This window comes from Varanus komodoensis, unplaced genomic scaffold, assembly GCF_004798865.1.
Source record: "Varanus komodoensis strain SLA01 unplaced genomic scaffold, ASM479886v1 scaffold32, whole genome shotgun sequence".
NCBI classification, from domain to species: domain Eukaryota; kingdom Metazoa; phylum Chordata; class Lepidosauria; order Squamata; family Varanidae; genus Varanus; species Varanus komodoensis.
The window spans coordinates 18,469,436-18,541,524 of NW_025335798.1; the positions used below are offsets into that span (position 1 = coordinate 18,469,436).

The 72,089-nt window shown below is 42.4% G+C and overlaps 1 protein-coding gene across 1 annotated transcript; it reads right to left on the reverse strand.

Moving 5' to 3' along the window:
* Positions 1-1,087: 1,087 nt before the first annotated feature.
* On the reverse strand, positions 1,088-31,176 carry NXPH2 (neurexophilin 2). The gene is made up of 2 exons (XM_044438488.1): positions 30,826-31,176; positions 1,088-1,831 (listed from the first exon to the last, which is right to left on the reverse strand). The coding sequence occupies exons 1-2, from the start codon at positions 31,174-31,176 to the stop codon at positions 1,088-1,090; spliced, it is 1,095 nt and encodes a 364-aa protein (XP_044294423.1).
* Between the last annotated feature and the right edge of the window lie 40,913 nt (positions 31,177-72,089).

The window sequence follows — 72,089 nt, forward strand, 5'->3', positions numbered from 1 at the left end:
ACATGTTTCACTATTTGAAATAGGCGTGGCTTCAGAGGTGTCCACCATACTTGCATTCACTGGCCTCACTTACTAAATAAATTGTCATTTAGAATCCAGTATAAGTAAATGATGGCTCTTGTGAATTATTCATTTATGAACAGATTATGTAAATCCAATTGATTTTTTAAAAAATTAGTTCCTACAGAACTTTCCCGACCTTTGAGCAATTCTTTTTGCAATTGCAATGATGCTTGAGCCTCCTTCACAAAATCTTTGGATGCAGCCCAATATTGCATGAGCAGAATTCTGCTCGCATGAGTAAGCTTGCTCTTTCCCCTTGAAGTCCCTCCAGCAGATTTGAAAGATTTGCAGGTAATCTCAAGAAAGAAAGGGATCCTCTTTCCATACTGCGCTCACAGAAGCCGTTCCATCAGGAATGTGGCTTTATTGGAGGTCACCCCTTTTTACTTCATCTCATACTACAACTGCCCATTTTTAGTGTCATCTCAACATTGGTGGGTAATACAGTTGTAACTTTCCTTGAATGCCAGTGAATGTTTCTTCCTACACTTAAGCACTTTGGCTGTTGCAACAAGTCTTACAAAAGAGTGAACGGTGACTGTTGCTTGCATCAGCTTTCTCATTTTCTTCTTGTCCACATACTGTTAGCATCTGATATTCCCCCTACAACTGATGGGAACAGGCACAAATAGAAATTATATATATGAATGTGATATTTTGGTATCTGAATGCACAGGGCTGGTTCACACATGCAGATTACTCACCACACTGAACCAGAGTTGAATGGCTGAACTTACTCCACTGAAAGATGTGTATCTGAAGTGCTACAGAGTTCTATCTATGGTGTTCAATCTGTGATGATTCACTGCCACATGCAAATTGCTACCTGATGTTGTAGTCATCAACTGAGAACATGCATAGGTGAACCAGCCTATAGACATATTATTATTTTCCTTTGGAGGGAAGAAATGTATTTGTTCAACCTGATTAGGAAGCACTGTCCTTACTAAGGAGTTTAAAGCAGAAATTTAGACAGATCATCAACATTCTAATTTAACAGTCACTGAAAAGAGGATGGAGTATCTCATCCAGAGGATAAATATGGCGTCTCGCTGTGATAGTTGTAATCAGGGCAAACCTTTTGCACCAGTTTGTAATCAACACTGTAAAAAGCAATGTAAATACAGATTACTTTAAATGGTTTAGAACACAACCAGGATACATGGCTTTGTGTCTGCTCTTGGTAGCAGATCTTTGAAGGGTCAAAGTTACACAGTGCAGTTTTCTTAGCCCTGTCTGTTTTCTCATATTCAATTCGGCAGTTGAAAGACTTGGACTCCTTGGTCTCTAGGGTTGATTGCGGTGAAGATTCAAACTCCACCACCTTGGATGGTGGCACCAGGCTCACAGAAACATTTCCAAGGCCTGTTGAATTGTGCCTGAAATAAACACTAAAGGTTCCATTGCCATGATCAACGATTTTCCCTGTTATGAGAAGATTCAGCTTCACAGTTTTGATGTTAGAATGGAAGTCACCCCACCCAAACATTTTCTTGAATTTTCCAGTTTTTACAATCGGCCTGCGTTTAGTTCGTGCAAGAGATTCCTGAACCTCAGTGATGTTGGATAACCAATCCCAAAAGCTGTCCATGCTGTCTGAATATGACATCTGCCCATGTTTCAGTGCTGGAGATGGCTTGACAAAGAGTCGTAAAGGGTTGATGATCTTTGAATGGACGACATTGTCAACCAGTGCGTCTGTAGCATCTTTGTCCTCCCAGTCCATTAAATCTGTGGCACGAATGCTTTGTTTAGCATCACAACATATCTGTTTCAAAAGAGAAAAAAACAAAAATAAATAAATACTGAGATCTAAAACCTTTGATATATAATGGCATTTATTTATACATGTATTGATTAGGCCTATAATTGCCGAGGCATTCCTAGACAGCTTTGGGCAAAATATATTTACCTCTGTTTTATAGTAAACATGCTCAGGACTTACAACAATGTTGTGACATTCTGTTGGGTTGTAGCTAGAAGTTTTCCCAACTCAGAACCAGTGAAATGGGATTAAAATGGTTCTGGGGTTTTTTTTTCTTCCAGTGCCCTATTTTTCCCACAGACAATTTCACATTTCACAAATCCATTATTAACAATGAATGAATGCCAATTGCAGATATAATATTATGCCAGTCTGAGAGTTTCCAGTTTTTAATTAATGTTTTTCCAGTGATTATCCTTAGCAAGTATGTGAGATATATTGAAAAACAAGCATTTTTCAATGTGAAATTGCACTAACAGGTAATAACCGCAAAACTGAAGGTGCACCAACATCATCACATATATTTCCAGTCAAATACTTGATCAGTTGAGATAAAATATGGAGTTCTTTACTAAATTCAAGTAAAATAAATATTCTAAATGAGGTCACTTTCTGACCAAAATACTTCTGATGCAAAGGGCCCTATGCAAATTGCTCAGAACTGCCTCCACCAGTGGCCACTCCACCTGAGTGCATTTTAAGCCGAGATTACATGGTGAAGTCAATGCTGTTCACATGGCTGGCACCAACCATCCTACCTACTCATTAGGAGCTTTTCTATACTGGGCTGTTTCTCCAAGCTCCACAAAGAGAGCTTTTAATATCTTGCTTTTCCACTGCATATCTTCCGTGTGGAGTTATGCTACAGTAGAGCAACACAAGAACAGGAAAGAAAAGGCATTTTCTTTCGCATTCATATATAATGCTGCATTTTTCCTACTCTTTCCTCAAGAAGAGTTTATTATTTACCCTCGAGCAATGCAGTGCCATCTAGTCTGCTTGGCATTTGCTTCCCAAGGGCTTAGGCTCAGTGCCCCTTTCTAGCCCTGCTCCCCAAGAATCTGAACAATGTAGCTCAGGCCTTCTACTACTGAGCCATAGCCCTTACCCATGTTATCAGTCCAAGGCACACTTCTTTTTAAACCAAAATGTTTCTATCCCTCCTCTAAAGTATTTGAATTTAGGGTCCCCCAATGAATTCAGCTGGATATTAATTCAGGACAGAGAATCAAAAGGCTTTTCTACACAGCAGCTGATTAATTCATAGAATTGAATGCCCCACAGCATGGCATTGGCTTAGACAGCTTTATGGGAATTTGAAAAATTCATGGAGGAACAGAGGTCTGTCAGTGGTTATTTAGCCAAAGCTACATGGAATGTCCAAACTCAGAGGCAGTCTAGCCCTGAATGTGCTGGGGAATAAAGTTGAACGGGAAAGAGCTACTGTTCACCTCACACCCTGCTTATGGCCTTCCTGGCTACACATGGCTGGCCACTGTGGGAAGAAGAATGTTGGCCAGTGGCCCCACAGTTGTGTGGACGGATGCCCAGTCAGAAAATGGCTGCCGTCAGCAGGATCATCTGACAGAAGGCATGTTGGTGAGGCTTACAGACAAGTAATTCACCCAAGAACTTCAATATGAAAAGTGATAAGGTCAGACTACCATAACACAAAATGATGCGCTTGAGCCCAAGGTTTTCTGTTGCCAACCGATCACCCATTTCACAAGCCAATTCATTTCTCCCCGGGCAACCTCAAAAATTATCCCCTCCAAATAATAACAGTAAGATCACCCCAAATCATGTTCAAAAACCTCACATTCCATAATTGCAAATACACACCCAAGGAACCACACAACCAACTGCTAACTTGCTTGGTTAAAACCACACGTTACAGATTGCATGTAACTCGTATAAAACAAACAAACAAAAATAGAACCTTGAATGGAAAAATAAGTTGGCAGAACATGCAGTGATGACAAAATTAACTAATTATGTAAATAGAAGACTGGCTGAAGAATTTAATGACAAATGGAAATTCTATTATACTCAATACAATTAATGGGATGTAAAAGGGAGCTCTTTAAAAAGTTGTTGAGGATTTATAATTGATTTAAAGCAACTGGAAAGCCCTTAGGACATCAGACCTCACTTTGGTGTATTTGGTGACTGAGTACTGTATGGTTAAACAGTGCACATATAAAAGCAGTGAATATCCAACTTAACCACACTATGAGATTAGTATCAGGAACCATTAAATCGACACCTTCCAAAGGGCTACCAGTATTATCTAACACACCACCCCCACATCTTAGAAGACAATTAATTGTAACAAGGGAGTGGCAGAAATGTGAGGCAAACTGATTATTACTTATACACAAGGACTGCTGCAATTAAATATACAGACTTGGATCTCAGAGTCGCCGTGGAAACTTGGACAACAACTAGTTAGAGAACGCTTTGACACTGAGATAGCATGGTGTCAGGAGTGGGCAATTTCAAATCCAGATCAGTTTAATTTAGTGATGGATCCAGCACAATGCCCTAATGGCTTTGATCTCCCAAGGAAAAACTGGTCAGAACTTAGCTGGATTCAGATCAAACATGGCAGATGCCAATAACTGGAAACAAAAATGGGGGGTGGTTGATAAGTCTAGTTGTGACTGCAGGAGTGTCCCACAAACTCTACATCACATCATGATATAGAGCCCCTTAGAAGGTTTCATGGAACCCTGCAAGAGTTCTGTCACCTCGAGGGTACTGCTCTCCAATGGTTAAATGATCTAGATATCTGGCCATAGGTTTAGCCACTCTAGTAATTGCTCGTAAATAATCTAATTTTATCTGCAATCTTACCCATTGTTCATATTGTGTGCATTTTAAGTTCATTATTGTCTTGCTGTTATGAATGTAACACACATTATATATTGGTGTGTGAATTTTTATGCAGTAATGACGTATTCCACTGTGCCATACGAAATAAATAAGTGACTGGAAAATTCCTGGGATATAGGATAATAATTCCTTTTTTTCTGAGCTTCCATAGAGTGATGAATGACAGAAAGATGGATACTTTCAGTCTCTTTGAAGTTTGTGGGCTTGATTGTATTGGTTGCACTTGCTCAAAATCCTTTGGCAACTTTATTCTATTTTACTTTATTTTACTTTTATATACGTAAAGTTTTCTTCTTTCTGTATTCCGTTTATGTTAAGAAAATAATAAAAATTAATAAAAACTAGAACCTCCAGTAGCATTTTCACTCACCTATGGTTTGCCAAGTCAATGGAGGCTAACAATTCCTAAAAATAAAGCAGAATACACTGCCCTTCATTTTACTGTGACCCAGAAAGAATCTAACTTAATTAATTTGTAATTAAAACAAATCAGAGGCAATTGCGTAGCACAGACCATTAAGGCAGGCATAACCAGGCTGTGCAAACAAATGTGCCTTCTGTCACTCCATGCCCCACATGAAACCAAAGTGATAACAAGGGAGTCAAAACACAAAAATTGCGCACCAAGTTTTGCTTCCCCGTTTCCTGCAAGAAGGACTGTATAATTCACCAGGCTCAGCAACTTAGCAAATCATATAAGCCACTCTCACAACAAAATTCACTGAAGACTCTTTCTTTCGTTGAGTAGAAACGTAATTGGCTGAGTTACACAATACCAATATTTCATCACTGTGCAATTATTCAAAGAAACTACTTCATTTGCAAGGAAAACCCTTTCCCAGCATCAAACACATTAACCAGTTCACCATCTATGTATGTTGGACTACACATTGCTATACAATACAAAATAATTTAAATGCTGCAACAAACAGAATGCAAGATGGTGGGCACAGAGAGACTGCTCTTATCTTCCCTAAAATCCAGTGATTCCTCTACCCTTATCAAATGCCAGCTTTTTTATGCCTCATACAGTATATCAGCTCTGTTGTTTATACACATGAGTGTGATAGAAGTTCACGTTAAGAATTTTCAGCATCTCTTACTTAAGCCTGGCTGGAATAATCACATCTCACAATACTGTCAATTACACATAACCCTCTGCCCCAGTGGCAACCACCTCATCCCATCATATAGCACCATAATCTATTGCAGCTTTTTAGTAAGAAAATTAGAACAGATTCTAATAATCCAGCATAACAAGGAGAGCTCCAGTGTGATGATTAATTAAATGTATTTTCCCTAAAGGCGAAGGGTACAATAGATTTACAGGAGCAGATGTGATTGCCATAGGGAATGTTGCAAGTTTGAGAATTAAGTAACATCTCCCTTGATCTGCACTGTAGATTCAGCACCACCCCTTGATATTTTCCAGAACTAAGATGTGCAGCACTGCATTATGGGATGCTTGTATTTCCAGTGCAACAACCAGATGGGTTGGGGGAGATTCAAATGGCACATAGCTTGCTTATATTTTTTAAAGCAAGGGAAATGTGTGCAAGACTCAGATTTCTACTCTGCAATTTTCATAGATTATTATAAAATATATGAAAAGAACAACTGGCAAAACGAGGCCCAAATTTTGTGAAAATCTGAAATTAATTGCCAGAAAATTCAAGGTGGTCAAGGTAGTCTTTTGCACATGCAGTGAGAGGAGAATGCTTCTCCTATTATTATTCATTTCTACATCTTCTGCAGAAGCTCAATGAGCAGTACACAGTAATTAATAAGCTCAAGTACAATAATAAAAGCCAATGGCAATTAAAATACAAATACAGTATAAAATTCCAATGTACACGATTTATTTATCACATTGCATTTATTACATTACATTACATTTATAGCTCTCCTTTTTTCCTCTAGTGAGGAACCCAAGGAGGCTTATAAAGTCATCCTCCCTCCATCTGATCCTCTCAACAGCAAGCCTGTGAGGTGGGCTAAGCTGAGAGCGAGTGACTGCCCACAGTCTCCAGGTGAGCTTCGTGACTGATGGATCCCCTGCAACTGAGCAATATTCACCAAGCAAAACCGTCTGGAGCTGGCCATTCCAGGAGCAGAACCAATGCAGTCACCCCATGGTGGTGGGATTGAAAGTCGCCTCGTGTTTCGTTAAAAGGACTGCAACTTTCTAATAGGACATCACACAAGGCAACCAAAGCTGTTTCCATGCCCAAACTTGGGCCAAATCCCAACAGGAATGGATCCTCATAATCACTCTCATCCATGAATTTCTGGATCTGCACTGACCTCCTCAAGCACCTCGCCCAGGAAGGGAACATTTTCCAGTGGCCTAAGGTCTTAGGCATTTTTGGGTCCATGGAGGGCATCTTCAGGAGTGGTCGCACTGCTCTCTTTCACCATTGTGGCCCAGCTCGCTGTTCCTTTCCTACTGGTTATATAAACTAGAAAGGGAAAGGAGCTAGCATGGAGGTGGTTGAACAAACACCCTCAAGCTGTACCAACTGAAACTCATCCAATGAAAGTGTACCAAGCTGTGCTCTGTGTATTTCACCTGACTCAGCTGATACAACACTGCAGGGTAAGTCTGGGCAGATGCAAGAGATGTTGTCCTGGAAACACATAGGGATTATGTTACAGTAGGCCTATTATGTCACTAGGGCTAACATACAGTAGGTGCCAGTGGATCCTAAAAAACTCTGCTGGGTGGCACATGGAAGACTGAATGAGGTGCTGTTTCGTTGCACTGCACAATTGTTGACATTCTTCAAAATCAAGAACCTGCAGGACCTCAGCATCACTTCTGAGACCACCTCCATCGAACAGGGCATCTGTTGAGTAGTGTGGCAGGCATTACATCAACAGACAAAAGAGATCCTGTGGAGCTAGATCAAATCGTTACAGACTAGAACAACCCTCACTCCCCGGCCCTGACATCTACCCTGATGATGAAACAAGTACCCCAGTGGGCAAACCTGGGAAAGCCACTCCAGTCTTAGTAACACATGTCAAATTGCCTGCTTCATTCACTATGAGATTATGAATTGGTGGGGGTCTTGGTTTGTACCAATATGGCATTTAGAAACAGCACCCCGAGATCCAAGGGCAGGCTGAAAGGGCACCTGCCACACCTGGAGGTGCAATGAGGAGCAGAACACAGCACAGTCATGAACCGTTTGGGCCATTTCCCCCTCACCTGGCTAGCCATCCTTCCTTTGCTATTTCTCCCTCTACCTATCACTGCATTGATATGGTTCGCCCAAGTTTACCCTACATGGCCTGCGTCCTCCTTTTCAGGCACACATTCAGTCTCCGTGATGGGAACAAATTCTCCACCAAGGGTCTACATTCAAAGTCCTGCACAGCTGAGGAGGAAAGCTGCACGATATCCACAGGACTTGGTCTACGGCTCACACAGCAAAGTCATCCTCCAGCAATATGGAAGTTGGTACACCTTCAGGAAGTGGGGTGGAAACAAACTCAGAGCTGGTCCCCCAAAGATTCCACTTTGCTTAAGGTCTCAGCTACAGCTTAAATGTCACAACATTTAACAAAAAGGCCAACAACAATCCATTCTAATAGTTTTAGAGTTTAGTATTTATATATTAGCAATATGAATATATCATATGTCACCAAGAATTGCGTTATTGTTGCTGATTGAAAATCAAGATATAGATGAAGTTAATTGATTCTAAACTTGATAATGGAAGCCATGTTAGTAATGGTTAAATATTGGAAACAGAATTGGGTTATACAAAGGAATGACTGGTATAATGAAATATGGAATATGGTTGTTAGTGATAAATTGACAACAGAAATAAAAATTAAAAAAGGGATAATAAAATGATGTTAGCTGCCCCAAGGCTTCGGCGAATGGGGCGGCATAAAAATGTTTTAATAAATAAATAAATAAATAAATAAATAAATAAATAAATAAATAAAACTAAATAAATATAATGAAATATGGGAAGATTTTGTAAAAGCAGTACTGATGGAAGGGAAAGGCTGTAAGCCTAATCAAGAATATATGAATTTTTGCAGGGGATATGGGTATAATTAAAGTACATACTGTTAATTGTTACAATGTATGAAGTGAAATGGAGGGATCAACTGTTCTCCTGGGGAGCGGGTACATGGTGTTTATTGTTAATTTTAGTTACCAGTTGGGTTTTAGATGCTAACATTATTGATATATTTTGAAGAATATGGATTGTATTTCAATTGTATGTATTTATGTTCTGTTTTAAAAAATAAAAAGGTAAAATATGAATATATCATTTTTCATTCAAAAATCCGGAAGAAGTTTACAAAAGTATAAAAACAAACAAAGAAACAAGGGACAGGTACATGGACACAGCAATACTATGAGGGTGGCATAAAAGCGCCTTGCAGCTGGAGGAAACAGATACATTGTCAACAAGCACCTAAAGCACGCCAGCACTGAGGCCTGACGAGGGGGAGTTATTCCACAGGGTGGGTGGCACTGCAGGCAAGGCCCATTTCCACATCATTGCCAAAGGGAAATCTAATAATGCCAGTTCTGTACATCTACTTGGTAGCAGACTAGCAGCCAGTGTCATTCCTTGCACTACGAATGCAGCAAGGCACCCCAGTCAATAAGCTTGCTGCTGCACTGTGCGTTAGCTGTTGCTTCTAAACCAGCTTAAGGGCAGCCCACACAGAGCACGCTCCATACCTAAGGTTGCCAGTGTGTAGGTCACAGTGTCTGAGGCAGCCCTGTGTAGGAATGGCTGCAGCTGGTGCAGTTGGCACCTCTAGCCATAAGGTTACCTGGGCATCCAAAGACTGTGATGGACCCAGGAGCACCTATCAAACTGTGAACCTATTTCTTCAAAGACAGTACAACCCCCTCCAGAACTAGTAATTCCTCTAATTCCTGGACTTGGGACTCACTCATGCACAAGCCTTCTTCTTACTGGGATTCAGCTTCAGCTTAAAGGCCTTCAGCGAGTTCATTACTGTGCTTAAGATCCGATTTATGTAGCGAATGCCTTCTCCTGATTTAAGCACTTTCCAAATAGTTTAGATTTTTCAAATATCAGTTACATACCTATCCTCTGGGTCAGAACGACAGTTTCAACAAAGATGCCATTTTTACAGAAAACCTTTTGTATTGAGTAAGGAATCAAATTTTACAAACACTTGTGGCCAGAATATGTAGCTTCGGTCTCTGGAATTTGCAAATTCTCTTTTCTTCCCAGCAATTGGTAAAGCACCTTTAGTTATTACAGTTTTACTGCCCTAATGAAAAGTGGCCAGAAATCCCTTGTTCAATAGCTTATATAATTGGATTGCTTTAACAATTCTGTTCTGTCTCCAGTAGTTAACTAAAATGACAAGCTGCTTCAGCAGCAAAAACAAAAACAACCCCTCTCATGATCGAATCTTGCAGCCCATTAAATTTTCTCCTTGTAAATGAATCTGATAAAAAACTACCCTCCCTGTAGAGTTCGGGCACACCAACATCTCTGCTGACAAAACTGAAAGCAAATCTTGCTGCACAAAACAGTCTATCAATGATTAGTGTAAGACTTCCCCCAAAGCCATATCTCTTCTGAATCTTTAGGGAATTGTCAGAGCAGCATAATAGGAAAATGACAGAAAGTGGATGAGAAATGACAGGAGTGAACTATATATCAGTATACTAATTGTAGATATTAATATTTTCTGATGTAATATATCATTTTCTGAAAAGCTGGTTGTACCGATAAATACTAATAGACACTCAAAACTGAACTTGAAGAAGGAAGATGGTTACTAACTTTGCTCAGTGTGCTGAAACAGGTATTGTTTTGCTTTTTGTTTGTTAACTTTTAACAAAATGCTATTCAACACATGCCAAACTGACAGGAAAAAACACAGTAATATGAATGAAGAGAGCAAAAGAACATTTTTAGGTCGATGAATGTATAATATACCTTCCCTGTTTTTCCCTTGCTAGTAATTTGGGAACAATTTCTGTAAGGAAAGCAAAAAATGTGTAGATGGCACTTAAGAAAACCATATTGCAGCAGAAACATTTTTATACATTAATCTTATGCATGCTAATCAGGGAGTAATCCCCAGTGAACTCAGAAGGCTTACTTTTGAATAGGATAGCATGAATCATAGGATAGCATGATTACTGACATATAAATAAATCCTTTGAGATAAATAGTCTGAAAGTCACACTAAGCACATGTGGCTGGTCCAACCTATGCTTCAAATATTTAAAACCAATGTGAAGTAGGAAACATGATTCAGTGGGTACACCCACCATTTTGTCCACAGGCCATCTGATGTTCCTACATTTGGGATTATAATGGAACACTGCTTATAGCATGGGTATGCAATCTTACACTCTCCAGATTTGGTTGTCTATAATTGTTATTAACCCCAAGCAATTAGCCAATGGTCAGGGATTCTGATAGTTGCCATCTAAAACATCTGGAGGACACCAGGTTGCCCATTCTGGCCTGCCTCAGGCCTAGGCCCAATATAGCCGAGCAGATCAAGGACACCCAATTTGAAATATTTGCGTCTACATTCGGAGTGAAAGAGCATGTGAATCAGCCTTGGCTAAACACATTTTGGAGAACATTTTCAATTTATCATTTACATACTTGCTCCCCAAGTAGCATCAATGATTCTCATTTTCCCTCAAAATAACAGTCCATGTGCAGATGCTCCAACACCTCCCTGGACAGCACCCAAATGAGTTTGTGTTGGTTGCTGACTGAAACTAGCACACTTAGCACTCATTTCCAAGCAGCACCTGCTGACCACCCGCCTGCTGAACTCTATCGTTTAATGGTTCTCCCCTTCTGTGTACTTCTTCACTGCCTGGGAGATTTCATTTTACCTTTGCTAAAATCAGTTCATTAAAATAGTAATTTCAAATTGTAATTATCTGTTGGTTAGCTCTGCTGGTTGAACAAGCTGTAGTGCTGATAGCTTTGTAACTGCAGAAAACTTCACAGATGTTCTGGTCCCCAGGAGCCTCTGCTGTGCTTAGAGACAGTTTTCAAAGAAATTTAGGAAATGTGCTTTAAGAGTAATGCTTTTTCCCTAAGTGACTATAGTAGGAAGAATCGTGGGTGCGAAGGGACACGAGCTAAAGCCAATATGGTCTCAACAAACTGAGCTCTAATGGGAATGCCACCTGTCTTTCTTTTAAGCACAGCCAACCTTTAAATTCAAAATTGCTCTTAATCAAAGAAAAGTATATTAATAGCTATCTACTTAAAACACTGAGCTGTTCATAAAGCTTGATCATCTTGTTTAACAGCACCTACCAGTAATGGTCAAGTAAGAATGGTGGGAAGTTAAATATCATTATTATTATACAGCATTTATACCCACCCATCTTCCTTTTGCAAGGAACCCAAGGGGGATTACAAGGTCTCCAATTTATCCTTCCGACAGCAACTCTGTGGGGTAGGTTAGGTTGAGAGGCAGTGACTACCCCAAGGTCACCCAGTGGGGTTCATGGCCAAGTGGGGCCTAGAGAACCCAGATCTCCTGAGACCCAGTATAGCACACTTAGCCACTACTCTACAATGGATCTCGTACCTTGGTCTCCCTGGTAATGTGTTACACGCGAAAGCAAAACTGGAAATTTCAAATAGCATGCAGGCATGCATGCAACCAGCACTCGCCAGCTCCATCTGTCTTTGGGAATGCAAGTCTTCAATTAGGAAAAAATGGAAATTGACTGTAGGAAATGGGAGAACACCTCAGGTCCACATTCCAAAAAATACTGGGGGTCCCATATGGCCAGCTTCAGCTTCCTGGATGACCTCACTCCTTTCCCCCTGGAAATTGGATGGCTTCCTTGTTACAGGTTTTCCTCCTTTTAAAAAGTTTCCATGCCTCTCCTAATACAGTTACTGGTAGTGGCTGATTCAAGCTAAATATGCTGGCATTTCCATTATTTTGTCTCCACCCCTTCTGCCTTCCGCCCTGCCCACCACTGGAAAGAGCCTTTAAGAGCTGTTTTGCAATTGAATTCGGCCTTAGGCTGGAATGGATTCCACACTGTTACTGCAAGTAATACATCTACTGGAACCAACTAAATGTCACAAATTCATGAGCAAGCTTTTGAATTCTCCACAACACTTCTCCAGGTTGAATGTTAAATAAAATGGGGCAAAAAGATTGTGAGAGTAAAACTTATTGAAGCCTCAAAGACTGCCATTTCCAACAGTTTTATGATGGAGTGCAGGAGCTTCTGTGCAGAAGAAGTAGATAAGACCCTACATGCAAATCAGTTTCCAAGACTCATCCATGCTGTACATAATAGTCAGGGTTGCAGCATGTCTAGCTGTTACCATCATCTAACCCATGTTCCTCTAAGCCTTCCCTGGCATTTGTAAGCCAAAATGGCTCACTGCAAAATCAATAGGGAAAAGCACGTAACTCAGGCTAAGTATTATTTCAGAATAAACTATTATATTTAGGTAAAGCAACTGTTTATTCTCATGAATTTAAGGCCTGAGAATACTGTAGTATTTATGACTGATTATGGATTCCTATTGTTTGTTTTCCGTATTTTTAAAAATTTACTTAAAAGAAAAGGATGAGCCCAAAATGAACACTCCTACTTTCCCTTTGCCTTTTTTCTTATTTGGGGCACAAAGACGCTAATACTGAAATGTAAGAATGCTATCCCACTCTTATGCTGCCAAGGCAACTGTCCAGCTGGACTAAAACCTTGTCTGAAGATGACACAATCTGGACTTATTAAAGCACTGAACAGCTTCATGTGGAGTTTTGGAGAGGACAGATAAAGAGCAGAATATTTTCTCAAAGGGTGAACATAATGTAACGGTAATAATAATAATACAACAACAACAACCCATGGAGTCCAAGACCAGCTGGGGACCTGGTTCCAGCAGAAGTACAGTGGGACTGAACAGGGAAGAGAAGGATGCCATAGTCTTAGATTGGCCGTAAGGCTCTAGAGCAGGGAGATAAGCAAAGTGAAGTGCGGCAAAAGGACGTGGCTGGACAATCAGTCTCTGTGATTAGTTGCTTGGGCTGAAGAGCTGACTTGGAGCTTAATGCTTGAGCGAGCCTAGAGGTCCAGGCTGACAGTGTACATAACCCCAGAAGTGCCTTCTGCCTGGCTTGCTGAGGCTCACAAAACAAGGCACTGGAGACTGGCTGCTTTAGACCCAGGTCTGAGACTCCCTTCCTGGAGCATTCCACTTCACTGACTCTATTCCTCTATATAGAGAGCTTCCACTTTCTATTATTTCATCTAAAATATAGAGCCATCTGTGCTTTATACAAGAACGGAGAAGATGCATGACTAAAGACATGTGGCTGTCCTATTAAATCTATTCTGGCCCTTGTTCACGGAATGCTTCAGTAAGCTGAGGGATTCTAGGTGTAACAAGTAATGACCTGTGCTACTTCAACAGCCACTGACAAAGCCTTCACAAATGTGCCACAAAGTATTCTTCAAGGCAGCCACAAAGTTTCCAGAGCAATTGCTCTTTTTGTTTCCTACTTATGATCCCCCCTTGCCCTCCCTGCCTCATCTTTTAAAGTCTGGAATAAGAGGCTACAATTATTTAATTAAAACAAAAGGTATTTCTAATAGCTTTGGTAAGCAGTGAAGCTGAATGAATTCCAGAACCTCTGTTACTGTAACACATAAGAGATAATTAACAAAGAAAAATATTACAGTTATCTGCACCCTTTGAGAGTGTAACTAATGAACCTCTAACAGCTGCTGCTGAAAAATCAGGCACAACTATCACTATCCATTACAAAACAAAGGCACAGCTGACAGATGTTTGAAGTGATAAATCAGTCTACACAAGGATTAAAATAACAAGCCCCAGAAGACCTTTAAAAGACAAAGGTGTTGCTGCATCCTTCTTCTAGGTTCTCTGTATTCTGTCAAAAAGCAGGCTATTGCTAAAATTGGTTTGCAAAACACAAATGGCTGGAAGAAGGAACTCAAACAATCAATGGACTTGAGTCAAGATTGAGTATACTCCAAAAAAACCTGACTGTTCTTAAAAGAAGAGGGGGGAAGTCCACCAAAATATTGAACTTTGGGTTTAATTAATATTATCATCATCATATAAATGGTAACATAGATATTGTTATGCAGAACAGAGTCTCATTTCTGGAGCTATTGATGATTTTAAGATACAAGAGCATTTCAACTCATATATTTCAACTAAGCCTGATTTAAGTTGAGCAGTTGCATTTTAATAGGCAATGGACAATATTGTTCATAGCTTCCCCCCTACCACCACTTTGATGAAGATTAACTCTCATAACACACTGCTGTAGTGATTGGTCCTCCCTCCGTGGATGCTATTTGCAATTCTTTGCAAGTTGAATGCAAAGATGTATTTGACATTGTATCTGGTTTGTTCCTTAGTAAGTGTTAGACAAGGAGCCCACAAGTTAAAGAAGGATGTAGACAGGAAGAAGTCTGTGTGATAACAGGTAGGTTGGGTGCAGAAGGTGAAGATACATACTGGGAATATCAGAAACATCAGTAGAGACAAACACAGGAGGCAATAAACATGTTGGACAGGAAAGATTTTGACAAAACTGAAAACTGTGGAAATTCAGGAAAGAGGTAAGCTCATATTGTTTCAGATACCCAGAAGAAGACACTGTTGATTTGATAGAAATACAATTGAGATGTTTCTGGAATGCTTCCATGCAAAAAGCAACTGTGAAAGCCCTACTCTGTAGGAGAAGAATAGGGCAGATGTTATAGGCCATTGCGCCAGTGATACACAGCACCTTGCAGAGGGACTCAGTCCTGCCACCTCTTTGTTGTGTAGCAACTTGGAACTGAAATTGATTTAGTCGGCACTGTTATTACTTTATGTATGCAAGATATTCAACACCGTAAGGGTGCAAAGTATTTTCACTGCGGCACGTAAGTGAAATCAATGAAAGCAAACTGGCACGTGTTGATAAAATATCTCCTGCCCCCAAGTCAGTTCTTGGTAGAAGCAACAACAGCAGCTGTGAATCTTCTTGGTTAAGTCTTATCAGCTTGGCATATCTGGACAGTAATCTCAGCTGCGGATCTTTCCAGTTCTTCCAGTGGCCTCTTGTTTACATATCTGCCTAACGCCTTCCTTACCCAGTCGGTCACTGAGGCAGAATCTAGGCAGAATCACAGCTGAGCCATATTATTTCCATTTTATGAAAATGAATTTAATGTTGCTCCAGGAAATGTTCTTAGTTCCAGATTTTTTGATAATTCAATCCTGATTGGTGTCTCTGCACAACTTTATGTTGGGGTTGTTTGGATAACTCCTTGTTCCTTGTGATGCTGTTCTGGAGACAGTGGGTCGCATCAGGGTCATTAAGGCATCTCAGAGCAAAGAGGATGCATATTTAGGCAAGCAATAAGTGTTTTTGTTCACTTAACTTTGGTGCCACAATAATAAAAATTTTTTGCGCCTTCACACTATTGAGTATCCTGTGTACAACAAATGGTAACAATGCCAGTTATCCATTTCAATTCCAGGCTGTAACAGAAAATGTGGAAAGGAGAGAGAGATTGATTGACGGTTGGGAGTGAGGGAATAGAATACTTCTGCAAAGCACTGTGCTTAAAACTGTTAACAGCATGAATAACACAACGTCATGTTGGCCCTACAATCCCAATAAACTTGATTTTTCTCTGGGTTAGGCCTTCTCATTCTGGCAAAATGCCAGCTGTGGAGAGATCATAATTTAACATCAATTTGCAAGGTACTCTATTAAATGCCTTGTATAGTGTTTACAGTAACTGTTTTATATCATAGTTACCTTACAATTACCAAGTATCAGGTATAGATTAAATGACCTCTGTATTAAGAAACAACTCCACTCATTCATGCATTCCCTTCCCTCTCCTAATATATGGATCATATTAACTCCACTCACACTTCTATTGACTGCTCTTCAATACAAACTTCTAGACCACCAAACTGACTGACTGGGAGGATGCAACACATCCTCCCTCTTTCTAATAAGAGAATGTAGTCTAGATTTCATGAAAAACTTGGTGTTTTGTTTCTTCTTGCAAAGCATTTCAAAAACTGTAAGTTCTAACAGACAGGACTGATTGGTGAGCTACCCTTCCTTACTGAGAGTTTTTCACACTTTTTTCAAATTCAAATCCAGAGGCACTTCCCTGAACTATGATTCCTTTTCTACTAATTCCATGGTGCGCATCATTGACCAATCATCCACCATGGCAGAAGCCCCATTCCAGCAATAATTTAAAAAGTTAAGCGAACACAGAAGAAGGGATAAGTTTGCTAGCCTACGCCTCTCCATCCGTTCCTCAATAGCCTTCTAAGGTTCAGGGCAAGCATCAGCACAATGGTTCATTTTGTAGCTGAGGAGGTTTCCTATGTAATACTTTGCATTTAAACATTAAAAGAATTCTAACTGTTCACTGAAATATAATTTTAATTCATCAGAGATCAGCATTCTCCTGGTTGCTAATTCCTTAGGAAGGATTCTTCTGGCAAAGACTGGAGACATAAACTGAATTACCTTATCTGTGCTAATTTTGTCAGAAAACAAACTTCTTTTGATAGTAGTCTACCATCACAATGATCAATCTTTGTTTCTCAGCCTGATAATCACAAATTCCTATTATATCTGGAACTAATTTTCCCCATGGACAAATTACTTAATGGAGCAATGAAAGAGATTGATTACTTAAGGTACAAACTATACAGTTTCTGATTATTTCCAAATGTCTTTGTCCATTCCTGAACACCGAAAGCTTTGTCTGATTCATCTTTTAGTCAAACTCATGTCTAGTGACCTTCACAGCTGACATTAATTAATCATACTTGAAGAGTTGTTAGCACTATTAAATCATTGTTCTCAAAACCTACTCATTAAGAACAGAGGATCCACTTGCTACTTGCCCAGACCAAAGAAAATGTTCAGATATCTTATTCTTGCATGTTCGTAATTTAGAGGTATAAGGATTAGTATCAGGAAGGACTTGTTCTGCGTTCAGGGCTGCTTCCCATTCTGAAGCTGTAAGCATTCCTTAGGAAGATCAGGCGCCTGTGCAATTACTAAGACTTCACCCTCAGCTTCTTTGATGGCCTCTTGGAAGGCAGGATCACCACTCTGCATTGTGAATTCCCCAGGCATCTCCTCTCTGGAAATCAAAGCCTGTAAATCTGGTGGTCCACCTGTAAATCTGTTGCTTGACTTAAACTCCATATGGTAAATAAAATAATCAAGGGTTTATTGTCTGACCATAAAGTGATCCGTAACTTTTTAAAGTGTTACAAATCAGCCATGAATGAAATGAGATTTCAAAGATAACTGCCTCATTTTACAGATGATTTTTCCCTATATTCAAGGAGGGGAAATGCACTGTTAACTCTACCTTATTCATGGAATACCCCATCTACACATTTTTTGCATTTAACTTGGATGTACTTTATTTCCTATCCTATCCCTAGGTTTCAGTTTCACCTGGTGCTCACTATTTCCCAAATCTGTTGATTTCAGTGTGAACCAAAGCAGCAGAACCCAGCAACTGTACACCTTTAGTGAGGTGAAGCATAATGTACAGTGCTTCAAGTCATCCTCAAATGAATCTGGAAATTAATTTTTGTTGGCTTTGCTCTGGTTTCTTGTATAGTCCAATTAGGTTTCTAAGCCAGTCATATCCAAGTAAATCAACCATACAGTTACATAATTTTTTTCCTAATAAACAGTTGTAATTACATGTACTAGGTTCTAAGGCCACCAGATGCTCTAAAGAAAAGGCTTTAATTTATTTCATCTGCTTACATGAAACCATTCATTCATGTGTGCTCATTTTTTTCAGCAAAGAAGTTAATTCTGATTTAAATGTAAAGCAGCTCAGACTAATAAAGGGCAAACAGAAATTCTATCAATGGAAAGGAGAAATATCCATATTGTAGTACTTTGGTTCCTGTCCCTTTATTATATAGAACACACACATATATGCACAAAACCATTGAGAGATCTTATGTGTAGAGGGAGAGGAAAAAAGAAAACAAACAAAAAAAAAATCCTGAAAACAAATTTAAAATAAATGCAACAGTAAAAATTGTGGTCTGAGGAAGTAGCTTTGTCTGCTGAGCAGGGTTCATTTTCCAAGCTCACAGTTGCTAAGCTTGGAATATCACAGCCCACATAGTAATTGCACTCTGCTTTAAAGGGAGGCAGCGTTCTCTGTCAGCTGTGACTCCTCTGCCTGAATAAGCACCAGAATGTCAAGACTGGAAAGGGGCTTCCATCTGTCAAAACATAGGTACTTGGAACTATGCCTGCCCGCCCCTTGAGATCAGCGGGAGAGGCCCTTCTCTGGGAACCCTCCGTGAAGGAAATTCGGAGAGTAAGTACTTGGAGGAGGGCTTTCTCTGCGGTGGCGCCCAATCGATGGAATGCACTCCCCAGAGAGGCCTGCCTGGTGCTGTCGTTATTTTTTTTTTTTTTGGTGCCAGGCGAAGACCTTTTTATTCAAACGTTATTTTAATTGTTAATATTATTTATTTATTTTATTCTTTGGCCAGGGTGACTTAATTTATACTGTTAAATTATATTGTTTTATGTTATTTATTTATGATTGTGAGCCGCCCCGAGGCTTTGGCGAAAATAGAAGTTCTTTAAAATAGAAGTTCCCTAAATAAATAAATAATAAATAAACTAACAAGAAATTACACTCAGAGTAGGAAGATCTAGGTAGTTGTACACCTATCTATTGGAAACACACAAGCACTCCAGATAAACATTTGAGAAGTATGGATTTCTATCCCAGAACATCCTAGAAGGATCATGAGTAACATGTTCCGGGAGTTTGGTATTTAAATAAGAAGGGACAGATTCAAATAGCTTGTGTGGGTAAAAATTATTTTTACAGGAAAGTCCTTGGTCAAGGCTTCCATTGCTGTCTTCAACCTTTCCAGGAGCTTAAAAATAGGAGATGGCTTGAGTGCAGATGGTCCTAGTGCTATTGAACTCTGGTACGTGCCTGCAGGTAGGTGCACTTATGAGCAGTGAGGGCAGGCAAGAAACAATATCTTGCTGCCTTTATTCAGTCCTCCAGCACAGCTTTTCATGGTCATCTAGTTTCATTACATGCTGGTCCTAAGAACGCTGCACTACTGTTGGAGGCCTGTCATAACATATTTGCTAGGCACCTCCAGGATAAAATCTCTAGCATCTGCTAGGAATTAGACTCAAGTGTTACAGCAGTTAAATCAGGTGAGGTACCCAGAGCACAGTCTTGTCCAGTTTCCCAGGATAAGTTAAATATGGGACATCTTGGGAAAACTGACAGAGTCATGCAGCCTCTTTCGTACTGGATCCATTCCTCCTTTGTCTATACAAACTAGCAGTCAGGGAGCAGCCGCCTCAGTCAGGGAAGTGGCTAATGTGAGAGGGAGTTGCCATATGCCTTTTAAAGAGGTAGCAGTGGGACTACTCCTGAAGAAATACTCTCAGGACCCAGAAGATCACAACAACTTTAGTTTGTGAAAAAGTTCCTTTCCTGGGAAAGGTCCTTGAGTGTTCAGTGGCTCCAGGCACTCTTGGACAAGACTGATATCTGCATCCATTTCAGTCAGGGATCAAGCTGGGCTTTGGTGCAGAAAGAGCTTTGACCCTTATGATGTCTTGTGTGGGACAGCTCTAACTGCATGAGGGTTAATGAACTGAAGCTCAGTCCATGCAAGGGTAAGATGTTGGTTCTTCTCACCAGATTGGAGGTGCTGAGCTTGTTCTAGAAAGGCTTATATGTCCCTTGGAGAACATTTGTGAGTTCTCTTGGAGCGATCTCTGCCATTTGAGGCTCAGGTGGCTCTATCATCTCTGGTTGGTGTCCTGGCTATGCCCCCAAGTGGAAAGAGAGAGCCTGATTTCAGGAAAGTATACACAAGAAACCTCCAACTTAGATTACTGCAAATCTGTTCTACATTGGCTTGTCCTTGAAGGACCATTCAGAAGCTTCAGTTTGTGCAAAATCTAGCATCCAGATGAATAACCGGGACCAGTATGTCTGAATATGCAATACCAATTTTAACCTATTTGCATTGAGTGTCTGGAATTGGGCTTCCAGGCCCAATTCAAGATGCTTATCTTACCTTTAAATACCTACTATTGTTCCGTATTGAAATATTTGATGGAATATTCTTCTCACATGGATTTCCCTGGTTGCTGTGGTCAATATGTGAGATTTTCCTTCTTACCATTCAGCAGCATTGTACTAAACCTTTTAGGCCTGATTGTGATGTATAATTTAGGTATTTTCATTTTAAATCTCATTCAAAGTAGTGTACAATATATGAAAAATGCAAAACAAAAATAAAAGGATAAAATAACTATGCATTAATTAAAAGTTAAATAAAAGCAAACATTATTGATACAATATTAATAAAAAAGAAGTAACCTAGAACCAGCAGCCCAAGATCTTACAAAAAGGCCAGTGAAAACAGGTGGCTCTTCAGAGCTTTCCTAAAAACATGCCAAGGAGCCCAGTGACCCTCCAACAAAATCAGCTCTGAGAAGGCAGTCTTCCTTGTACTCCCCAATCCAACACTTGTGCCACTGGGCAAGTGAGAAGGGCCTCTGCTAGGCAGCCTTATTCTATACCATCAGCTGAATTTTCCAAATCATCTTCAAAGGCAACCCAATGCAGCATGTTTCAGTAGTCCAGCCCAGACATCACTAGAGCATGAACGACTCGGACAAGATCCTCCTTGTTCAGACAGGATTGTATTTGGTGTACCATGTGAGCTGGTAAAATGTACTCCTACCACCACGATCACATGAGATTGGCCAGTTAGCACTGGGCCCAGGAGCATTCTCAAAGGATGTATTTGGTCATTCAGGGGAAATACAATCCCATGGAAGACCAGATGTCATCAGTCTGTTGTCCTACCCACAATACCTCTACCTTGCCTGGATGTAATCTCAGCTGACTTGGCCTCATTCATCCCCAAGCCACTTCCAGGCACTGGTTTAGACATTCAACAGCCTCCTGAAGATAACTGGAAACCACAAATGGAGTTGAATACTATCTACCCATTGGTGATACTTTGCCCAAATCTTTGAAGAAATGTTCCCAGTAGTTTCATGCTGATGCTGAAAAGCACAGGGATCAAGATGGAACTTTATGGCATAGTCACAGGTCAAAGGCCGGAAGAATCACTGTCTGAGACTGTTCATTTAGGAAAGAGCTGAACCAAAGGACATCATGCTTCCTATGCCTACCTCAGGTAAACCATCTAGAAGGATATTCCGGGAGATGGTACCTGAAACCAGCAAGACCCCCAGGAGAAAGGCAGACTACTTACCTGTAAGAATCTTTCTTTGAGGGTTCATCTGTGTGCTCACACATATAGGCTCTGTTCCTGAGTGGAGCCTGTTATCAGGGAGATTTCACAGCTGAAAGAGTTTTGGTGGGAGCCCCTCTCCACCCTGGATTTTGGCATACGTTGGAGGAGTTCCTGCTCATTTCCTCAGTTCACTTCAGCCTGCCTTTGTGAACTGTGACCCAGGGAGGATCAACTTCACTAATCTTGACCCTAGCTGGACCAAATCTAGGTACAGAAAATGGAAAAATTCCTTAGCCCACTGCACATGGGAGGAGAAAAGCTTAGAATATAACACCAAAGAGGGGTTGGATGGTAGATTGTGTGAATGCACAGATGGCCACTTTAAGAATAAGAAAGAGCCTGCCTTTCTTAAAGAGAATTTCCATTAGTTATGTCCAGAACTAGATGTTTAAGACACCATCAAAAGTTCATACTAGCCACATTAAAAACACCTGGACCATTATTTTTCTTGTTGTTTTTTTTTAAGATTAATGAACATATCTTTCTGGCTATCTATTGTAGCTATTATAAAATCTTCCATATTTACACCCCAACGTCTAGTAAACTTGTCACTATATTGATCTCCTTCCTTCTATGAAGAAATGAAATAGCTTCATTTAAATATCTGGACTCTGAAGTAGATGCAGTATGGGAAGTGTCATGATCAAACTTCACACTTCAAACATGATCAAAGAGATTATAATCTGCAGTTGTTACGTGTTTTAAAAATGCATGGCCATTAAAATAAAGAAATCCTTCTTCACAGTAATTAAGTTTATTAGTTGCAATTAAAAATCTAGTCCCTTTAGTAAATTGAAGATGACATCATAGTTCATCAAACTCATTAACATGCTACATGCCTACCATCCAAGTTGGTATACCACAAAAGGATTTGATTTTAAAGTTATAATAAATATGAATTAAATATAAATTTAACAAAAAATAAAATCTATTTATAAGCAAACTTACACACATGTGTCAATGTGTCAATGATACAAGGCAAAAAAAACAACAACAACCCAAAACCAATAACACCTTGCAAAACAAACTAAGGCATTTGTGTAGGAAGAAAAAGCTTAGTAGCAAACCTACTTCTTTAAAAATGTGCGCATTCCATTCTAGTATATAGTTTCCAAATAGCTTGAAGTATTTAAAGAGTGGGTACCAATATAATTGCCTGAAGCAGGTATGAAGTAAATAAACCTTTCACAGATAAAAACAGTACAAAATCGACTGGATTATCCTCTCTCTGCAAACCCACTTTCCTGAACGAATAATATTCGCAAAGCATCCATGACAGGAATTCCTCGAGGAAATTTTTTTTAAAATGCTTCATAGCATGCCTTGCTTTCTACACGAACAGAAAAAGTCAGTGCGCAGGTTTGCACGACACAATAAGCCACACTGTGTAGCAAGTGAGCAATGCAGCTTATGAAGCACCCTACCCCTAATGTGCTCAGCAGGTAATTGGACACATCGTGGGTTGCTGGACCCATCGTTTTACCCACAAGCTTTTTCACACAAACTTGTACCCAAAGTAAGTTATTTTAATTTTTACTTTAGTTGGGGGGTTTGAAGGCTCAACTGGTGAATGTCCAGGGGATGCGTGCTGAAAATGCAGCTGCAGATGTTCACCTTGGCCATTGCTCCAAAGATCTACATCCTTTGGTTCCTCTTAACAGCTGGCAGAAGGTAAGCTTCCAAAAGAAACTCAAGGCATGAGGGATCCTTTGCTGAGAAAGGGGTGTTTTGAGGGGATTTTTACAACCTTCACAGCAAGAGCTTTCCTCTCCATTGCATTTCCCATCAGAGGACACATTTTGCACATTTGTCCTGTGTTTCTAGGGAACAGTTATCTTTTTTGTACCAGGTTAAAATCTTCCTCTTTTCCTAAGCATTTGGCAGCACATCTCAGGTTTCTAATTAGTATTATTCAGATAGGCATGTCTGTATGCGTACTTTTGCACTCTGTTTATACGTTTGTAGCCAAACTATAGTATACAATATCACATTTTTAACATTTTAAATCTTTATAAATCATCCAGAGAATTTTGGCTAGAGGAGGGTATAGAAATGTAATAAAAATAATGAAATGAATGATACCTAAGCTTATCCTTTAAATGCTGTGTGGTTTCAACAGACTGTCCTTTGGACAATTGGTCTTGGTCAATTACTGATGCAATTCTCCAAGTGTTTCTTATACCAGGTGCCCTGTAACTACTTGGTAAAATCTTTGGCTGTACAGTTCAAATAAATTGTTAAGAATGTTATTGCCACAAAATAATGAGTAATGAGTAAGTGGGATATTGAGTAGCAGATGAACATTAATACAATGTTAAAAGATCTCATTTTTTAAGACACTGGGGCTAACACAAGCTATTTTTTGTGTAATACATTATTAACATAACATGCATTTGTTTCTAAGTCGTGATAATGCCTACTAGCTGACAGATTTTTTTAAAGGATAGAAGAATTCAAGGCAGAAATTAATTGACTATTAGTTGTGACATCCCAAACTTTTATACTTTCAAAGGCAGTGCTGCTCAAATAGCTTGCTTCTGAAGAAGCAATACTACTTATGCCATCCTTATGAAAGTGAATAAAAGCTGGTTAGATGCATTGGCAAGACTTACAGATGGTATCCAAAGAATTATGCCACCCAGCATGGCAGCTTCTTTATGCATTCCATCCATTCCCAGTCAATATGGTACTTATGCTGGCTGGGAACAGTGAAAACAGTAATCCAACGCATACGAAAGATGCTATGTTGGGTAAAGCTGCTCCAGCTTGCAGAAGGACATAAGCATGCCCAGTGGTGTTTATGCCGATTTCTTTTCATAGCAGACCCTTCATTGTTTCCAGACCTTTTGACACGAGGGATAGAACCTGAAGATCTCTTGGGAGGCTGCTCTGGCACAATGGGCAGGACTTCTTCCCTACTTTCGGGGATAATGCCCAAAAGGAAGCATGGCAAAGAAAGGCCTGCTTCTCACTGTTTACACTGCCTTGGTGGTTGCACAGAAGATGGAGAACTGGCACCATTGGCACTGTGGAAACAGTATGTGGAACGCTACGGCTGTTTCCCTCGTTTCCTTTCCTATTATCTGGTACTACCAGGGAAGAGAGGTAGTTGCAATGGGAGATAAACGCCAAACAGGAGGAGGAGCTGCGTGCAGAGCTGTAACACAAAGGCAACGAGAAGGTGGTGTAGACAGAGGAGGTACAGTAAATGGAAAACTATGCTTTGGATTGTTATATGCAACACTTGCCGAACTCCATTTTAAACGTACTGTATATGACTTCTATTTCACCAAAATGCTACATCTCAAAGGTGCTGAATGTATGATATTATTTTGCCTACATTTAAGTATGGTTATTTGGAAAATACCTTCTTGGATTCTATTAAGGAAATTGATTACTGTCAACAATCAGAAAACAAATCTCTTGTACCTGACACCTAAACATATATTTAAAATCCTGATTTTTACTAAAAATCTGTATTTGTATGTGAAGCATCAGCGTGAAAAAGAAGTGCATGCATCTTCCATGTTGAGAAAAATAATTGTATTTTACTCAATCAAGATAAGCTACCTTAGTTAAAAATAGAATTTTATCAAAACAATAGCACCACATGACATATTCAACACATGGCATATTGTTAAATATAAACATCACTTCCAGATACAACTGAAGTGTTAACAAAATCTTACTAGTTGAATTAAAAATTGAGGAAAACTCTTTACCTCCTACTAGAGGCAAGACATGAGCTATCACTAGCTTAGAATATGCACCAGCACTACCACTAACTAGAAATTAAAAGCTTCTGAGATTGCTTTGCACAGTCTCATAAGATGAAAATGTTTAGAATTTAAGGCAATGTTTGCAGAATCACAGTCTAAGAACTTCCTTGTTACTATAATATTGTTCTGTCATTCATTTCTTGTATGGATGAAAAATATGTATTATAAAAATGGCACTGCAGATAGATTTTGACAGCAATGTCATACACTTTTTATCTGCATTTTGGTGTTAAAATTATTAATTTTGTTACTAATTATTTTTAAAATTGTGTTGGCATCTTTTATTTTTCATTTGCAAACAACAGAACTAAGAGAATTTGGCATTATTATCAGAACAATTGCAGGACTTACATGCAAGAAAATGTTAGAAACACTTGATTCAATGTAACCAGCAATGCTGTAAAGACTAGAATATAAAGTCTTTTTATTCAACGTATGTGGGTATTACTAGTGTCCATGGTTCCGCTACTTGTCCATCATAATTATTACAATGACAGTGAAGAATTTGCAAGAACATAATGGCTGAATGGCTGTTAGCTTTGGATTTAAAACAAGAGTAGCCACTGACCCAATACTGGACATGCAGCACTTTTCCCTTTTACTATTCAACCAGCAGCTACCTAGATGATTACTGACTATGACATTGTTGTTTTGCTATATACTGACTTCTATCATGCTTTACGTAAGGTCAATTAACTTCTCTATGGCTCTCCACTGTCTAGTTCACAGAAAGGTGTGGGGTGTAATTGTAGTTGTACCAAAGCAACGGTGCGTAGTTTTCACTGCCCACCTGAACACATACAACCTGTATGCATAAAACGCTGATGCTACAATCCTATGCATGTTTATTCAACAGTAAGTCCCGCTGTATTCAACAGAACTTTTAGGCTGCCTAGAACTGCAGCCTTAGTACAGACAAAAATAAATCAGAAAAAAGGTAGAGTACAACCTTCACTACAATACGGCCTATTGGGTGCTATAGACTTGAAATAATTAATAGTAGCATGCAAAAGACATATTACTGCATTAAATATTTTTCAGAAGCAGAGACAACTAATGTATTTATAGTGAAGAAAACTCCAACTTCAACCTGTAGCTACACACAAAGCACAATGGCTCTAGCAAATATATAAAATTCAAAAAAATTAATAGGAACTTTGGATTTAACTGCATGTGTAGCCTTACCAATTTGTACTGGTTGACATACATTCCATTGTTGTGTAAGTTTTGTATACACTTCCATCACACTGAATTAAAAAAAGGATGAGCTCTTTTTACTAGTATAATTGCTGTTTATCATGTATGGAGTATTTTCCAGGTTCGACCCTTATAGTTTTTACAGGGCTCTTGGGTACTCCTGGCCATCTATTCTCCTGGAAATTATTAGTCATTGAAAAGTCTGAACACACAACTAAACAGTAAATGGCATGGTCATGCAGTGCTTTACTATTCAGCTTCATTAACATTAGATTATGCATCATAATTTTCACATTAATTATATTGAAAAGAATCCAGCATATTGACTAAGTGGCACAACATAATAACAGCTTTACCATAGCACATTAGCATATGCTAACTGTGCAGTTGTATGAGTTGTGTGAACAGGAGTGTTACTGAATTCCAATTACAGGTACATAGCATTGCATTGTAAGATGCAGTCCAAAACCCACCTGCTTGGGACTAAGCTTGCTGAACTCATTGGAACTTACTTCTGACTAGACAAGTAGAAGATTGCACTGTTACTTATTTTATTTCTTAGGGACTATTTCCATGACAGGAAATTACAATAGAAGTGATTCAGGTTGCTACTGCTTGAGATGTAAATTCAGAAAATGAACTATTCTCCTATGAACCATTATATGTTGTATTCGCTAAGAACAGGTACTGTCTTGCATCTTTGTGCTGTTTTTTGAAGAAAGCGCCTTTTGATCCTTCAAAGTGATCCAAACTCATACAAAGCAATTGTTGTAAAGCTACAGCAAAGAGGTTTAGAACATCATTCAATAAAAGGGGGGACAAAACCAATATATGTCAGAAGTTTTAATCAGTCCCTTTGATATCTGGTTGATTTTTTAAAAGGGGGGGGGATTTCAATTTAGCTCCTTCCTGCACAACAACTCTGTAATCCATTTACTGCTTTCCATTCACATCCTTAACCCCTCTGTGGTGTTTAGCTGGAAACTCTGCTCTAAGAATGTAAACAGGCTTTCATTATTCCAGAAAGGAAAGCAGTGTGAAAGAAAATGTGTGCCTTATCGCAGGGCTGCAGCTCGGCACTTCACTGCTATGATAAAGTGCTGTAGCAAAAAAGAAAAAGCCCCACAACATTACAAGACAAGCACAATCCAAAAACGGATTAGAATTTGACATAAGCTTGCTCAAAAACTAATCAATCAACTCATGCTGTAATATTAGAATCCAGCTCTTAAGGAGGCTGTCTAATCCCTTCAAGGTTTATTACACATTCCCTTATTGACTGTAGTCATGCGCACAGGCGCACACACATGCACAGAGTTTTCAGTCACAATGAGCCATGGAGAAAAACAAAACTTTGCATACGGTTGTGTGCATTTTCCTGGAAAGGAACCTGGTGAAATACAATTGCAGTATTATTTGTGCTATTTTCCTTAGCTGGATACTTCAGTTTTTCACTTGCTTTTCCATAGTATTCTGTTATTAATATCTGAAGTTGTTTCTTTTTTCCTAATTAAAGTTCATTAAGATTACATTCTGCACATTTTGTTTAACACCTGGATCTCACCTGAAGACCTGTATCTTCTGCAAACTAACATTCTGGCATTTGGAACGGCAATTCTCATCCTACTCCAAGTAAATATATTTAGGACTGGCTGTATATATGTTGTGTGGTACTGTCTAAATCTCCAGTGAATTTGATACCACGAATGTACATGGCACTGATTTTCTATCATCAATACACATCAATTTTGAAACTTCAAAACATAAAACAAATTTAGGTTGCAATCTTATATGCAGTTAGTTACTTGGCAATAAGTTCCATTAAACACAGTAACTTAAGAGTAAATATGTACAGACATCAGCTGCATCTGTAACAAATAAATGTACGTGCACTTATTGTTTGCGCAAGGACCACAACAATATGAAATCTGTGTTTTCAGGCAAATTGTCTACCATCAAAAATAAAACGCATCCAAATCGATTACTTCTAGACTGATGATCAGCTGAAATAAATTCTGGTCTGTGGAAGCCTGTAGTTGCTTTGTGTAACATCTTCCTTGATGGAGAGATCCGAATATCTTGAAAACATACACATTTTTGTAGTCTCTGAGTTGGCCTGATAAACGTGTTACATTATAAGGATTTTGGATTCTTTTTCCTGCGGCCAACCCTGCTGCCTTTGCTTCTCATAATAAATCTGTTAGTCTTTAATAAACCATGGAAGAAAAGTGGAATATTAATAAACCAAACAACTAACTAAACAAGACCGTTAAAAAATCCCCCACACTGTCACAACATACATTTTCTTTAATCAAATCACCCGGATTCTTTCAACTGAAGCAGCACAGGCTCTTATGTTAGATCTGCCCAGCAGTTACATATTTTGTGATAATCCTGGGAATTAAGTAGCAAGAGGGTAAGCAACTTTCTCCATGGACATCCTATATGGGAATAAACATAAGACTCGGTCCTTTACTACACGAGTTTTCCAAAGAGCTCGTCCGTTCGGCTACCCGAACAACCCATCACCCGGCAATGGAAGCGCCTACACGCTCGCCCAGCACCCGGAGCAGTCGCGCGCCGGCCCCGCAGGCCTTTCGCCGAGCCCGGTTCAAATCGAAGCAGGACGGCGCCGCCGGCCGGCCAGAGCCCCGCGCCGCCGGGCGCGCTCGCCCATCGCCGGGGCCGCTCCGAAAGCCAACAGGTGCATCGCCCCGCCGCACAGACGGGCTGCCTGAAAGACGCGCACGAGGCGTGCCCGAGCTGGCGGCTTCTTCCAGCTCTTTCAAAAGTTTTCGCCCCGCAGCCAAGCCAAGCCCGAGCCTGCCAAGCTCGCCGGCCAAACGAAAGCCACCAGGGCCGGCGACGCCGCTGCTTAAGAGGCTTCTGTGCCCCCTTCCCTTGCCTAGCTGAAATTGACTGCAGGAAAGGGGGACTGGAGGGAGGTTAGGGGCGAGCGCGCAAGAAGCGGGGAGGGGGGGAGCAGAAAATACCTCCTCCCCTCCCCCGAAAACACCTTATGCTTAACTCACCCCGGACAATTGCAAACTTACGAGGTCTGTCTAAGGTCCCGCTGTACGGGCGGGACACAACGAAAGAGACAAGGCTGCCCAAGTATTCTGCAAGCCACAGCACAAAAGGAGCCAGCCCACCGGGCTAAGCGGACTTACGAGCGGGAGGAAGCTCTGCACCACCACAAGCAGAGGCAGGCGCTGCTGCAGGTGCCCCATCCTGGCTCGGGAGTCTTAAGAGAGGGTTTCCCTTCCTTGGATCCTGCTCATCTCCACTTTGGGGCGCAGGACTGAGTACAGGAACATACCACGGCGCTTCGCCTTCTCTGTCTCCGTCTTCTGCCTCAAGAAACTGCCACACGCGCGTGCGAGCGAGCGAGAGAGAGAGAGAGAGAGGGAAGCGCGCTCCCGCGCACCCGAGCGAGCGAGCGAGCGAGCGCCGGGGCGGGCACAGAAGAGCCCCCAAGCCCCCAAGCCAATTTCTGCCGCGCTCGCTTAGCCGCCACAGGCAGTCAGGCGGCGCTGGGATGCGGCTTTGACACTGGTGTTTCTCGCTGGCTGGCTGGCTGGCTGGCTGGCTCACGGGAGGGAGGGAGCGAGAGGGAGCGAGGGTGGGAGACGGGCGGAAGCCGCGGCGCGCAGTTTGCCCGAGCAAGCGCAGCACTTGGGCAGATCCCTGCGAGGAGCACGAACTTTGGCGCACGGAGCCGCGGGGCCCTGCGCACCCGGCAACTCGGCGACTTCTTGTTGGACTGGGGAGGGGGCGGCGGGGGAGGATCGGCCACGCTTGGCGGGAAGAAGCGCCGGGTGGCGTTGAGGGGCAGCGCTGCGGCTCGGCTTGGGGCAGCTCGCAGCGAGGCTCGCGGGTGGGCGCAGGCAGCAGACCCTGGGAAGCCCTTTCTCCCCTCCCTCTGATGGCACAGGGAAAGCGCCGCGCTCCGTCTTCTGTAGCGCCCCCGTGAAGAGAACCCTCTAGGCGAGAGGCTGAGGTGGCTCCTTGCACAATTCCGCTCTTGGACTGGGCGCCGGACTGCGGCATTTGGACCCAGCTGGGCCACACAGAGAAGAGAGGCCATTTAATAAATAATAATTAAAGTGGGGGGGCAGAGCTCTCTCGGCAATGCCACAGGGTCCGATCTTGCCCGTGTGGCACAGCATTAGGGCGCTCGGGCAAGTGGAAATAACATTTCCTCCCACAAGGCAGCCCTGCTGGCTCTGCTCCCCGCAGCATGCCAGAGCGGCAGGAGCAACCTCCTTTTCTTGGCTTGTTCAGTGGCGCTCATGGTGCACCCCCTCTTTACAGTAGTGTTGCCCAACATAAAATGGCACTTAAGAAACTGGAACGAGTGGCGGCTGCTCCTTGCAGCCGCGGCTCACAGCCTCCCTCCGTGCCACCTCCCTCTGACTCTGGTTTTGCTCTGTTGCTCCTGCTGCGCGAAGCTGAGCCCTCCGTGGCTCCCCGAGGGGCCGGCGGCAGCCACGCCCTCCTGGGCCTTTGCCACAGCGCCAAGCCCTGGGCGACAGTGCAGGCAGATCCTACTCTCGCTCTGCAGAAGATCTGGGATTGCTCTGAGAGACTTACATTTAAATCGCAGAGATTTAAAGCTGCAATTCTGCACACAGCGCACTTATCTTTGAACACCGTGGGATTTCCTTCCAAGTCATATGCATCGGATTTCATGGCTGCAATCAAATCCTTATTTACCAGGGAGTAGAGGTGAACAAGCAGAACTTGTTCATTGCTGCATGAGCCTAATGTCTCATTCATACCAGGTTGTCTCCCTGTCTGCATGCGGATCGTTCACTATTGTGGGATCCAGAGCGTAGGCAGGTATTGTGCTGGCATGATGATCTTGCACGAGGAGAATGGAAAGGCCTGGTCATACCTGGGAAAGGAATGGCAATCAAACTGCCAAAATCGTACAAAATCACCCTGCCCTCTGCACATATCTTTGGTGCAACCACTCTGAGAACACATTGTATGGTTCTGGTCACCACACCTAAAAAGAATATTGTAGGGTTGGAAAGAAGTCAGAAAAGGGCAACTAAAATAATTACAGGGCTGGAGCATCTCCCTGTGACAAAAGGCAACACAGTCTAGGATTCTTTGGCTTAGAGAACAAGTGACTTAGGAGAAACATGATAGAGTTGTACATAATACGTACTGTGTCTGGAGACACTTTTCTTCCTTTCCTGTAATACAAGAACCCAGTGGGATCATTCCATGAAGCTGATGAGTGGAAAAGTCGGGGCAGATAAAAGGAAGGACTTCTTCCCACTGTGCATAAACTTGGGAATTCACCTCCACAAAAAGCAATGATGGTTGCCAATCTGGATGAGTGAAAGGGTATTGGACCAATTCACTGGGGAGGAGGCTATCAGTGGGGACTTCTCTTGCTGGCAACATGCTGCCTCCAGTATCAGAGACGTTGCGTACCTGTGTGTGCTGGGTGCACCGGAATGCGGATAGGAGGGTGGTCTCATGTCGGACTCATGTCCCACTTGTGGGGCTCCCACGAGCAGCTGCTGGCCACTGGAACAGAACGCTGGGCTGGGGGGACCCTTGTTTTGTGTCTCCTGGCCTAAACAGAACACCCAGTGCTTTATGCATTCCACAGAACTAATGCTTGCTTCTTCTATCAGTGCGCTTCAGACTGTGCAAGAAGGTTTCTGTGAGACTCGTGTAGGGTTCGGGGTCAGCAGTAGGTGCTCATCTATTGTGAGGGGTGAGTGTTAGGAGAAAGCCAATGGAGTCCGAAACAGGAACTCTTTAGATTATTTTTCATCTTACATTTGTTGACAGAGATGACAGGATTCCCACAGCAATAATGGGATTAAATCTTGGACTATAGGATTTTCTACAGGAGGTTTTAACTTGGCATTTAACCAAGGCTTCTGTTTCTAGGTATTTGGTGAGATTCAGATCAACTCCATTACATGTATTCTTTCTGAGGATTTCTTTCTTTGCATTTTTATATGTTCCATTACCTAACCACTGGTAGTGCTGTGCCGTACTGGAATTGTACAACTATGCAAGTGCTTCATGCATATGTTCATGAGTATCTTTTCTCATTGGCAAAAAACAAATGAAAAGCAGCCAACCAAAACCCAAATATTAAAATGCTGGCAGTGTGCAGAGGGAGCCCTGGAGGATGTCATGTGAAGCACCCACAAACTGCCATGAACACACAGTATACCTTAAGTAGAAAGGCTGTCAGTAACCTTACGATCCATTCTAACCCTGTGATTCTGGGACTATAACAAGAACTGCTGAAATGGGTCAGGCAGGTTGGACAAGTTTAATCTGCCAGTTCTCTCTTTTTTGTCAGGGCAATGGGCACTGATGGCCTCAAGTGGCTGGCCTTTGTAAGACCAAGAAAATCTCCAGAAGCATTTCTAATTTTTCTTCCCTCCCCACTTAATGAGTAATACATACAGAGGTCTACCGAATAGTCTGTAGTGTTAGAGCAATGAGACAATCCAAACAAGGAAGGGACAGAACTGCAGATTTTTGTCAGCTCTGAAGGTGGAGGCTGCCCACGTTCCCCACTTCCCGAAATGTAATTATGGAGCACTGAACATCAGCTCGTTGCTTGGAGTGGTTTAAGCCTTCAGTTTCCACTTGATCAACCTGTTATTTGTAAATAAAAGAATGCATATTACAAAACACGAGCAACTGTCTAGAGACCTCATTCCACCGAAAGTCAAAGGCAGCATGAGTATTGCATCCTTGAAAACTCGCTGCTTGGAAAATTGGGGTGAACAGAATCCTATGGGGCAGGAGTATTTTGAAATAAGAAATGGGCATCCTGTCCCCTTTTATGAAATTGTAGTGTTCTGAAGAACAAGGGGCAATCTCTGGAAAGGAAGAATTTAAACAAGGGACTTCTGAAAAGCTTTTAGCAGTTAATGCTTTTGGAATTATTTTTCACAGAGGAGAATATTAATGTCAGGATCTATGTACATTTTTCAGAAAATATCCATGAGCAGTATACTACATATTTGCCAGCACCTGTCTTAGCTCAGTATCCATGTGGATTTTCAATTAGAATGTAACCTTTTCCACATCTATGCCTCAGATGAATCACTTTTAAAGTACATCTGTGTATGAAACAGAATTAGATTAGTATCTCAAAATGTGCTTCCATAGCGATCCTCCATATTGTAAGTTGTATTGAATTGTTTAGAATGTGAAGTATCCTAATAAAAAAGAAAGGAGGTGGCGGAGGTGGCAGGCCAACTTGGGATCCTTGAAGGAAAAAATAATAAATGAAGAATAATGATTGAATAAATAAATGATCCCAGGGAATTCTTATGTGTTGTCCTGTTTTAAATGGATGCTGAAAGTAGCCTATACAAAACAGGACAATTATTTGTAGTTACTTTTGCTAATCAAGAAATTTATTTCCAGGCCACTTTTTAATGGCTAAAGGGTTTGTGAGAGGACTGGATAACTTTCCATCATTGATATGGGTTTCTATAAAATCAGGGAGAAACATAAGCCCAAAATTGCTCCTGCAAGGAAATGTAGACACATGACTTAACGTGGAACTAGATTACGCAAGAGGTACATTCTGTTTTAAAAGGAATGTGTAAGCACACTAATAAAACAAGAGAAGACAATCCCTGAATTGGATTTTTAAAGAGAAAGGGATCTGTAAAGTTTGTGTTCTGTGCAGCTACCTGTCATAAGATCAGAGATAAGCAAAGACAGCAAAAGAATATAGGTGTAACTATAGGGAATGCTCCATTAAATTGGGCCATTAATTGGTCCCTTTTACGTTTTGCCATCTTCACATGGAAGATTAGTTTGCTCTGAGCTGGTGGCTGCATTTTATAATGCCAGTTGCACACTTGTTCAAGTGTCCTCTTGTTTTGCTTCATGTGCTTTGTAGCACAGATCCATGTACTAGAAATAACCATATGAATGGGTTTCGTGTTGCTTGTGAAGGTAATGCAGTATAGGAATATGCATATAAAGGGCACTATAAGCCAATATTTGATCTCAGATTGCCCAAAGGGATACACAATGCTGATACTGAATTTAAGAACATAAACTCAGCCCTACCATATTGAACCGAACTTCTTCCTAGGCCTCAGTGGGCAGCTAGAAGCTTCAGGAAATGTATTTATCTATTTAATAATTTCAGGGTAGCTTACAACACAACACTAAAATTACAGCAAGGGGAAAAATCTATAAAAGAGCAACATAAAATCATTAGTAGAACTAAATTAACAACATATTCCCAAGCTCAGTCAGAAGTAAGTCCCATTGTATTCAAAGAGGCTTACTTATGGGGAAATGTGCATGCAGCTGTGGCTTAAATTAAAAGTTAAAAGGCCTGCAAAAGTCTTTTAGTATAAACGATATCAAGGCAGGACTCAGACGAGGCTTGCTGAGATGCAAGATTCCATAGTATGTGAACTGCTAGTAAGAAGGCCCATTCCCTAGTCGTTGGCTGCAGTATTCCAGGGCCATGGAAACCCAGAGACTGGCTTCTCCTGGAGGGTTGAGGTAAGGATGGCCACACATGGAGACAGGTTCTCCTTCGGGTACCCCTGCTGCAGTGCACCATGCATTTTAAAGGTCAGAAAGCACTTTGATTCATGCGCAAGGCTGAATGACACTCTGGTTTTTAGAACATCTTGCTCCGTTTAGCAGTTTTACAGATGTGGTTCAAAGTGACTAGTTTCCAAACCAGCTATGAAGGCAGCACCAAGTAGTACACACTGCAGTAGTTATTAGAGGGTATGTAAGTGTGGCTACGCAATCACGGTCTAAGAAGGTCACAGCTAGAGTACCAACCTAAGCAGGTAATTTGGTCTGTGGAATGTGCATCCGTAATGGCAAGCTGGATCTAAGAGGCCTCGTGGACTCCAAATAGGATCTTTAGGAGAAGTGCAATCCATGGTACACCCAGGCAGTTATCAACCGCACCTTCACACTGACTGCACTGAGCCTCAATTTATTTACCCTCATCTAGTCCCCTACAATGCCCAAGCACTGATTCAGTTCCTACTACAGCACGCCTTCGCCTGTTACGTGTGTGGAGGGGTAAGGTGGGTAAGTTGTAAACCTTGGCTCTGTCCTTTTCCCAGACAAAGCACAGCTACTGCAGGTCAGTCCTCATCCACACATTAGCACGAATATCTGAGGTAGGGACACCTTCATATGAAGAAGACTTTTCACCACTGCGTACTATTAATGTGTTGCCGGAGGCCTTGCAGCCTCTTTCTTTGCTTTTTAATATCAGCAAAGCATAAAAAGGCAGAGGCTTGGATGAGAAAGAAATATAGAGCATCATCCACATACTGATGATAACTTGCCCCAAATTGCCAAATGACCTTAATTATTTTCCTTATGTGGACAGGAATAAGCGTGGTAGGAACAAAATGGCAGAACACTATGAGTAATAATCCTCCACTACCCTGATCTGGTTTCAACCATTCAGGTAGAAATTGAACCTCTATAACATGGACATCTGTCCAGAGATCTGCAAGTAGAAAAGAGTCTGATGTTATCAGGCACCAGGAGCAGTCCTTCCTGTAATTTGAGGATGACTCAGCATCTAGTAATTGTATACACACCATATCTAATCGTGGTGGTTCCACGAGTGCCTAACAGTTATGATTAGTCCTATTCCAATATAGTGAACTCTATATGGGTAAAGACATCTTCCTTCCTTCCTTCCTTCCTTCCTTCCTTCCTTCCTTCCTTCCTTCCTTTCCTGAGGCTATCACCAATCTATTCAGTATTTTATACTGAAATTATTCAGAGAGAGCAAAACACTTGTGAAATGAAGGACAACAGGGAGTGGAAGTATGCCAGAATTTGAGGATCTTAGAGATGTATTAGTATATTATTTTCAGAAGACATACTTTGACACTTATTTGTGTACTAACAGTACAGAAAGTGACCTCTGAGAATATGCCATAAATGTGTCATATAGATCAAGTAGTGGTTGAACGAAGGGCTGAGGACTGTTCTTCACCAGTGGTAACCAATATCAATGAATTCACTGTGGCAAGATGGTTTCTGACCATAAACTTTCCTCCATGTCTTGCTGTGTAAAGAGACAAAAGGAGGGAAAAAGCGCCTCCCTTTCTGAGAGGTGAATATTGGAAAGGTGCGTGTTCTCTGGCTACTGGTGACTAGGAGAAGGGGAGCTGATGTTCCGACAGCTCCAGGACAAAGGGCTTCGGTCCATCTAAAAGCGCAGCAAGCACTGAGGTTTGCCAGTAACTGCCAATATGAGGGCTTCCAGTCTACCTGTACGGTATAGCCTACAGATTCTAGCAGCACTTTAGCCAGCAAAGCCATATCCCTCAGTGAAAAAGTGTTTGCTCAGTTAGCAGTCCTAGCTACTCAGTCATTCAGGACATTTTAAGAAGACACCACTGAACAAATATCACAGGTCCAGGATGAACCTGGTACTTTAAATATTGGTTGAGCACCTTTGGTAGTAGTTTGCAATTTGCTTTCTTCTGAGGTCTGCAAGCAGACACTGCACTTGCTTTTGCCAAGGTTTGAGCTGTATGCGATGAGATTTAGAAGAGGTCTAATGGTTAGTGCTATTGCAACCACTTGGAATACAAGACACATCAGGTGGAAAGGTATTAAGAAAGGCCTCAGTGTGTTTGTGTGCGACATGGATTGAATATCCTAATTCAACATGGCCACCCTGTGCATAGATAGACCAAGATTAAGGAGCTGCTCTCCAGATTTTATATAGTAACTGACTTCACGAAATGGCTCTCTCTATTGGATTTTATGCCCTGATTAAATATTGATAGGGGTTTGTACTTGGATACAAGGCAAGTATTAACAGATGGAGTCCATTGCAACAAGGACAAGAGGTTGTCCCTTCACTTCCTGTGATTTGGATTGATTGATTGATTGATTAATTAATTAATTAAACACTTTTATAGTCAGTCCACTGTGTCTCAGGATGGCTTACAAGAAAAAGATTCCTGTGATCTCACAAGAAAATTCAAAATTAAAGAAGCCAGAGTTCCTGCTTTAAGTGCATTAAAGGTAGTTTCTCATGTAACCTCCTATGTAACTTCTCATGTAATCCCAAGGTGAATTCTTGAAAGTTACTTCCATTGTAGAAAATGCTAGAGGAATGAAGACAGAAAAATGTAATGTAAAGGTTTCCAGTGGAGATGTAATTACTGCCCACATGGTAAAAGGCTTCCAGAATTCATGTATTCAAACTGAGATCCATGCCATACATTACTTTTTTCTTAAGCAAAGAAAACATATGTACAGTATTCTAAATGTTATACTAATGTAGCAGTTCTTGGTGCACCAATATTATCATGTTGAGGAGAAAAGATTTCTGCTTAAATATGTTATTCAGCACTTTGTTACTCTTCATGCATTTTTATTTTTACTAAGTGCATTTCATCTTTTTAAAGAACATAAAGCAACCAAAAGGGATTTTGTGGAAGAGAAAAAATACGATAGCATTTGAGCTTCCATATGGCAAAAGAGGCTGCTTTTTCATGGTTCACTTCAGTAGGACTGAGAATGGAGAATGATTTAAGTCTAAAACCATGCTCTTCGCCTCTCAGATGATTCCAACTGCTTCTTTCTTCTCCCCAGCTGGATGCTTGTGAACTGTTCATCCTTAAGAGAAACCGAAAAGTGTATCACCATAACACCTTCATTAACTCAAGTTCTAATAATGGGAACCTTGGTGAAATGCCCTGCGTCTCACCTCCTCCTCTTCCCTAGATACTGCTCTGTGGTGCTCATTCACCTCTGACAGACACATCCTTTGTGACACTATTGAGTTTTGCTCGACTGTTTCATTGATTTCACCAGATGCTTCATCACCTGGGGAGCGGCTACCAGCATAGACCTGGAACCGCGCACACGGGAGCTCCACAACCTCCACTGGTTGTGCTCTACATTACATGCTAAAGGAAGGGGAGAAAGTGGCACTATGGTTTCCTGGACAAGGCTGTTAAAACTCACTGGGTTCGCTCTGCCCCCAGGGGAGAAGCAGCTGAGCAAGTCAGATGGTCCCTCCTCCTGCTTCCATTGGTGTGGCTTGCAAGCTGCCCCACCGGCCAGGCCTTCTCACAGGGGGAGGAGACCCACTGTTGATTCGTGTGTCACCTGAACCCAGATGACATGCTAAGCCACAAGCAAGCCAAAGAAGAGGAGTCCTTGACAATTGGCAGCGAAGGGTGCCTCCTCTGGACTTCTTGCGCCTGCTCCAGTGGTGCGCCATGGAAAAGGAACCCCTGCCTTTTTTATTGTCCATGCTTCCCTCTGCATAACCTCAAGGTCACACTGCACTGCAGCAGGACAACGCAATCATACCGGGTGTTTCCTTCTCCAAACAATCCAGGAGCAGAACAGAGACTATACAACATGGCAAAACAACCCTAAATAACCATGGATGTAAAATTTCTGCTGCACAATCCAAGACAGTATCTTGGACTGTCAGAAGGCTACCAGAAGCGTTGCCTTATTGTTGCAAGACAGAACCAACACCTAACTGGCAGAGAGGTAAAGGGCAGCAAGAGTAGCTGATGATCAGTTAACGCAGTTGCATAACAAAGTCAAAAAAGAAGAAAGTCGCTGCGGTAACAAAGAAGTCCTTTTGGGGGTTTTTCAGGAGACCCAGCCCTCCAAGACGAATCGCCACTGGAAGCAGCGGGCAATGGCTTTCATTTTCTATTTCCTCCTGGACCTGCACCAGTGTTCCTCCTAGTAAAGGATTACAGCCACAGTTTCTGGTATATCGCCTTGCTTTACTCCACTGACTCCAGTGATGCTGGCTGCATTCGATTCCGTCGTTTACAGCACTGCCATCCCTGAACAGGAAGCATAAACTTTTCAGAGGCTGTGCATGAGCTTAAGGGGAATTCTGTTCACTGAACATTTGTGTGTGCAGCCAGGACATTTCAGCAACCCCATCACAATTTTAGTGTGCATAAATGTGTGTATTTTATGGATGCGACTGCACAGGAGTTGGCAGGAGCCATCTTTTCTCAATCTCAACATTTCATGTGATATGACAGCCAATCTGACATGCAATGGGCACTACGATGTTGTAGCAGGGGATTATTTTTCAACTATCTTAGCTGTCATAGAAGGAACACTTTACCTTTTGTTTCATTCCCTTGCTATGTGCTCTGTGTCTGCCAACATTTGAAAATGCCAGAAAGGCAGTTCCCAAGACACCAGTTTCTGAGCCACCATTGTTTTATAAATGATGGTGCCTGATGGATGTTCCAGCTTCTGCTCTCATTTGACTCTCAGTCCAGCTCCTCTCTTTTTAGCTGCGCACATTCCTTCATTCTTGCATTAGCAGCTGTGCATGCAAAACGGCAGCAAAAATGTGGTGGGCAGCAGAAGAATAGCAGCAGCGCCTACGCACGCCAGGACAATAGCAGGGTTAAGACAGCGAAGTCAGAAGCTGGAATCACAGAAATTGGTCTTAAAATTAACCGCCTCCTACCTAGAAAATCAGTTCTCTCCTCCTCTGGCCTCACAACACATCTTCATTTGCACAATTTTCTGAATTATTATTTTGCTTTTCAGGAAAGTCTAACAATTTGAAAAGATCTTGTTTCGTCACATCAAGCCCCACTTTACTGAGATATGGTAGTATGGTCTCAAATGAAAATATCAACCCCAAATCACTTTAAGTTCAGAGTGATTTAACTTTAAGTTGAATCACTTACAAAGCAAGCTATTGTTTTCACCAAGTCTTACTTCCAGGCAAATATGCATAGAATTGCAGGCTTAAGATCCAAAAGATGCAGATGTGGACTTGCGAGATGTGTATGCAGACGATGCAGGTTGGCATATCAACTGCAGCACCAGAATTCTGTTACACAACAGCATAATATTCCGCTGGTGATCTTGGAGCTTTACGTGAGTCACTTATCTCTACAGAACTGGGATGCTACTTGGGATTATACTTGCTATTCTATTGATTTATATTTGATATGCAATAAACATCATCTCCTTCATGCCCCTGAACTTTTTCATTCTAAATGTTCCAGATTCAGAGAATGTGATGAATCATTGCCAAGATGATCCAGATTCCATGACCTAACGGTGCACAGCATTAAGTTTGTGAGACCACATAACTAAGTTGAAAGCTGGTGCACTGGTTAGAGCGAGGAGACGCAGGTCGAAATCTCTGTTCAGCCATGCGCTCGTCCAGTGACTCTGTGCCGCCTCTGCCTGTCAGCCTAGGTCTCTACAAGAGTAAAGATGCCTGGGAGACAGAGATGCCACCTTTGGTGTGCCTTTGATGTCAAGAGGAACTGACCGGCTCGCACGTGTGAGCCATGGGCTTTGCTTAAATTCATAGTGGGTGTCGGGTGCCATTTGCCCAATTGCCTGCCTGGGTGTGGTTTGCACTATCACCTGAACCCCAGCTGCACAACTCCTGTGAGAGGGGAATTACTCTGGAATGAGTCACTGGGTTATTTGAGGATTGGTTCTTCTTCAAACAAGCCATGCAGCCAAGGTACGGGGTGGTAAAGCCAGTGCAATGCAGCGGTTTAGAGTGCTGGGCTGGGATTTCAGGAGATCCAGGTTCTGGTTCCCACCCATCCTTGAAGTCCACTGGATAACTTTGGGTCCCTCACTGACTTAACCTACTTCACAGGGTTGTTGTTCTGAAAATAAAATGGAGAAGAGGAGACCACGTAAGTCCCCTTGAGTTTGTTGCAGGAGGCAGAAAGGGTGAGATGAATACATGCAATAATAATAAATGGCATATAATAATAATGCACAGACATGTAATTAGGCTAATGACACCTAGTGTGTGCTGTATATTTTAAAAAGCCATCCTGTCGGTTGCTTGTATTAGGTATCATTAGCATAATTATTCATCAAAGTGCAGCATGTCATGCCATCTGAATCATGTTTGAACATATGAGCTTGCCCACTGTATTATTTAGTTAAACAGTATTTTTAATATAAAAACCCATTTTGAAAATAAGATATATGGTAAAGTTTTTTAAAACTGTGGTTACTAAAATGGTTTGTGACATGCGTAAAGACAAAGAAAACAAGTAAAAATACTGCTGGGATGCACGGATTCCTTCTTGAGCATCTATCTGCATTTCAGGTGCTTAATTTGCAGCAACTCATCTATGTATTTCACGTACACGCCTGTTCATTTCACTGTCAGCCCAATTCCTGCTTACCAGGAAGCTGTGATCTCTCTGCGTGTGCAGATCAGCAATGAAAAGAGGAAAGCCACAGGTCAGCACCTTCCCAGGGACCAGCCTGATGGGCCCATCACCTGATGAGCCCACCTGATGGGCTCGGTAGGGATGGAAACAGTATTGGCTAATGAAATCAGTGATGACTAGTCCTGCCGGGTATGGGCTACCTCCAGTATCAGGCAGAATGGTTATGTATGCATGGGCTGGAGACGATCGGTGCATGGAGTATCCTAGGAGTATCTGGCTGGCCATTGTGCCAGGGTAGCTAGGCTGGAATAAGCCACTTAGTGTGGGCTTCCCCTGGCCCGGTTCTCCAGCCAAAATCCAAGGGGCCCTTGCAGCAGAAAGTTCTTCTGCTTGTCTCGTCGGCAGCTTCCTCTTCTCATTTCTGGCTCTTCCTGTTTTTCCGGAATCCCATGCTGCAGTCGGTGAAAGCTGAAGCCCAATCGGAGTGACCATCCCTGGCTTACTTTCCTGGTGGGCCAGTCAGTGCCTGCTATCAGAGTGCAGTGGCTCACATCCATGGACATTGACCAAGCCATGCTGCATGTAAGCTCCAACTGTGAGCGGTCAACTGAAAAGCCAAGGTGCGGGGGACTGGCAAGCAGGATGGCGAGTGTACCACCCCTTAGCCGTATGGTCCTGACGGTCCTGTGTCTTCCACCTTTTTCACACTTCCCTGAGCCTCTAGGTATTCTAGGAAGGGGAGCTCTATATCCCACCCCCTTCCCACAAGCACTTACTTTTGACAGCTGTCAAAGGAAAGAGTTCTTTTAATGCAACCAATCTGGCAAATTTGAAATTTTGCATTTCCCCCCATTAAATTTGCCATCATAGATCTTGGGAACGTTGGGAACCCCTTAATTAGAAAGCAAAGCAGCACAGCTGGGGTGGGGACATGGCACCCAAGCCAGTCCGGCATGGGGGCTGTGAGCTGACTCTGTCGGGGGTGTGGAAAGAGGTTCGCAGCAGCAGTGCCGACCCCCGGCCCCCCATCACCTGCCAGCACAGCAGGATCGCTGTGCTGTGCTGCTTCCAAGCCCGTTTGTTTGTGGTTTGTTTGTTCGCTTGATTTACATCCCATCTTGTTCTTTTGAAGGAATGCAAAACATTTTACATCCTCCTCCCCTCCCATTCTCAGTCTTGTCCCCACAACAACAACCTTGTGAGGTAGGTAGGGCTGGCACAAAGTCACCCGTTGGCTCCATGGCCGAGTGGGGATTCAAGCCCAAGTCGCCTGAGCCCCAATCTGCACTCTTGACCGCTCCAGCACACTGGCCCTGAGTTGCAGCTACTGCAGCGTTCCAGCTAAGTCTGTGCCTAACTCATAATTAATCCCTGGCAGTGACTATGCAGATCGGTCAAGGTGAGCATAACGACCGGTGTGTTTACAATGAAGCCGTTAGGCACCGCACTGCATGTTTGGGTCTCCTGAGAGCAAATGCAGTGAACTGCTGCAAGGCTGCAGCCAGCGGCTGGGATGTCGCGGCTCTCGTCAGTCTTCTATATATCCAAACATCTTGAGCGCCCTCTGCTGCACAAAGATAGCATTGCCCACAGAGGAGTTGGAAGAAAAGGTGGCTTGTGTTGTCTTTATTTCCATGCAATGGCAGGACACAGATTGAAAAGCATATTATGCCCTGAGAAAGAAAATGGATAAAAGCTGAATTCACACGATGCATTTAGTTAGCAACACTTTTTAAAATGTAAATCCTACGTGCAATGAATTAAAGGAAAGTTGAATTCCATCCATTGGCTTTTAGGAGAACAATAAGGCTTAAACGAGCTCTATCCTATTAAACATGATCATTCTCAATTTAAATAGCATTAGATTTGTCACACTAATGATCAAAATTTGGCCTAAAATCATACTTTTGGAGATTAACATGAAAGAAATGTTTGTAGAGTGGGCAGGGGAGAAGAGAATCATTATGAACAGGCAGCGTTGCTGCTCTTGAAATTGGGCCCGAAAGGCTCTTCTTGTGTAGTTCTGTTCAAAATACACAGAGCTTTTGCATGGTATTTGCCCAGCATTGGAACCTACAGAACATGTGACCCTTGAACAAGGGTTTAGAGATCCCTCCCCTTCTTCCATAGAGGCAGGAGAATCGCCAGCACATTTTCACTCTTTTTTCCCCGCTGCTGTGTTTGTTCTGCGCCATTTCCACATTCTGTGCAACATTTTTTGGTTACAAGAATTTCTATGCGTTTTCCTTCCCATTTTACAAAACGAGTCCATTATTCATAAGCATTGTTTTCCCTCTAATGTTACGACTAACTCAAGTTCAATTGATTTCAGTGGCATGAGCCACTAGGAGCCAATTCTTGCTCATGACTAGATCTACAATGACAGTTGGGCCAAAGCCACGGTGTTTCAATTGTACTTGGTGTTTCTGGAATATGTCATCTGGATGCAGTACTTGTGTATGAAGTAGACTTAAAATGGACCTCTTCCACTCTTTATCATTTATGGAGTGAATTTACCTATGCAAAGAAACAGACCACACAAATGCACCTGTGCGCATAGCGTCTGGTATCTTCTGTTGGTTTTGTGTTTGGTTTGCAATCCTAAACCCTCAGCCTGGGCACATGTCCCACTGAACTCAAATGGCATTTGCTGCTGAGGGCAAGGGAAATATGCTCAGCATTGCATTGTCAGTATCTTTTCCAAACTCACAAACAGGGCAGCCGTATGGACATGTTGCTTATTTCTGTGGCTGATGGAACTTCTAATATCATTTTGCAATCCTTCATCATCCCATCCATTCCCAAAATTGAAATATTAGTGTGGATTCTTCTATAACCAAAATAGTTCCACTCATGCATAAAGCGTGGTTTCAGCAGGCTTGGAAGAACTTCACATTTGAAGAAGTACAAATCATCTTTAGAGAAAATAAATCCATATTTCTGGGGTGGGGATGGGGGATACCAAAACAGGTCAACAAGGGCCACAAAATGTTGGCTACCAGTTGGGAGTAACCTGGTCGAAAGGAGAATGGAATGGAGTATCCTAAAAAGAGGGCAAGTCTGACTGACTGGGATTCTGAACAAAACTACTCCACCTCATAATATTATGTGGCAAGTTTCACTTGATCAAAACTCCGTTCATTCTTCTTTTAATATAGATTTCTGTTAATGCATTAGTCACATGTACTCTGTTGCATGTAATATGACATTTTAAACAGATGACACAACCTTATAATGTTTAAACATTTATGGGTTTATAAGAAGGCATTTCAGTGGTGGTGCAGAGAAGGATTGTGTGTGACTCAAGATCTGGAGGCAAATCAGATATGCAACTAGACAAAACTTTATTAGCAGATAAAACCCTTTGAAAATATAGGCTTCTTCTCAGATATGCTGACCTAGCTCTAGACAGAGTGGTTAGAATAGGTCCCTAATTAAAAGTGGAATGGATGCAATAATGGTAATCAATGCATTCAAAGCCTTTCTATGAACATGAAAGGAGAATAAAAAGGTAGGTATGGGAAAGGTAATGAGGAGTCAGCTGAAGCTGAGTATTGGGGAAGCTTCTTGAGCAAATAATAAAGCAATTGATTGATCTGAGAGTATTTTAGGACCAACTGATGACTAACATGCAGACTTCGTTTCAAAGAAACAGAATACTTTAGCAGAACTTAACAGTCTTCCTTTAACTGGATCCAAGAATCTAACACAATGGAGTAACATTTTTCAAATCCTTTAGGTATTCTTCTGTTGGTTTCCCTGTGCAAGGTTATATTGGATCAGAGGCTTACAAAGAAAAGGGTTGCATTGCTTGAATTTTGCATATCTGTTCTAGTATTCTTTTTTTAATAGCTTCAAATAAAGGCTTGGCCCCTGAACAAATTTAACCATTTTTTAAGCTTAACTTTAATTTTTGACACAAGCAGTTCAACTTTTGGCAGAAAATCTCCTACAAAGTTTTGAAGTATCACTGTCTGTCTGTCTACACAGACGTACGCTGTGGTTTAAATTGCATTTCAAAAAGTCGAGCTCAAACTGGATCAAGTGACTTGCATGTATGTTTGAGGTTAGCTTCTTAAAAGTGTCAGTGATGGAACATTCAGCTTCCTGGAATGAATTCTCCTTCTTAGAATAAGTAGCAGTCATCTGGTTAATGCTGGAAGTGCTTGATATAACACTCACAGTGGCGCACAGAACCTGCACTTTAGTGATCGCAATGGGACTTTTGGAAAAGTGCTCTAGCCAGGGGTGGTAATCTGATCTCTCGGGAAGGGGGCCACTATCCCTCTCGCTTATTCTGCTTTGCACCCTAGTGCCTGCCAGGAGTGGCATTACAAAGAGAGACATAGCTGCGTGCAGTGGACTCGGCATCACTTATCCTTAAGGCATGCAGTGTCTCCATGTTCCAGCCAGTGGGGAAGGAGCTCTCAGCAGCACATGGTGCAGGGTCCTCCTCCAGTCCAGCTGGGGTCAGAGCGGGACGATGTCTGTGAAGTCTCTGCTGCTGCACATGTGTAGAGTGGAGTGGAGGAACTCGGTGGGCAGAAGCTCTCTACCGTGTTCGCTGCATTGTCCATGTGTTCTCCCTGCAGGCCCAGAGGGACTTCTGGGTGACTTCTGGCCAAGCTAACTCATCTCATGAGAAGATGGCTATTTTCATTTCTCTTACTCATTGCTTGGGGTCATCTGTACATTTTCTCTTTTCACAGAAAAATAAGATGAAGTTCTCTCATTATAAAAGACAAAGTCTTCAACCTCCTTCTCCTTCTGCTATAAAACTGAAGCCAATTAGGTTTTCATGCACACCAGGAGCATGCAAGCTTGTAAGATGTAGTTTATCAGCAGGGAAGTAACAAATTACCAGTTTGGCTTGACTATAGAAATCAAGAAGACATCTTAAACTGGCATGCTCGTTACTGGTTCCTGCTGGGCTTATATGTTCCACTTCTTACATCGTTCATCAAAACTTACTGTAAGCACTTTGATACTATTATATGCAGAAAATTAATTAATATGAAAGGTAACATGCAAACTGTCAAAATGAAAGCACTTGAAAGTTACACTGATTCCCTACTGCTAACTCACATCACTGCAGATGCACCTGCTTGAGTTAAGAATGAAGAATTAAACCTTCAGATGTTTCTAAAATATGTGCTGTTTTTAAAGTCTCTGCCAGTAACATTTTTCATCAAAGCAAAAGTTTCCGACTTATGCATAAGTAGGGGGAATATTTGGCAAAAGTTGCAGAGTCTGAGTACTTTCCATTTAGTTTTTTTTTCTTCAATAGATTGCTCATGGGAATATCTTGATTTAAAAAACAAAAACAACCAAAACCAGAAAATGACTAGAGCATTTACAGACCTTAGCTGGCCCAAAAGACAAACTACACACGAGTAGAAAGTGATGCTGTTTGATTGCACTTGTAGAAGCTGGATTTTGTAAACTATGGGAAAAGGTGGGGGGGGGGGGCTTAAAGGAGAAACACAGGGGTTAGTTGTTTTGCTCATGCCAGTGAACCCTAACAAGTGAACGAAGCCTGGCTATTCCACATTGAAGGTGCAATGTGGATACAGGTGGAGCAAGAGAGAAAAGTTCATAACTGGAAGGTCAGTGACTTCCCTTAAATGCCAATGTGTGGTCTGCCATCGTTCCAAGAATCTTGGGTGATAGCCACGTCCTCAGGTGCGTTCTCTCCACTTAGGAAACCTTCTGAGACTCTTCCCAGATGCTCTGGTAACGTCCTGCACTGATTGCTCCATTCTGAAATGGAGATGGTCTTGAAACTGGCTCTGAGCTAGACCAGAAGGTAGCCACCAGCTGATTCGTAAGGGCTGACACAGAGATCACATCAGACCAGTCCTAGCTTGACTGCACAAGCTGGCGATATTCTTTCTGCAGCTTTCCCAGCCACGGAACTAACATGCAGCTTCCCTGTGTATGTATCTTTCTATGTGTGGGCTTCAGACTGGGACCTTCTGGAAACAGATCTCCCGCACAATGTATTTTTTGCCTGTTATAAAGCCAAAATGTATTATTAAACAGAATGCCTAGTGGATCAAAGGAGGAAGCATTAGAAGAAATGGGTTGTCTGATGTTGATTTCCACTGCAGTGACTTAATTAACTTGCCCAGATTGGCAACAATAGGACTATCATAAAGATTCAGAGATCTTGAAAGGGTATTTATTACGGTTGCAAAAGTAATAAAACTTCATGGCCGCATTGTCAGAGCAAGCTGTGAGAATAATACAACAACTTCCATTTTACCTCTGTGAACTTACTGTAGCAATAAATAAATAGATAGTGCTACTATTATCTGTTGTACGGTCATTAGAAAATGGCAAGAGGCAGTGCAATATGTTGTAATGATTTCCTATATTTAAAGCTAAAGATATAAGATGAAAGAATTATAACCAATAATGCAGGCTTGCATATGCTAAATTTGTTGGAGGCTATTAAGGTTTCTAGCCAGTAAGTGCCTTGATAATGTAGACTTTTTAAAATAAAAGGATATTAACTTTATAAAGTTTTGTCACACTAGAAAAGTTGAATGTTATCATTTCAGGAAACAACGGAAATTAAGAGCTTGTGCCAACAACACTTAGACAATGGCACAATCATGGCACGTCCATATCTGCCCTCCCGCCCCTTGAGATCGGCGGCAGAGGGTCTCCTCCGGAAGCCTTCCGTGAGAGATACCAGGAAACAAAGTACCCAGAGGAGGGCTTTCTCTGCGGTGGCACCCCATCTGTGGAACGTGCTCCCCAGAGAGGTCTGCCTGGCGCCGTTGTTATTTGTTTTTCTGCGCCAGGCCAAGACCTTTTTATTCAAACAATATTTTAACAATGTTTAATATTTATAGATTTTAATTGTGCAGCCAGGGTGTTTCCGGGTTTTAATTGTAATTTGTTATTTATATTGTATTTATTTATTTCTGTGAGCCGTCCCGAGGCTATATAGCAAGGGGACAGCATATAAAAACTTTAAATAAATAAATAATAAATAAAATGATCTCATTTGTTTTTATTTATTCAACAAGGAGTGCTAGATTCTTGCCTTTAATATAGAATATGCAATAGAAGCAGGTAAACTGCCATTTTTAGTACAAAGTTGTTCATATTATATTCTGTTTATTTGTTGCTTGTTTATTTGATTCAACATATGCAATTTGGAGTTTTATAACAATTGGCAACCAAGAATTCCCCTATTATAATCTGATCTTTCCCAATATATGGTTGTTCTAGTGATAGTAACTGAAAATTAAATGGGTTTAAAGGTCTGGTTGGTTTAAAATGGCATTTTGCTAGTTTTATATATTAGTTTTACTACTATGATTACTTTTGTGCTTAATGATGAATGATTTTAAAATGTTCGATATATTTGTTTCTCTAGTTTCATATTCTGATTTGTAACTGTTGCTTAATTCTTCATGGAAGTCGCTATGCAAATCATTTGCCCATTGCTGTTCTTATCCTTCTCTTTAATGCAGGAGAACAGCTGGAGTAGAGTGTGCAGAAGTTACCTGTAAAAAAGTGAAAATGCTGCCAACCATTCGATGCAATGGGGGCATTAAATCCAGCCCCCTCCTACTTCTGAAAAGCCCACCCTAAAATAGGTGCATATGTCCAGGTATTTATTTTATTTTATTTATTAAAACATTTTTATGCCGCCCCATTCGCCGAAGCCTCGGGGCGGCTTACAACAAATAATTAAAATAACATTTTAAAATATATACAATAAAATACAAATATATAATATAAAACATACACTATAAAACAAGCCGCCCTGGCCAAATAAAATTCAATAATATTAACATTTAAAATACTGCTTAAATAAAAAGGTCTTCGCCTGGCGCCGAAAAACAAATAACGACGGCGCCAGGCGGACCTCTCTGGGGAGCGCATTCCATAACTTAGGCGCCACCGCTGAGAAAGCCCTCCTCCGAGTAACCACCCTCCTAACTTCTTCCATGGAGGGCTCCCGGAGAAGGGCCTCTCCCGCCGATCTCAGGGGGCGGCTGGGCATATAAGGATGGAACTCATGGGGCCGATCTCAGGGGGCGGCTGGGCATATAAGGTAGGAACATAGGAAGCTGCCTCGTACTGACTCAGAGCTTTGGCCTATTTAGCCTAGGGTTGCCTGCACTGACTGGCAGCAACTCTCCAGGAAGTTGGACCAGAATTCTTGTAGGCCTATGTGGAGGTGACAGAATTTGAACCTGGAGCCTTATGCATGGAAAACAGTTCTCCCTCTGAGCTAGTTCCTGAACCTGTCACATGCAGTATAGCAGTCGTGACTGTAACAGGTGGTGCATCAAAATTTTGCATAAAAAGAAACCTCTTTGAAGGCTAAACCAACACCTTGCCTGTTATCAGACACTCATCCTTCTGCCCTTCCCTGCCCCCGGGGCAAAATTCTGCAGTCACAGATAACAGGCTGTTTTCCAAGAAATTTCACTTTTTTCCTCCCTAAATATTCATTTCTGTTTCTGCAGACACTGGGGTTGCCCTGTGTGTGTGTGTGCCTTGCAGGGTTATACAGAGCAGAGGGGTTCAACTTCTCTCAGGCTTAGGGACAAAGTCTATTGTGGAGATGCTCTCAGTGATAGCGCTGCGGTGGTGGAAGGGACCAGGACGCAAAAGGCCTGCAGCGAAAGGTGAAAGGTGTGTGTGCGGGGGGGGGGGGGCAAAATACTGGCATATTTTAGCCTCAAGCTCTTGCTACCAGTAACCAAACCTTGACAGAGGTAGCTTTAGCATGGAAAAAAAAAAACCTGTGGAAAATTTGGGAAACCAAACCATTGATCATCAGTATAAGTGGACCTGACCATCTGGGAACCCGAGGCCAGATTTGGTCTCAGGGGGAGAAGTTCTGCACCCCTGGAATAGAGCCTTAATATGTTAGCTACTCAGCAGGTATGCATGAAGTTAGTCACATTATTTTGGACTCTTGATAACATGAAAGAGGGATGGAAGTCATAGCGGTGAGGTGATGCTGCACAATGTGATGTTTTATTCCCGTTCACATCGACACGGTGAAATAGCCATTGTGCTTTCGTGGTTAAGGATGTGGGCCTGGGACACAGGGGACCCAGGTTCTGGTCCCCACTCAGCCATGCAGCACGCTGGGTACTTTGGCCAGTAACTCACTCTCAGCCCAACGTCCCTCAGAAGGTTCTTGTAGGGTTCACATCAAGAGGAGGAGGAGGAGGAGGAGATGTCAGCTGCCCTGAGTTCCTTGGAAGGAAAAAAAGCAGGCTATAAATATAATAAATAAATAAATAAATATGTGGTGAAAGAATGGGCCAGCCTTCTCCAACATGGTGCCCACCAGATATTCTGGACTACAACTCCCAACATCCAGACTGTTGAGCAGACTCTCTAGAGAGGGCACAAGAGTGGGATGGCCTGTCCTTTGCTGACCGGGATGCAGTGTGCTGGCGGAGGCATAGACTGGCTTTCTTCCACCAGTAATCTGGTTCCTGCAAACTTGCCATTTTGCTAGCACGGCAAATATATATCAGAACTTATGAAATAGTTGTACGTTTTTGATAGTTTTATGGGATGAGGGTGAAACATGGGGAACGTCATAGCCATGTCCGTACAGAGCTGTGAATCACTCAGGAAAAGAGATGATTTCATCTGCAGAATGCATTTTTCCCCTCTTGCTTCTCTTTCTCAACTCTTTAAAACAATCCTATCCATTTATGAATTTACAACTAGTAGATATTTCTGCATTTCAGCAAGGATTCTGTGAGATGGTTGATGTTGTCTTAAGGTTCATTCCCAGTGGTTGGAACCTACTATGCATTCAGAGTCCTGGTTTGAAAGAAAAATGGGTCGCAAATGTTAAAACAAATGCATTATTTAAAGTACTGAATTCTGCTATCGTACACTTTTCAGTTCTTGTGCCATTCATTTCCTTTCTTAAAGACTGTATTTGTTTCATTATCCATCCAACAAACAGCTTTCATTTCATCATTTATTTTTTGGATTACCATTCATTCTGTTGTTTGCGGTTGCTTTGCAGTGCTGCTGCTTTACAATTGTTTTCCGTTATTGCCACTAAAAACAAAAAAGTGGCAGGAAAGATGACTTTACTGATTGTTCCTGCCGGCTGCTGTGTTTTCCAGAGTGTTCTAGATATTTTATTTCAGGACATTTCGTGGGGATGGGGGCAGAGGGGGCTGCTGCTGTTGTTTTGGAAAGCCATTGTTCTGATGAAATGCCCCCGAACGATGAAATGGCCGAGGAATTAAAAAGGATCGAGGAGCAGCCACTGAATTCAGCTCATGCTGTTGGAGACAGCAAAGTCCCCGTGCCCGAATGGTATGAATGGGAGGAACGAACAAGGGATGCCAGGCCTATTTCAGGGTACTTTGCTTTAGAATGAACAATGCCAAACCTGCCCCTGATAGATTCCCTCTGGAGCGCCATGCCTGACACAAAGCTCAGAGGGTTTTCCCATATGGACAAGAGCTGTCTCTTTTCATTGTAACATGGGGTAGTTCTGTGCATGCACTGAGGATGCGTCCACAGAGCTATTCTAAACACTGAAGTGAACACGAACACATATTCCCTGACACATCAGCATCACCCTCATCATCTGGATGCCTTTTTCAGAAAAAAAAGACCCAAGGCATCTATACAACAGGGACTAAAACTATTTAAAAGAGCTAAGAACGTTTAACAGTAAAACATAATCCCTGACATTAGTTAGTGTGATGTACACAGTTTTTGAGTTGGAATATGTATGGCATTTCTCTTTCACCTCCAAAACAATCTCTTAATTTGAAGCATAGTTCTTTTTCAGTCTCCTCAAGTTTTCTTTCCCTTTGCTATCTCTTGTGTAGGACTCAGGAGTTCATCCAAGGTTTCTTCTTCTTCTTTTCTTTTTACACATTCATATCCCCCTCTATAGCAAACCTGCAGAATGGCACTTGTTACATTTGAAGCATTCTGAGTTAAATCATCAATATCCGCAGCTGGGCAATCCCATTATTAGTACCAAACAAAGTGCCACAAAAGGCCGTGCGAGCTTTCAAGTTCTGAACTTGAAAGTTTGCTTAATCTTTTCTGGCATTGTCACTGGTCCTCATAAAAAGATTGTTCGGCTATGGCTTTTGGATTTTATTTGCCTAATACACCATCTTTAGTTTTTGTATGTGCTTATTACTGAGAAACAGAAAATACTTTAAAGACAGGTGATAAACTGGAAATCCAGTCATTGTGAGCTACCTTATTACAAAGGTTAAACTGAACTAGGATGTGCGTTGAGAGAAACCTGGCATCTACCTTTAGTAACAGCTGGTGGAATCTGGCATGCTTTCTTTTGGACTCTTAAGAGTATTTAAATGCACTCTTACTCTATTGCCTTCTGCCACTCTTTTACCTCTTCACTGTTAGATGGGTGCTTCGGAAAAATCCTTCTTTTTTTCCAAAGACAAGATAAAGAAAAAGAAAAGATAAGAGATAAGAAACTAAATCAGCAAAAAGCAGAAGGAGAATATACAGGAAGTCTTCGAAAAGGAATGTGAGAGAATGGAGAAGAAAATTGGCAAGAGTGGCTGAGCTTCTGTCTGTGTTGAGAGTCTTTTGCAGCTATGGACCATCAACGTGCCAGTTCTCATCATGCTGTCTGGAAACCTGAACTGGGAGGAAACCTAAGGGACTATGACGTGTGCTGTCATGCTAAGCACGGGAGCGTTGAGAGCCAAGCTGGGAGGATGGGGAGTGGGTGCCTACAGACAAGACGTTTGCTCAGGGAAAGCATTTTTAGCCCACCCTTCAGCCTTAGAGGGTTCTAGAACAGCTCACACAGGCCATCATGAGACTGTCCCTGCACAATACAAAAGGAAAAGAGGTTGGGAAAGAGGGTGGGGGGGGGGAATCAAATTTGGATTCTTAAAGCAGCCAGATGAAACAGTGCCAAAGAAGTTTCAGCTGCCTTGAGAGATCATCTTCACCTCTCTCCAGGGACAACGGATGGCAAGGCGAACCTGCCTGATCAGGCCACGAAGTCAAGTCAGTGCAGGGTCCATGCTTCCCTTCCCCCCTCACTGCAACCTGCTCGGATCACTGGGGAGGGCGAAAGGGATGGAGCTTCTGGAAGAGGCCAAAGCTGGCTGGGTGGAAGACACGCATACTGACTGACGAGGAGCACCCCACACCGCGTGGCTCACATCATATCGCTGCTAGACTGTTTCCTTCCATAACTCCAGTAGCTGGATATCCACAGCTTAGCTTAAAGAAACAGAGAAGCAGCCAGGTTCAGCAGAGATTATCTATTCTCCCTTCAATTGTTTTGCTAAAACATTAGTTGTTTGATGAATTAGTAACTGGAATAGACATGAGCCAAAATACCCAAAAGAGGGCATTGTCTGCGGTGCTGCCCTGGCCATGGAATGTGCTCCATTGAGAGGTCCGTCGGGCGCCATCAGTATATGCTTTTCAGTGCCAGGTGAAGACCTTTTTATTCACCCAATATTTTAATGTTTAATAGATTTTAATTATTTTTATTTATTTATACTGTTGTATTTATTAATTTTGTTGTGAGCTGTCCAGAGACGCAGAATGATTGGATGGCCTAGAAATAAAATAGGCCAAATAAAATAAAATTAAAATAATAAATAAAGTGACTTACTGTGCACAGGCTTCCAGGATAAATGGGCAATGGATGGAGGTCCCTGTTGTTTCCAGTTCTGGAGCCTGCTTAAATTCTGAGCCCATCTAGCTCACTCTCCTTGGACTGGGATGGGAACTGAGTCCCTTGTGGATCTAGTGGGTTCACCTCCTCTCACCTTTCTGCCCACTGGCATGTCCTCCTTCTTCCCTCAGCATCCTCTGCTAAGGTCATGGCACTGATCTCAAGAAAGGAGACACCATGGAGCCTTTGGCAGTAGAAGGGAGCAGGGTAGACTCCCTCTCCAGACTCTCCCCACCTTCTGTCTGCAGCCTTTTCCAGGGGTGGTGGTGTGCCCAGCAGTCCACGGCCCTTTGGGCATCATCTAGGGGCCATGCATCCCTCTCCGAACGTACACATATTCACACTGTTCTAACACTCTTCTTCACAGAACCATCTTTCTCTTTCCCTTCCAGGGTTTAACCTCACCTTACCACTCTGCCCTTCACTTCAGCTTGTGCAATTTTCCAAAGATATTATGATCCCATGTGATACAGTAGCCAGTGTGTCAGAATAGTGATTCTGGGTTCACATCCCCGCTCCATCCCAAAGCTCATCATGTGACCTTGGACCAATCATGCACTCTCAAAGGAAGCTTCCATCACAGGGTTGTTTTAAGGATAAAAGGGAAGGAAATAACCACAAGTTCCTTGGAGTAAAGGGGGGTTATAAATTAAAGAAATGAATGACTGTATGTCGGATATGTTAATATCACAACTGTGTGTAAACAAAAGCATAGGGATCTATTTGATCAACTGAGTTAAATTTGGGCCAAATGAACTCAAGGACTGTGAAGAAGGAGGTGGCAAATATTGTCAAAAGAAGCACAAGCCAAGATGAAAAAAGGGACCCCAAATCTATCAGAAGTACATGAGTGTTTTGCAAGCATGCAGTTTGTTTTTTCCATGATAATTTTTCTGAATTTAAAAATACCCCAATATTGAGCAATTATCTTGTGCAGGAAGTCACATAAGCTAGCACAGTGCAGTTTATGTTAGTACGAATTTCGGCCCAGTGCTGCAGTTATCTTTTTGAAGGGCTGTTATAAGAAATCTTACACAATCTCATCTTCCCATATGTGCTGCTTGTTGGCTAGTTTTAATTGGCTGGCTGTGGTTCTTACTCTTTCATACTTTGGTATGTGTGCTTTTTAGCATACTGAAATGTTCTTTTGTGTTCGCTGCCTTGGGCACCTAGTGCAGTAAGTCCGGATAGAAGGGTTGGCTAGAAGTGCAGAACCTGTTCCAGTCGGAAGCCAAATTCAGCTTTGGAGACTCTCAGAGACGCATACCAGAGGTAGGTCGGCTGGGCCAGGCACAAAAGCGGCAGGACCGAAATACCAGCACTTGATGGCCTGAAGCTCTTGCTGCCTTAGGAGAGGCAGCTCAAGCCTTCAGCCTTCAGACGAGACTCCACAAAAGTCTGAACCACCAGGCAGCCAGTGGTGTGTGGAAAGGGCATGAAGCCAGGGGAAAGGAGATAGGACCGTCTGGGCACCCTTGGGAGACTCGGCTGGCCGGATCTGGCCCCAAGGCCTGAGGCTCTGCACACCTGGTCGAGAACAAGAAGCAGCTGTCACTAGTTTCTGAGGCATCTAGCGCTTGCTTGCAGCCAGAAGCCTGGCACATTGGACTTGTATCCAAAGATCATCCCGTGCAAACTGAATGCAGCCTTGGAGACTCCTGCAGGTGGGCGTCCCCTCCATTCCATGTGCTTCCATCCTTCTCTTTCTGGCAAATTTTCCCACACGGTCAACATGACCTCTGGAGCACCAGAGAGGAAATTGCCCATATCGCCTCTGCTCTTGGGAGATATAAAATGAAATTAGTCAGTCAGTCAGTCAGTCAGTCAGTGGCCTGCATGAACACAGACCCCCTGGTTTCTCATACCGCAAAGCACTTGCAATTCAAATCTTGCCCTTTAAAAAATGCCTCTAGGGATTAGAAAATTGCATTCAGCTTTGCATAGGAAGTAGCATTCTGTTTTTCACTGCCGAACATGGTGCTTTGCACCCCGCCGTTACCCACTTTAACACGATGCATCGTAGCCTGGTGCTGGGTTTAGGCTTGCTGGGGGAAAACACAAAAAGCGTCTTGTAACTTCATGTTGCAGTAAACCATTGCTCATTACCAATAAACAGCTGGTTATAATTTCTGCTGCTTGGCAGATGGATTTTTTAGAAACTAATGATGAAATGAGCGTGCCCAAGTGCTCAGCCAAGAAGTGACTACTGGGAACTGAGGAGAGGTCATGGCTCAGGATATATAAGGATTCATCAGCCAAAATACTGGCTGATGGGGCTCAGGGTGGTTCTGGATGAGGATTGAAAGAGGCAGTCGCACTGCCTCAGCAGCGGAATGGCACATGGAGCCCCATCAAAGTAACCTTCCTGTGATCCATGGTGCGATCTCTCTGGGAGCACCGTATACACTTCTGGTCATTCCACCAAAAATAATATTGTAGAGTTGGGAAAAGAGCAGAAAAGAACAACTGAATTAACAAAGGGGCTGGCACAATTCCCTTCTGAGGAGAGGTTGCAATATTTAGGATTGTTTAGCTTAGAAAAAAGTGAGTAAGGGGAGGCATGATAGAGGTGTACAAAAGTGCACAGGATGTGGAGGAAGTGGATAAGGAGACATTCCCCCCATAAAATTAGAACCCAGTGGGGTCATCCCAGGGAGCTGGCTGTGGGAGGTTTGGGAAAGATGAAAGGAGAGATTACTCCATGCAGCACATAAACTGTGGAATATGCGTACACTCCACAAGATACAGTGATGGGCACCAGCTTGGATGGGTGGCATCAAAAGATGCCTGGACAAATTCATGGAGGAAAAGGCCATGATAGGGTCCTAGTCCTGATGACTCTCTACTGCCTCCAGTATCTGAGGCAATGCACACCAGCTGCATGGGGATGTGATTTAGAAGCCGCTGTTAAATTCACGCCCAGCGGTTGTGGCTTCGTCCAGGCACCTGGCTGGCCACTGTGCGAACAGAAGACGAGACGAGTCAATCCCTGGCTCTGATCCAGCATGGCTTTTCCATGTCCCAATGTGTTTTATCGTCATTCTTCTTATTTCTTAACCTGGAAAATCTGCTGGGCAGGGGGACAACAAATTCCTGATTACTGCCTTTTGCTAGTTGCTTCCAATTTGGAAATACAGAGGAAAAAAAAATCTGAAATGCTGACTTGGACATTTGCCGAGCCAGGAGCAGACTACCATTATAGCGGAAGGTGGACCAGTCCTTTGCTACATTGTTTGCTGGTTAATAGTCCAGGGAGGCAGCTGATGTTTCGTGCGTGGAAGCTTCTGCTAATGTGGAACCCTGGTAACTGGGGATCTCACCCTGGTTTTTAATAAGCTACTCATCAGATCTCGGGGCCATCTGCTGAGGGAACCCTCTTCAGCTGATGTGATGTGGTGGATGTGGATGTGAACAGAACCAGCAGTTGGCAGGCAGAAAGAATGCTGGTAATTTCTAGCTGGAAGTGGAAGAAATTGGGGATGTAGCCTTGGAGAGCTGTTAAAGCTGCTCTCTGAATGTGTGTTGCTTCTCCTCCACTTATATTCTGCATGTGTCTTGGTATATAAAGCAAATGTTTAAAATATGGCATTCAATCATCTTTCATCCAAAGCAAACCCGGTAATGCTGTTCCTAGAACTGTTCAAAAAGTAGGACACTATTGCTTCTGTTGTTGTGGATGGAAGCAAATATTCCAAGCCATTTATAACCTGACAAAAAAATGCTACTTCCAAAGATTTTGGGGACTATGTTTGCAATGTGTATGCAGAAATAAAAGATGCACGCACACAGAACAATAGGGTAACATCATAAAAGAAATCCAGTTAAAAAACAAAATGTGATTATATTTCAGCTATCAAAACCTACATCATATAACATCAAATCCAGCCGCAACCAAATACCTTCAAAGTCCCCCAAAACATAGTACGGCAAATCTCAAATGATTCTGCATATCAGCAAACACCACTGCATGTGCTACTTTTTCTGCATTTGTTTAAAATGCTGCTTTTTCCAATCTGAAAGAAGAATTTAAAACTAAAACCGTGTTGCATGCCAGCCATCAAATGTCAAAGACAAATAACTTTTACTGGATATCAGATACTAATGTCAAATATCAAACATTCATTTAATATTTGGCAAACATGTTTGTAACGTTCGTGAACAAAAATGCACAGAAGAGAATGTGGAGGACAATTTTATTGAGGAGCAAATTAATTGTAACTACATGAGACAAAACATACAAGATACATTTTTAATTGTTATTAGATACATGCTGCCAATAGAAGGTCATATGAGCTTACAGTGCTGTGCCTACAGAACAGTAGTAATGCATCTTCCACTTTTTATGGCACTTCTGACAGTCAGAACAAAGTGAACCAAAAGTTATAGAAACATAGAAATGGAGTGAGTCAGAAGGGGCCTCCTGGGCCATCTAGACTAACCCCCGGCTCCAGCTGGCTCCACTCATGACAGGCCTTCCATGTGCATGTTCAGCCTATCCTTGAACACCCTCACCGATGGGGCCTCAACCACCTCCCATGCAAACCCATTCCACACCCTCGGGGTCCTAACTGTCAGGAGGTACTTCCTGGCATCCAAATTGAACCTTGGTTCCTTGAGCTTGGCTCCATTGGAACGTGTCCTGCCTTCCTCTGCAGGGGAGAACAGGTCTCTACCCACCTCCATGTGGCACCCCCTCACATACCTATATGTCGCCAACAGATCCTCTCGGAGACTCTGCTTCACCAGGTTGAAAAGTTTGGTTCCAAGTTTGGAAATGGATGTACTTCTCAGGGCTGGCCCAACTGGTGGAGTGTGCGATCGACAGAAAATGCCTGTGGCCTCCCATGTAATCTACAGATTGTGTGAAGCTGTAAGGCTCCGTGGAACAGCATCCTGCTGCTGGCAAGGAGTAAAATCCGGCTTCTGGTCCAGGAGCTTTTGGATGTGGAATGGAGGGTGCCAGCTTGTGCCATCTTGGGCTTGGCCCGGATGCTTCTCCTCCCAATGATAATATATGGCAGTATGATCAGTGGACTTGCAAAGCACAGCTTATTGTTAGAGAAAACAGAAAGGCTTTCTGCCCCAAGATTTTAGATACACAACAAATTCTCTGCTTTCTTTTTTTAATATTGCATTAATTTTAGCACCATAGCACTTCCACTGCAGCCACCTTTGCCATGATTTTCAGAACTTTTCGGCAAAGTGGCGCAGAAGCGTGCTGGTGGAAAAACAGAAATCTGTTTCTACCATTGCTCTGTCCCTGTGCTGACTCTGTATCTGGGCACAACACAGTTTTAACAACAATCAACTAAATAGCTTTATGCTGCCATCTGCTGGTATTTTGTATCATTTGTACACACTTAAGAAGGCGAGAAAATTTTACAATACATTTTCTTTTTTCATATGTAAAAAATAGAAAGGCCTTAATTTAAAAGAAAGGCAAACTGTTCTACACCATTTGGAGATATTTCAGGTATAGTATTGCTTTGAATATGTTATACATCATAATGCATAGCCTACTCTTCTACTATTGCCTCTAAAGTGATGAGCGTGAGGATAAAATTATAACAACAAAGAAACATACAAAGAAACAGTGATTGCTAAAGCAAATAATATGTGCTAAAGCTACAGTCCTGCTTATTTGGAAATAATCCCCACTAAACTCAGTGGGGCTTACTTTTGAGTAGACATAGGATTGTAGTATGACGACCATCAGATTGCAATCACAAAGATCTACTCCTTGGGTAAGATTTTTATACCATTTTTATACCATTTTACACCATACTTCTTGCAACAATTTTGCAGGTCCCTCAGCCAGGAGGGAGGAAGCTTTTTCAGCCCAAGGGCCACACTGATTCTGGGCAAGCATGTCAGGGGCTGCCTATCAGCCGCAGGCAGAGCTGCATCCCCAAGTGGATGTGCTCAACTGCATCCACGTCCAGGATGTGGCTCAACAGTAAGGCTGTGCCCCCTTCGGTCACTCGCATGCACATTCATAACCCAGGATTGTTGTGGCTGTTGTGTTTGGTCAAGTTGTCCCTGACTTAGGCAACCCTATGAATGAAAGCCCCCTAAAATAGCCATCGCATCCCTGTTTTGCTGGTTTAAAATTTAGGCTGTGGCTTCCTTTATATTGTAGAGGCTTCCCTTTCATCTTCTGCTTTTGACTTTCCCGAGCATGAGTCTCTTCTCACGGGACTTTTGCCTACTCTTGATGTGTCCAAAGTATAACAGCCAGAGTTTGTTTCAAATGTTCAGTTTTGGGGCAAGGCATCAAATCTAGGTTATTTGGGAAGATACTGGTTGTCTGGATCCATTCCAGCTCCATCAGGTCTGTTAGGGGGGCAGAAGCATTCTTGTTCATTGGAACTTAGGCAGCTGCCTTATACTATAGGATACAAGGCCAGCATTAAGGATAGCCATGACCGAGCGGCTGCCGAGGGTCTACGCTCCACTTCGTTCTCCTCTTCACCATTGCAGCCGGCTTGTCCATCTGTTCTTCACTCTGGCCCTGAGTGGCGGTGAGAAGGGCAAGCCGCGGATGGCACTGCCTGCTTGTTCACTGGCTCTCTGCCTGCTGTCTCAAGCGAGCAAGGGATGACAATACAAGAAGCAATGCCAGAAAAAGGGGTAAACAACAGGGGTAAACGCTCCTTGAGAGCTTCTTGCCTGAAGGCCCCCGAAAACCTAGAGCTGGCACTGCTGCTGAGTCAGACAATTGGTCTCTCTCGTCCAGGGTTGTCAACACTGATTAACAGCAACTTTCCGGGGTTTTGTGAAGGATTCTTTTCTAGCCTCACCTGGAGATGCTGGTTTTGATGGAGTCCCCTGTGGTGAGATCAGGGGAATGTAAGTCTGCTGGTTGTTATGGGCCTCTCAATGGACTTTGATATCATTGAGTGTGGAATCATTCTGGGATGCTTGGCTGCTTTGGCCTTGGAGGCGATGATCTTATGGCAGGGCCTTTCTTACATGGCAGGACAGTCTCAATAGTCTTGTCATGAGCTGTGGTTCTCCCTCTGACCTGTACCAGCCTCATACTGTTTCCTTAATTAATAATCGTTATAGTTTCACTTAACCCTCTGAGCATGCAGCAAGTAGCATGTGGAACCCCATCTACTGCTCATTTTCCAATTCTCTCCTTATGAACCCGTCTGCACCCCAACTCTGGAGGAAGTGCGCACATCTCTGCTCCACCTGTTGTGCCCCTAGTTGGGGTTGGTGCTGAGCCACTGGGTCCACCTCTGAAGGGGAATCTTCCATTTTCCTTGGCAAGGGGCGGCATAGAAATGTTTTAATAAATAAATAAATAAAAAAAAAAATTTCTACATCCCTGCTGCCTTAGGCTGTAACTGTCCATCATTTCCAAGCTCTCTATGATCTGTGTTCCCATCTGCCCTGGGCGAATCTTTTCCCCTGCCTCCCCCAGCCGAGTCCCAGGACTTGAGCCACAGCTTCTGTCTGCACAGGCCCAGAAGCATTTTCATCCTCCGGATCTGAATCACTAAAAGCAGCATGGCCAGCCTCCCGTTTGACAGCACACACACACATGACAAGTCCTTCTGGGGGATTTCTGCTCTGCCCCATGATCCATCTTCCCCCCCCCCCCCCCCGAGCCTTGAACATCCACACGAATCCACTGCAGAAGTAATCTGGCAGTTCGGGATGCGATGTCACCAACACGTGGATGGCATGTTAGCTTCCTACTAATTCAAGGAAGGCTATGTGACTCCTGATTAGATGTTAGAAGTTTTCTGGGTTGGAGAAAATAACAAGCTAACAAAATGAAAATACTGATGGCAGAGAAAACTTCTGCTTTACAGCGCAGAGTTCATCTGGTGTTGTCAAGGTTGCAGTTTCTCTGAAGGACAAAGGTCCTAGTCTAGGGTCCCTCTGGATTCAGCACTGTCTGCTGATGCATGGAAGGCCATGGTAACCAAGAGTACCTTTACTAACTCCTCCTGAAGCATCAGATGCAATCCTGTCTAGAGACAGCTTGGATTATTTGTACACTAGTTTGGATTAGAGTGGATTTCCATGTAGCAGTAAGCAAGGGGCGGCCCTTGATGACAACCTGGAAGTGTCAGTTAGCACAGAATGTGGCTGCTCAAGTCTTTCCTGGTGGCAGATAGTTCGATCATATTACACTGCTATCTCCTGCATTTCCAGACTCAGTTTGGAGGGCTGTTTTTGACATTTAAAGCATTAAATGGATGGATCTAGGTTACGTAAAGGACCGCCTGCACCCTTATGAATCTGCCCATGTTTGTACATACATACATACATATATGCACACACACGCGTGCGCACGCGCACACACACACACACACAGAGAGAGAGAGAGAGAGAGAATATATCTTCTGTGCCACTTTAATTTTTCCAGAGAGCTTCAGCTATTGGGAAATATTGAATTATATAACAACAACAACAACAACAACAACAACAACAACAACAACAACAACACTTTTAGCAGCTCTGCTCATTGACCTGTTCTCAAAATCAATCTGACACTTAGACACTGAGTCTTTTTCATGGTGGCTTCTATTCTGTGAAATTTCCTTTCAAAAGACTCATTGCTAGCCCTATCTTTCATGACTGGAAATATATCTTTAAAACATTCTGGTTTTCCCTTGCTTTTACTTTATATATTTCTTATGTGCTGATTCTTGGTTATTTTAAACAGTATTTATTAAACTTATTTTGAGCAGTATTTTTTATCCTGGTTGGATTATTTTAGGTTGGAAATTTGTGGTTTTAAGAATTAGATATTTTATTCTCTTTGATCAATGAGCCTGGGAAAGACTGGTTTCTAAAACTGGCTTAGAAATATTTCTAATAATAATCACGATTTCACATTCCTATCCCACCTTTCTTCCTATTTCAAGGAACCCGCAGTGACCCAGGGTTCTCCTCCTCGCCATTTTATCCTCACATTTCACCCTGGCTTGTGGGTTGAGTTAGGCTGAGAGGAAGTGGCAGGCCCAAAGTCACCCAGAAGATTCATGGTCAATGGGAGCTAGAACCCAGTTCTCCCAAGTGCTGTCCAACACTAGTTATTATGGCACACTGATAAATAACTCCAACAAATAGAAACACTTTCTGTGGAGAGAAAAGCATGAGCAGTTATGCTGAAATTGAAATTGATGTGCTCACAGGAAACTGAGATACTGATATTATTCCCCATTGTAAGATTTTGGTGGGCAGACTGGCTTTCCAGAGCTGAAAGCTAATGTTAGCAGCTAATGGGGAAAGTGCTGTATAAGCAACGCTCAGCGAGAAAAGGAATGAATAGAGAAATTGCACTTCAGATCTCTGATGCACTATTTTACTGCACGTGTCAGCCAAGAAAATATTATTGACAGCTCACTATTCAAAGCAAGCCATCATCTTCTCTCTTCGATACGTTCTCATCATCGAATCAGCAGAAGTGCGGAGACTCCAACTAAAACAGAAATCTCTGCTCCCTTTCCCCTGCTATTTAAGGAGGAAAAACATTCTGCGCTTACATTGTGTCTTTCAAACAACCTACTTCATTCTGCATAAAACACACTTTGGGAATGCAATGTGTTTCAACTCCATTTGGAAGTGTGGCCAAGATGTTTTCAATTTTGTTTAGGGCTGCTTAAGGAGAAAAGTGGATATGCACAATATGATTCTGCCGTGCTCTTTCATATGCATCAGTTAACTGGTTGCTTAAAAGTAGCAGTAATAGAAGACATTACTGCTGTATTCTGTATTCTCTCACATGGATTGCGCTCTCCATGTCTATCTTTGGTATTGTTTTCAGTCTCCTTTTTGTCCTTTGTTGGTGAAGCTCAACATTCCTTTAGGAGAGACAGGACCTGGTTTGCATGTTCACCACAGCTTAAACAAAGTGTGCCTGGCATGATTTGAACAATCATGATCTGGATGCCGCTCTTCATGTTGTCTGAACCAGACTGACCCTCAAATAACCATGGGCAGTTGAGTTCTTTGAGGGTTTCTCTTACCCGCAGACAAGCCATGCCACCCCGGTTACAGGTTAGGGTGCAGTGATTATAGCAAGCTGCATCTGGGGCAGTGATTATTCAAATGGCCCAGGACTCTCTGGAGCTTAGACAAACTGATTGGAACTGTTGCTCGCTTGTTGTTGTTTGCTTGTTTTCTGTGCCACCCAATAGCTTAAGCTCTTTGGCTTAAAAGCAGAAGAGGCAGGTGGTGGGAGGCAGTGTACCTATTTGCTCACCCCCACTGCTTTGTGCAACAAGCAGAGGCTCCAGAGTCTCCACCTCCCACCACCTCCTGGGGGAATCTTCACCCTCCAAACCTCCCAGTCCCAACCACTGGGAACCAAACACACTGGATTCAGCATACGCCTAACCAAGGACTCAGGAAAAACAGAACTTCATTGAACAGAAACACATAAGAGAAGTGGAAGGTCTGAAAAGGCGAACACTCAGCGGCACAGATGCATGCACACCAAAGGGAAACGGGGAGGAAAGGGGAACTGGACGGCAGCATACAGAACACAAAGTTCAGAACTTAAACACCATTCCTAGGCCCTTTGTCCATCTCAGACCTAAAACAACTAAGCTGGATGACATGCCTCTAACACCAGATAGAATACTTCACAGAGCTTTCTCACGAGTAGCAAATAGAGGCACAGACAGACAGAGCCTTTGGCAGCAACTGGTTTCTCTCTGAAGAGGGAACAACTGCCAGCCTAAGTGCTCTCATTTTATTCCCCTGCCCCAAGCAATCATGGTTCCATGGGGTGACATCTCCCATGCATTCCAGGAGGGACCCCTTGACTTGGTGACCCCCCACCTCTCCAGAGTCATTCCTCCAGGAATGGGAAGTGCCCTGTCCTTGGATGATTTGCAACCGTTGGATGTTTTTGCTATCCCTCCCTCTGCCCAGCCATGATGCCAAAATGGCCTTGAAGCCACCACCTGGGCTCTGCAGACCCAAGTCTGGTTTTAACTCCACCTCACACCCCTACAGTTAGTAGGTTAAATAACGCTCTGGCCCAGTGATTGCTTTCTCTTAATTGCATCCCAAAGAAATCTGGAAAGCTCTCAGTGTGTGCAGGGCAGCTGGATCACAGCAGATAAAACGCTGCCATGTCCTCACAGAATTATCCCATGATCTGTCTCCCCCATCTGTTTGCAGCAGAACTCAAACCCAGAGACAATGAAGGAGGCAGCGGCAAGCACACACCCAGTTCAACAGCCCTGCTAACTGCAGCACACACCATCAGAAACTCAGTTCTTGTGACTTGCCTTTGTCCACCTTCAGGTAGTGTAGAGGATCAGCACAGGGATCGAGACAACTGCCTGCATCTTGGGTCCCTCTTCGGAAGCTTGTCTATGGACTCAGTTATCATGAGCCCTTCCTGACATGCCACTGCTCCAGGCTTTCCGCATTTTTGAGAAACTGTGAATAGCACTCCCTGTTTTGACAACTGAAACCAAAACAAGGAATGGAGAGAGCTCCACCCCCCACACACTGCCCAGCACCCTGTTCAGTCCTAGCCTCTGATCTTGAGTGATTGACATTGCTATGCATTTGTGCCTTGCATTTCCAACTCCATCGACAATAAGCCTAAGCAAAAGAGAAACAACTCAGTTCAAAATTTAAATAGACACCTTAATTTCCTCCCCAAAAAATAAGGCTCCAAAAGCACAAACTGGAAATAGAGGCTAGATCAACTTTAATTCCTTGTAGCTGAATGAGGGGCAATTTATATTTGGGGAACCATCATTTCTCTGCTGTTGCAGAGCAAAACATCTGGAAGGTACCAGACTGGATAAAGCTGCCCCAAACTGTTTACTGGCAGCGAACAGAGAATTATACAGGGAAGTTAAGATGATGTGCAGACTGATTAACGACAACAAAGGATAATTCCCAACATGCCACTGAATATCTTTGGATATTCTGAGGCCATTTCTTCAACCATGGATAGGCCACCTGGAACCTGTTGCATGCTTTGGACTACAACTCTCATACTCCCTGACCATTTGCCTTGAGACTTTATTTCTTGTTTGATTTATAACCCGTCTTTCTGCCAAGAAAAATGACACTCAAGGCAGCTTGTAGTTTAAAATATCGTAATTCAAAGTAAGCCCCGGTCTCTTTTATTCATATAAATATAAAGAAAAACCTGCAGGCGATAATCTGCCCAATTGTTCACCAAGGAGTAAGCCTGTCTTCTGGCCAACATGTGGGAAGACACAGGCACGCTTGACAAGTATTTGGTGTATACTTTAATTTAAAATGTGTGTTTATGCCAATGGAGTACATTTACGATTGATATACATGAGTGTAAACAATATCATAGTCGCACTGAACGCCAGATTGGGTAGAAAAGTGGGATACAAATCAAATCCATCCATCCATCCTGAACTCAGTGGGTCTTACTTCTGAGCAGGAATATATGGATTGTGCTGCATTTAACTTCATCTCAAACTCAATGTTTTGTTTTTTCATTAGCTGCCCTACACTGCTTATTACAACTTGTACATGCCATTATAAGTCCCAACACTGGGGTATAAATAAATATAATAATAACTCTAATAATAATGATCACATACCTGCTGGATGAGATTTTTAATAGTTCTGCTTCTGGAGCATTACTGAATGTACCTCTTGGCCAGATCATATGAAGTGGCTAGATGGCTTCATCCGCTTGCACTGGTCTTACTATTCTTTCCTTACAAAGAAACTTCAGTCACTCTCAGTCTATGAACACTGATATTTATTCCCTGATACAAATGGTCAAGTAATTTCTCCCAGCTGTGTGGAGCACTGGCACACTTTCTGCTTGAAAATGAGATGTTTTATCAGGAGGCAGTCATAACGTGTTCAGTGGTGCTAAAGAAACATTCCGTTGCATATAATAAGTAGCCAAGCCGCTGCAGCAGCAGATCAGTTCAAGGACACAGCGTTCACAACTCTTCTGAAATCGAACATCCCAGTCTAGCATCACGTACAAAGTAATGATGGAGGCCCTGCTATGTCCACCTGGATGATCTCCAGACCTGTGTGTCTCCTGCTACAACAAAGGTGGAAAATGAAAGGTAAGCGGGTCTGAAACTTTTCATTGGCGAAATGAACCAAAGGAACTGTAGAGAAAGAGAAGGGGAAAGGGAAGATTTCTAGGATTTTCTGGGTGAAGCCAAAGCACATCTTTTTATTTCACTTTTCAATAAATTATTTGCTTCATTTTGTGACGATGTGAAGGAGGCGATTTCTAAGCAACGGCTCTAGCCACATTCACTGCTGACCTGATTGCCTATATTAAATATGTAAAACAAGCGCCTGAGTATGTGCCCTAAAGTTTCTGAACAAGAGCTGCACTTTGATCAGTATTGCACTCACCACAAGTGCAATAATTAGGCTTTCTGCAAATCAGAGTTTGCTTCTATTGCTTCTATTCTGCCTGATTGAGACCTAGCTGCAGCTCGGTTCCTGGTTTCATTTACGAGTTCTGTTTTTGCAATGTTTGGTTCTAACTTGCTTATATCTGAAGCTGTATCTGACACATTGCCTTGCCTGCAGGAAAATGTCCAGTTACACCAGTGGTGCAGTACTTCTTTCAGCTTAAGGGCCAAATTCTGTTTTGGGTCTGTAGTCCAGTGGTTGTGGGTTTAAACACACAGGGAGACACACAAGTACCAGCTTCATTTGGCTTAAACCTCTTACTGCCCATAACTAAACCTTGGGAGAGGTGTGCCAAGTCTTAGCATGTGTGCACGTGAGGCGTGAGGGAGAACCACAGGAAATCTGGGAAACCACCAACGAACGGCTGGGGAAAGAAGGTGCTGCCTTCTGGGAAAGCAGAGCAGGTCAGGCTTGGTTCCTGGGCCTGAGTATCTACAACTTATACATAATGAAACCAATTCCCGGTCTGCCTCATCGAATAAATCCAACTAAAACCAGGCTGCCTATGTGCTAAATCTGAACTTTATCAGTTCTTCTCAGCTATGGAGCAGAGCATCAAGTGCCATTTTGTCTGCTCCCTAAAGCACAGCGACTTGGCAATGTAATGGGAAGGGTCAGTTTAGAAGGAAGGACCAGACAAAATATTTAACATGGAACCCAGGACAGCACCTTGACAAACATTCTGCTCCAATTTTGAGGGCAACATTCTCAATCACAAAGAGGTATCATCGTCTTCCTGTTTATAAAACCCATCACATCCTTTTGCTTCTCTGAAAAACTTAATGCAACATTTATATACTGGGAAGGATCTTTCTCACCTCTTGGACTTGGCTTTGCCCCAGGGCCTCCAGAGTCACTTGCCAAAGTTCAGGGATCCAAGTCCCATCAAACCTCAGAATGAAATCTTAACTCAAATGTTCTAATAATAGTAATGTGCAGTTAAAAAATGTCAAGGTTTATCTGATTATGCAAACAAGTTAAAAGACAGCCTCTTGAACTACAAATTACCAACTAATGAAAAGTCCTCCTTTCTGGAGAATGAATTAGAATTACTTGCAAATATTTGAAAACGTAAGTGCCATTCAAGTAGATGCCTCTCATTTACAATTTTAAAGCCTGGCAAAGATCAAATGAACTTGTGCTACTTTAGGATTTGTCTTTTAAAACCCTACCTGCATACATTTGCATTTTCCATACATTATGAGATTTAGAAGTGGCACCAAGGTATTAATTCATATAAATTGCTACAGTGCTCATGGATATTTTGTCGTCTGCAATTGATGGTCGCTCATCCACTTGACTTCATATATGTTTGGCTTACAGTCTCAGATCCTACTGTGAATATTATATTCTACAGCAACAGTAGTTATTTTGTGTGAGGTTGGTAATGGACAGAACTAGGCTACATAACCATACAAAAATGTTCTGTCAAATTCATATAACTCGTAGGGATCCTGCCAACATGGTAGACTGGGAAGCTTTCTGAAGTAATTCAGATTGTGCAGCTGAGAATCACATACTCCTTACTTACTCCTGGGTTTAGGGGGAAAATAGGGTAGGGGTAACAATCATAACAGTCTCATTTAGTTCCTACTTCTTTCCAGTAGAAGTGCTCACCTTAAATTTCTTTCTTTGCAGTCAGGCAACAAGCTGCCTTGTTTTGCATTAGGACAATAAGTATGAAGCCCAGAGCGAACTGCCTCCTTTTTCATAAGTCTACAGAACCCATAGACTACCTCTCTTACATAGCATAGTTCTTGTAGACACTGCAGCAAACCTTCAAAAATATATTAGATCGAGTGCTTTTGTGCCTAAACACAGGCCAGGTACAGATATAACAACTGTTGATGGGCAAATTTGCCTAACAGAAATTTCAGGTTGCCCACCAGGTTCTGATTCCTTGCCTAATTTTGGATGGAACCTCCCCATTATTCTGAATTCTTGTTTTGAATATATGAACTACAACAGATGCCCAGACCTCTTCCTTCCTTGTCCCCCAGCCAGCATTGCTCCCTTCCTGACTGCATTTCTACAAGACACCTAGCAAGTATTTTTGCTTGCACAGATGGTGTTTCCCCTGACAGGAACTTACTAGGATGCCTATGTGGCCACTCAGGAAATCTACTGTGATGCTGTTATACAAGGGCATTCCACGAAGCATGATCTGTGAAAACCGGCACTCTTGCTAAAAGCAGAAACAGAACTTTTCTAAAGTAGCACGGGCTTTAGGAAAGCTCCTTTTGTGGCTTTTAGCAGTGTGGCTCTTTTCAGAGAGAGTGTTTTAGTCCATCAGAGACTTCTTAGAATGGCCTTGTCACTTCACCAGGATGTGTCACATGGGCATTCCAGGATGCTTAGGTTCTCATAATCAATTTTTGTTTGAAATGTGGTTCACTAGGTAGCTATCCAATCTCGATAAACATGTGAGCATAATGAAAATAGCAGATTCAATTTACAAGCTAATTCAGAGCATCACTGCCCTTACTAACCACAAATTAGTAAATTGGCTCAATAAACTAAGGGTGGTCAGACTTCAGGCTTGTGAGATTGGTTTCATTTTTTTTAAACCCTTTTTTAATTTGAAAAACAACCGGAGCTTGAAGGAGTGGGGGAACAGACTTAGAAGTAAAGTGTTCTAAGCCTAGGAATGTGTTTGGATTACCAGAACCTAATAGCACTACCTTCCTTGTGCATATAAATCCATGCCTGGCATCTTTCCCACCATTTCCCCCTTATTTCAGTATCATAATCCTTGTTGAGCTTCTGCGCATTCCTCAGAAGTCTGCCAGTGGTTCCATAAGTACTTTCTGAATGCCCCAGGAGCTGTCCAGCTAGAAAGTAAGCCTCTTCCCTTGTCGCATGTTTCTTGTAGACTGAAACAGTGTTTCCTCTAGAATTGCTGTGTATTCGGCGCCATCCATCTTCCTGACCAGTTTCTTGGTCCTCAGTGGGGAAAAGCAGGCCCGCAACAGGATGCTGCCCTCGCCATGCTTCGCCATGGGGATGGCACGAGAGAGGCTGCTTGCTGACATCTCCATTACTGTTCATTCTGTATTGCAAAGGCAACCTAGCTCAATACAAGGCTGTATTTTAGGAACCTTTCACCTTGATCTGCTGAAAAGGGTGAAGTATCTTGTGTACATCAAGTGGTGACAAGGCCACCGACATCCATTGCAGTTCCAAGTGATAACACCACAACATGTGGACTGGCCAAAGAGAGTGGGGCTGAATGCTGCTGCAAGGCACTAGTGCATTGTGGTTTCTTAAACCAAAGTGTCTGCTCTGAACAAACAAACTGTGCTTTAAAGACACTCTTAAGAAGCAAATGAAACTAGGATCTGATTGGTACTAAATTCAGGGAAGATTCTTCACATAATGCATACTGTTTTTATTTTTGCCACAAGCTGGGCTGATGGTGGCCGCTAGCTTAGGGTGCCATCTTAGCAGGATGCGCAGTTCTAAAAGCGAAGGCCCCGTGCCAGACCATGAGGTCCAGGCTCCAGCTGGAAACTGCAACTGCAGAAGGCAGTGGTGGTGCAGTGAGGTTTACCTTTTTTAAAGGTACGCTCAGAGGTGCCTGTGTGGGATGCATTGTGGGCACCATACAATGCTCAGAGACTCTTCTTAACAGCATCATTAGTGGCCTAAACATAACCAGCAAGCTGCCCCTGCCTTTAATTCACAGCCATA

Coding starts and splice junctions, on each gene's coding strand:
- NXPH2 (XM_044438488.1), bottom strand. CDS start 31,176: ATGGCCTCTCTTCTCTGTGTGGCCCAGCTGGGTCCAAATGCCGCAGTC. Junction 1,832..30,825: donor AGAAGTCGCCGAGTTGCCGG/GTGCGCAGGGCC, acceptor CTTTTGAAACAG/ATATGTTGTGATGCTAAACA.